We start from the raw sequence: 68,060 nt of genomic DNA on the forward strand, positions 1-68,060 counted from the left end.
ACATACATCTCATATATGTATAAAATAAAGCATGGTGGGATGATCATGGGGTTTCTGAAAATACATCTGAATTACAAACTATTCACTTAGGTTTGTATTTTTAATCAGACCATCATTTGAGTCATTGTCTAACTGCTCTGATTACATTCGAAACTTAGGCATAAAAGCTCAATAAAGTAAAAAAATAAATGAGGGGGTTATTTATTACAAACCCCTTAATAAAAAAATATTACATTCCAAATATTTAAACTTTGAAAAATCTCAAATTACACCCTATGATCATCCCTAAATCATACATCCATCAACTAAATTAATATTCTTTATCTATTATGAACTCATTCATAATTCAAATAAATATTAATTTAATAAATTTGATCAAATCAAATGTAAATATAGTAAATGCATTGTTTTCAAACACCAATGTCATAATGTATATAACATAAATGTTCCTAATCTTTATTTTAGGTAACTTTTACTTAATTTTTGTCCATGATTGAAAAAGGACATATGCAATATTTTACATCCCTAATTCATATTATATGAATACATTTCTTATCATGTCAATTTTAAATCAAATGTTTAAATTGCACCATGATCACATAAGGCACATGCAACATTTTACATTTCTTACTTATATTACATGAATATATTCATCTCATGTCAACTTATAATCATATGTCACCCTTAATCACAATTAAATGCAAGTTGACATATATGCATAATTTACCATTTAATCACATTAAACTAAATTATGCATTAAACATTCATGGCATATATACATACCACACCATTCAACATGTCATGTAAAACCCATTTTATCCATGCATCACAGTTTAATTTATATGCAATTACATTATTTCCAAACAACTTGATCTTCACCCAAAAACATTTTAATCACCATTAAAATTACATTTAGCATGAACTAAAATTTTAAAAATAAATCTAGAATTTTTATATGAACATTGGAACATATATACACACATATATTAACATATCTCCATATATTAAATATTTCTATGCATATACCATACATGCATGTCCTTAATTCATGTATTTCACGTACAATACACAAAATTAACACAAATATTACAATGTATATCCCAATATACACCAAACCGAGACATGCATCCAAAAATTCCAAGATTCAAACTTCAATTCACAAGCCAAAAGCACATGCATGTCAAAATCAAGCATATATGCATGCATCTCATGAACTCTTCATCATATATGTGCCTTAATTCATATGTTCTTCACTTTAAATCATTAGAATATACAAAAATAAATAAATAAATAAAAACATAGCAGACAAGCCAAGGCTAAGAGGTATGTTGCCAAGATATTCTTGAAAAACATGATTTGTGGCAAACAAACAACATGCATTTATACATATGTTATATATACATATTCTTGTGCACAAATAACATACATTTAGCTCAAAATAAACATGCAATCAAAATGGTTTTGATAACATTTGTAAGAATGGCAAGAAGAAAGTGATGCAAAAAATGATATGCATGTTATAATCAAGCAAGACTCAATGCAACAAAGAAGCAAGTATGAGAGGTTTAGGAATTTACCTACTCTTAGCTTCTTTCTTTGATGAAGACGATGGAGACAAGCCTCTTAAGTGAAAGAACCTCCAAAAGATTGCACCAACCGAGTGAAAAGCCACCAAGGCTGTGAGGTATAGAGAGAAGGAAGAACTTTGTGCTTAGTAAGAGAGAGTTTTAGTTTAAAATGAGCTTAGTGTTCTTAAAATGAACTAATCACTCATTTATATAGTGATGGCTAATTAACAATTATGTATTTGTTAATTTGTCCTCATAAATCCTTAATTGAAACTATGACTATACATGTATATCCATTATATATCTTAGCTACTCTAATTTCATCTCACTACCATCTTAACATTTGAAATGTTTTCTTTGCACCCATATAACACTTTATATGATTTTATTTCTATTATCCTTTGAAAGGTGCTAGCGAATCCTAACTAATCAATCCTCACTCTCAAAATGCTTTGTTTATTGATGTGACACTTTAGGTTCACTTTTGCATAGCTGTGAGCCCTTTTTTTAGACAATGCAAAAATGCATTTAAAAACTCAAAAACTATGGTTAACATCTAGTAATTGCCATAGCCCCTAAACCACGATGAAGAAACATTCCACCAAACCTAATTTCCAAATCGTACATTTCATATAGGTAAGATCCTTCCATTGTCTAATCCTATCGATTTCAGGCTCATAGTTCAACAAAACACTAATTTCAATTCCCTACAAATCACGACCAATATATTCAAAACATATCATCACAAACACCATTCGTGTGTCTAACATTATACTTTGGTAAGAGATTTTGCTTATTAATGACATTTGTTCAAGAACTCAAATCCATATCAAATTAGTGGATATCTTGAATCCAATATTTTTAAGTCAACGGATCTCATCTTGATCATCATCTGTCCCCATATAAAACAATGTATAACTAGAATGGCCTTTCATATGGAATATAACTAGCCCCGTATTTATTCATCATATGAACCACATGCATTCATATCTAATTTGACCATGATATCTCAAGTCAAATGACTACTTCCTACACTAGTATAATCATACGATAAGTCATTAATTATAATTTAATAACCATGTGACTTATCGTTATTGGTTGCATTCGAAAAACAGTTCACTAACTGTTAATCTATACTAATACCCTAATAACATGGCTATTAGTATCACTTGCACTAATGTCATCTCATGATATTCAATGGAGACATTCAACATGCCTACTATGTGATATTATTGCCTAATTTATACTAGGTCTATAAGAAACAATTCAATAATTTATTTTTATAATTTAAGTGATTTATCTGAACAATTCATATATATACTTTATATTAATGCAAATAAAGAAAACAGTTTATGTATATGAACAAAAGAACTCTTTATTTTTATTAATAAATTATTACATACATATACAAGATAAAATGCATTGAAACCGACAACACAAATAGTTTTTAGAGCATACACTAACACATATGAATTAAGAAAATAAATATAATTTGATAGTTTCATCATGAAGTTTTATTTATATGTATATAAAACTATTTAAACTAAAAACTTAACCCAGAGACAATTTTTATGTTATTTGCTTTATATATTTGTAGCACGTTTATACAATGACAAAACATGATATATGTATTTATGTGCCTTAATTTTTCTAACGTAAGCATGTATGTTTATATTTATTTGCAGTTATTCAACCTGTGAGTTTCTTTGATAATATATGTGATATTCTTTATTTAAGTGATGATAACTATAAAATTTTAAAGAATAGAGTTCTTCTCCAATTAGGGTATATAGACATTGATTATGCCATTAAGAAGAATGAATCACTTGCACCTATAAAAACTAGTACTTAGGATGATGTTGCCCTATATGAATGATAAGAGTGTTCTAATCACTTTAGTATGATGTTCACCAAGACACGTATATCTACTAGCATTCATGATTCAATCTTTAAGTGTAACTATGTCATGGAATTACTAAAGGCTATTGATGAATAATTTTAGTCTTTGAATAAAGCCCTTCCTAGTTGCCAACACTATTATGACAAACTTATCATCAATGAAGTTTACAAATGTTAGAGGTGTGCATAAGCATATCAAGCAAACAGGGAATATAGTGACTCAACTTAACTCTCTAAAGTTTATGATTTTTGAATCTTTCCTTGTACACTTCATATTGAGTTCGCTTCCATAACAATGTGGACCTTTCAAAATCTCATATAACACATATTTTTTTTAAAAAAAAAGGTCAATAAATAAACTTCTGACCATGAGTTTACAAAAGGAAGGAAGATGTTTAATGAAAATGGATGAAAGTTCACACAAGGAAGGAAGAAGCAAACTAAGCAAAAGGGAAAGGATAAATTATATATTCAAACTGAATTTAAAAAGTCTTGAAGTTTTTTTTTTTTTGTAAAAAAAATAAAAGAACATGTGAAGAAGGACTCATATAATATTTTTAAAAAAATTATGTTTACCCCCCTCCAAACTTTTGAAAAGGGAAAATAAAAAAAAATTAAGAAAAAAATAAAAATAAAAAGAATTCTGAAAAAAAAGGGAAAATAAAGAAAATAGAAAAATTTATATAAAATAACCTTCCTATCCTTCCACTTAATAGAAATTACTAGTAAAAATAAATAATGACTAAAAATTCAGTTTTTTAAAACTTAAAAAAGTGATAATTTGTCATTTTAGCAATCCTTGTATGGGAAATAGTGCTTTGGCCTTTTAAAAAAAATATAAAGAACCATTTTAATAATAATAAAAATAATATCCCAACCTGTTGTATTATAAACTTCGCAAATAGACAAATCTACCTAATCATAAAATCAATGTGACAAATGATAAGATCAATAGACATCATGGAGAACATATAAGAATAATGAATTTAAGGTAGTATTTTATTTCAAAAATAAATCATAGCCTAATTAAGGAAATTGGCAACTCTTTCATCTAGTCAAATATTGTACTAGGATGACAAGATTTTATAATCACATTAAGGTTGATTAATTGACATGTTTATTCAAATTTCAAATTGATAAGAGATTTGACTTGAAGTAAAAGGTATATTCCAAATTAATCATACCCAAATTAAGAAAACTTTTTTAGTCATCTTTTCTTTAGTTACTCCTGGCCAAACACTTTAAAGTTGCAAGTTGCTGATAGCACCCAAAGCTGCACCTAAACATTCAACTTAAATCAAGTCTTCTAAGGGATACAATTCATAATTAATCAAGTAAAATTTATTCTTAATCCTATCCTCACCTTTACTTTTCTACATCAATTTCCACATGAAAAATCTTATCTTGTTTATAATGATAAAGAAGAAAATTAGTGGTGGATCTCTCCTTATCATTGATTAAATCATGTCTAGATCCCTCTTGATTTAACATTTTTTTGTAGAAATGTATGATTAAAATGACTAAGGTGAGAGTCAAATAAACATAATCGAACTAGAGATATTTAGTTAACGAAAATGTTATCCTCATCTGAGGATGGGACTATTTTCACCCAATTACAAACTATAATTGACAACCTTCAAGATCAACATATTTTGAAACTGTAAAATTGATAAATTATAGATTAAATATTTATTTGATCAAACCTTAATTTACATTATTGTGTGTGACACCATTTAGATTTTTTATTTTCTTTTACTCATAAGCCATCAATTTAGATATATACTTTGTAATTTAAAAAACGGATAAAGATTATTCCCTAACTTTTTTGGGTCTAAATAATAGGTTACTACCCTTTAACTAATAACGACATTTTACTATCTTTCATTATATTTTGTTAGTAAATTTTATTAATTATAGGGTGAAAATATGAAAAAAATTAATAAAATTACTGTTGATAGTTGACTTTTGAAATTTGAATATTGATATGATAAATTTAATCATTTTTTATGCCCTTGTAATAACATTAATGGTGAAATTGTTCTACAATGATTTATTTCACAAATTCATAATTTCTTCTTGCGAACACTATCACTATTCTCTACCACCGTTGATAACACTACCACATATATTATACTCTATAACTAGATTCCATCCAGTCCTTATCCTTACCTACTATTCAACTCCATTGCTTTTCTACTCGATGCCATCCTTCATTACCATTAATTCATCATCATCCTCACCGAATCCATCAAAAATGCCTAATCCCCCACCTAGTTGGCTTCAACCTATAATTTCTCAATGTAATCCGTAACTTATTTGTTCTCATACGTTGCAAGATGCTCAATAAATAAGAAGACTCCATCTTCTTCATACGGTTGTCCTCATTTTCCTTCGTTCTCCCTACCTTCTTTCCATCTAACTCTTTGTTACTTTTCATTATCATAGTTTCTTCCAGTTTTTTTTTTTCTAGCCCCCAAGACCACACTCTTCTCCGGTGGTGAGAATGTTAGCAACTTTCTTTGGTTCTGCATCATCACTATCATGTTCATGTGAAAGATACATACATGCATTATTTCTTCACTACTTCTGAATCAAAATCAGGCTCTAGAGAATTCTCCCATTAACCCATCTAGTAATTTATCAATAAAATTATAACAAGCCAATAGACTAATCAATACTAATCCATCCATTCACAAATTTAAACAAGCAAATAAATCCATATAACTTCCATTCAAAGAAACACAAAATCATTCTAATGTGCCTACTATCACATCCTTCAATCACACAATCAAGATGCAATTATGATAGTAAAGAGTCTAAGGGTAACGAAATAAAGTAATCCTCATAAAGTCTCACATAGTAAAGGAGCAGATATTCATCTTTTCACTACTTCAATTGGCCAACTTACTTATGCACACATTATATGAAACATATGTTGTAATGTGTATCTTTCTTAAATGACTTTATATCAACAATATACAAATCTTAGTTCAATCATTGCACCCAATGTTTAACTTGAATTCTTAAACATCTCTCCAAACTTAGAGGTATTTCTATTTATTAAGAACTCATATTTGACATTCACAAGTTATTTGGACATTGGGAATCTAAACCAATCATTTGTCAAATTTATCTATTTATGACCTTATCTTGATTAATCATCAAGGTGACATTTTGATTAATAATTTATTTCTCGAGCAACTTGTCTCCTCTTTATGTGCTCTCTTAACAATATCATTGTCAATAAATATGTCATATCTTTGTATGCTCTCTCAACATCAAAGATAATTGCTCGTATGAGTGAGTTAATCTCAAACTTGTGTGACCTTATGAGCTTGTTGAGCTTTTAAATGAAATAATGTGTATATAGTGAAACACCAAGAATTCAGACATGCAATTGAAATAAACTTAAATTATATGGTTTTCAAAGTCGTATTGTAAGTGCAATATATACTCAACAATTCATTTATTATAATCTACGTAATCCAAGAGATTTAACATGTGTAAAATGTACATTTCTTGGAATTGATTTAGCTAAAAAATCAACAACCGTATGATACATAGAAATATATTGTACACTTACTTCCTTTTTCAAAATGATGTCTCTAATAAAGTTATATCTACTGTCAATATATTTGGTTCTATTATGGAATTTGAGATCTTTTGTAAAAGTTATTGCAATTTGATTATTACAATGAATGACTATCATACTAACGACTTTGTCCTTATATCCAAATTCATAAAAAATCTTCCTAACCAAATAACTTCTTGCATAGTTGTTGAATAAGCTACAAATTCAACCTTCATTATGAATAAAGCTATGCACGTCTGTTTCTTACTGCTCTAAGATATGGTGCCTTTTTGGAGTAAGAAAGCATAATTAGAAGTTAATTTGCATTGATCTAAATCACCACCCTAATTATCATCTGTTCCAGCCAATGATATGCAAGTCTAATCTTTGATAGCATAAACAATAATCCATAATGCCTTTCAAATATCTTAATATCCTATTGACAACATTCCAATGTTTCCTTCTAGGGTTTGATTGATATCAACTAACCAATCTGACAACAAAGCAAATATTAGGGTGTGTATACATTGTAATGTACATGAGGCTTCCAACTGCATTTGAATAAAGTACCAAGAACATTTCATTTCTCTTATCTTGAGTCTTAAGATACATATCTTGGCTCAATGAATCATCTTTTGACACAAGATTATCTATAGGTTTGTAGTTTGTCATATTGATTTGTTCTAGAATCTTTTGGGTATAATGTTCTTTTGACAAAGCTAAAAGTTTTTCAAAACAATCTCTCTTGATTTTAATACCCAAAATATAATCTACTTTACCCATATCTTTTATGTCAAAATTTGCAGATAGCTAATTTTTAGTGGTCATCACATACTCCAAATCACTTCCAGTTATTAGTATATTATTCATATAAAGAGATAAAATTACAAACTTATTATAAGACTTTTTACATAGACACAATGATCTTGTTCCAACATCTTAAAATCATAAGACAATATAGCCTTATGAAATTTTAAGTATCATTGTCTTGATAACTATTTTAAGTCATATATTAATCTTTGTAGCTTGCATACTTTGCACTCTTGGCCTTTTACTACAAAACTTATAAGTTGTTCTATGTAAATCTTTTCATCAAGTTCTTTAATAAGGAAAGTTGTTGACATCCATTTGATACAATTCTAAATTTAAGTGTGCCATTACAGCTAGAATTACATGGATTGAAGTAAATCTCATAACAAGAGAAAAAGTTTCTTCATAGTCAATACCTTCTTATTAGGTATAACATTTTGCCACAAAGTTAGCTTTATATCTATCTATTGAGTCATCCGTCTTACGTTTTATTTTGAGAATCCATTTGTCCTCATTGGGTTTTCGATTTGATGACAAGTCTATCTTACTATAGACTTGGTTAATTTTCATGGATTTCATTTCTTCTTCTAATGCTTTTTGACATCTTTCCTTATTGAGGGATGATAGAGCTTCTCTGATATTTTTGAGCTCTTCGTCTTCTTAAGGAGCAGTTATGAAAACTTCATTTTCAACTTCAAAATGCTGTTTGGGTATTCTTAGATATCCATTCCTATAAAATTAAGGATCATTGTTTCCACTATCCGAAATAGGTTAAAGTTCAATCTTATTACTCCCATTGGGTTGAGATAGATAAGGCAAATTCTTATTACTCCTATTATCTATAATAGGTAAAGACATTGTCTCTTGCAACTCAAGTAATGGTCGTTAAAACGTACTTTCCCCTAATTCCTCTTTCGTCTCGTACTAGTTAAGACTTTTATCAATGTCACCTCTATTAAGAAAGTCATCCTCTATGAATGTCACATATTTGGATGCTATTTTAGTCGCTCTTCCATCAAAGTCCTCCCCAATAAACATGTATGCTTTGGAGTGTTCAAAATACCTTATAAAGACACGTTTCTTTCCTCTTAATCCGAATTTTCCAAATTTTTGGAACAAGTCATGGATATATGTTGTTGATCTTTAAGGTCACAATATATTGAAATCAAGATTTCTACATGTCTATAACCCATAGGGAATGGAAGTAACTAACTTAGGGTGCACATGATTAACTACATAAGTCACATTTAATAGTGCATCTCCTCAAAAGAAAATTGGAAGATTTTCTTGCGTTATTATAAACCTAGCCATTTATAATAGAGTTTGATTTATTTCTCTCTACTACGCTGTTTTATTGTGGAGTTTTTAGAATCATTAGTTACCTTACGATTCCTTTTTCACTACACAATTTCTTAAATTCAGTAGATAAATATTCATGGCCTTGATTAGTTCTTAAGACTTTGATTGTTTTATCTAACTGACTCTTAGTCTCATTTATATAATGTCTAAAGTAATCTATTGTTTTTGACTTATAAGAGTTTAAATAGACATCACAAAAACATGTATAATCTTTTATGAAAGTAATGAAATAAGATGCACTATGTCTAGCTTTGACATTCATAGGATCACAAATATCTGAGTACACAAGTTGCAAAGGAAGCTCAACTCTAACAACTTTGCCAAATGGTTTTCTTGTAGTTTTCTCTGCTAAGCAATGTTCACAAACAAGTAGATCTAATTTTGTGATAGGTTTTAATAAACCTTCACGAGCCAATTTATTAATTATATCTTGGCCAATGGGCACTAATCCAACATGCAATATATTTACATTTATATCCATATTGTTAAGAGTTACAAATAACGAAATACTGACATAATTATCATTATTATAAAAAAAGGTGTCTAGCACCATGAAACCATTTGATAGATATCCAAATCCATAAAACATAATACCAAAATATATTTTAACAAAGTTCTGAGAGAAATGTAAATTATATCCCAATTTCAAAAGAACAAGCACAAAGACCAAATTTTGTTGAATTTGTAGAGCGTATAGAACTTTATGTAGGTATAAGGTCTGACCACTGCATAAAACTAATTTGCATTTACCTATTCCTTTCTCTTTAATTTTTGTGTTATAGTCTACATAAATCCATCGCATCTCCCCAAGTATTTAAAGAAACTTTACAAAAGCTCCTCTGTCACAAGTTTCATGTTCTATGGCTTATAAGTCTATAGTCCAAATAGGATGAGATTCAATTAATAAAAGCTAGAAGCATAAATCTCATAATTCAAGATAAGATAAAACAATACCTTTTTCGGCTCTATGCACTCATAGGTGAAGTGATCGTTGTTGCCATAGTTTTAGTAGGTTAGATTAGTCTTATCTCTTTTTCTAATATGGTTGCCTCTTTTGTGTTTGAATCATTTGCTCTGATTCATGAGTCTTTCGACAATTTCTTTCCCCTTCCTAGACTTACTCCATTTTTGCTTGTAGCTAGAAAAATTCTTAGAACTAAACTCAGTAACATATATGTGAGCACCCGATCCAACAACCCTTAAGCACTCATCTTCCAATTTGAGGTGGCGAGCAACATCTTAGAAAGTCCTGATATTTTCATTATGAGTCATATTGACTTTCATATGCCCCCAACTGTTTAAGAGAAATCTTATGACAACTTGTACTTGTTACTCCGTAGTCAAGTTATGCCTAACATTTTCAACTCTAATATCATGTCAATATTTCCCTTAAATATTGTTTCATCAACCTATTGGGAACCTTTTTGTACGTGTCGAACTTGATAGTTAACTACCTAAGTTTAGAGATGGTGTTTCCTCTAAACTTCTCCATCAGTGCCACCTATATAGTCAAACACTTTTCTAATTATAATTATCTTGTCTTTCTTACTAAAGTCTATTATTCTTTCATTTTTCTTCTTTTTCCCCCTTACTGTGCTTGAACTAAGGGTAAAATAGTTTTTTAACCAACTATATTGGTGTGTGCCTAAGGTACACCTCTGTGCCTCTATTTAAGCATGGCATCCACTTTTGGAAAGTCACACATGGGCATGTTCTCATACTACACGGTCATGTATGTCTTTCCTTAGAACGAGTACACAAAAATTACGAAATTTCTTATTTTAGACTAAGGAAACACGAGCATGTATAAGACCATGCATGGCCTTGTGTCATGATCTGGAATCATAACATATTGTTTTTTTGCACTATTTTGATTATTTTCAACAATCGAACATGTAAACAAACGTAAAATATGTCTCTAAGCACCCTAAATCTAGTTATCATATTTGTACACTTACAAATATGCCTAATCACTTAATAAACATGTCTAGTAATCTTACATATTAAACTAACAAGATTTACACCCATACACATGCCAACACAATCAACATCATCAACAAATCTTTAGAATTTCAAGGGCATTACCATATACATATCTATATCTATTTATACAAATTAACCTATGGTTCCAATCTACCATAATAACCAACAAAACGACCAATAACCTATAAGCAATACATATGTCTATTTACTAACTTTGCTACCACCATGATAATCAATCTTGTAACATGAATAATCTAGTAAAAGTATACTTTCAATCATCTATAATAGCCAATATAATCAATGAAATGAATTAACCATGTCACAACATCTTTTTAAAGAAAAATCAAGCCACAAGTCACCACACTTACTTTATTGCCATAGCTTGCAAGTTTGTGTTGTTGCTACAGGGATTTTAATGACTATGGGCTCCTCTTAGATGATTGTGATCCTCTTCTCTCTCTTTTACCTCTTTTCTCCCAAAGTTGGGCGACTATTAGTGTAAAATTCTCACAAAACGATCAAACCTTATATTTAAATACAAATCCTACCTAAACACGACAAACAGGTGTGTCATAAAGCATAGAACATGTGCCCTTTTTAAATAACTTTCACATACTCGAGTGAAATGATTTTCTTGCCCTTTCAAGGTATGAATAAACATCATTTTTGCAATGCACAACCATTTCCACTATAACTCCATTAAGATAACACTTTAAAATAAATTTCAAATATAGAGAAAAAACTAAAATTCCCTTGAGCTTACTTGTGGGTACTATAATTTATCGTGTCTTATGCACATGTCATAGTGCATATTGGGCTAGCTAATTAGGACACCTTGGTCATACGAAAAAATTTAGTAACAGTCTTCTCATTTATCACATAAGCTAATCTAAACTGTTGTCTAAACCATCTTGAGATAACCCTTATCGTGGGTATATATGTGATACATCTCACTAACCATATAAGAAATAATTAAAAAGCCATAATCCCTTATCATGCACACCTGAACTGAACTGAGTGTTTATGTGCCTTGGCGCCAAGTGTATGATACATCTCATAGGTGTTTAGCCCTATTACTTTCACGTATCTTGCCACTTATGCATATAGTTGGTCGTGATCTAGATATGAACCACTTTCTTCACTTTTTTTTATTTTCTGACCCGAATTTGACTTGATCGAGGTCATGTGTCATCTTTCACATAGTTAGACACTCTTTCTAACTATAACTATCTTGTCTTTCTTACTAAAGTCTCTTGTTATTTCCTTTTTCTTCTTATTCTACCTTTTTGTGCTTGAACTAAAGGTAAAATAGTCTTTTTACTAACTACATGGGTGTATGCCTAAGATGCACCTCCATGTGCCTTTCCCACTTTTGAAAAGTCACACATGGGAGTGTGTCCCATACTACATGACTGTGTATGTCTTTTCTCAAAAAAAAATACATGAAAATTACAAAATTTCTTATTTTGAACTAAGGACACACAATTGTGTATGAAGCTATACATGACCATGTATCACGATTTGGAAATACAACTTGCTATTTCCTGCACTGTTCCAACCATCTTCTAGTGATCCATTACAAATATAGGTTCAAGTACATGTCTCTACGCATCCTAATTCAATTTATCATATTTACACACATACACTCAATTGCGTAACTACCATCCTCAATCAACAATGGTTCATGCAATTTAACAAGTCCAACAATCTCAAATAATAATCTTCCAAGATTTACATACATACATGCACATGCCAACATGATTAACATCCTCATAATATTTTAAAAGTCACTAATATAGAAAAAAAGGTGATTAAGCATATTGAATGAATCACACATGAATAATCTCATCATACACACATATATAAAATTTACATGCCTATTAGTAGTATCTATACATGTGAAATCATTAGTTTATTCATTACAACATGGTAAGAAAACTTATAACACAAAGCACTATATCTCAATACATATAGGCATCAAAATCTTCCTCAAATAGCCAAAGGTTTGAATACCAACTTACTTGACTTCCAAAACTTGCAAGTTCTTGGCATCACTATAGGGATTTTGATGACTATGGGCTCTTCTTTAATGACCATAATCCTTCTCTCTCTTTTTTCCTTAGTTTCTCCCTGGGTTGGGCTGCTACTAGAATAAAATTCTCACAAAATGATCAAACCTTGTGTTTAAATACAAATCCTACCCAAACATGACACACGAGTGTGTATCATAAGGCACATGAATGTGTGCCCCTTTTTTAATTAACAACTTTCACGTGCTTGCATGAAATGACTTCCTTGCTTTTTTCAGGTAAAAATAGATGTCACTCCTAGAATGCATTGTCATTCTGACTATAATTCCTTTTGAATAGCACTCTAAACATCAATTTGAATATAAAGAAAAGACTAAAATGACCTTGGACTTCCTTGTAGGTGCTACATTTTCATTTGAATTTTGTATTGATTTCCCACTTTGATCTTCCTGTAAATACCTTGGCTATTCTCTTACAATCCATTTTAACACTCAAATTAAGGAATTAGTCAATATACTTATGGCAAGGAATTTTCTTCTTTGAGTTTTAATTCTTCATTTCTTCATCCAGGGGGTTGGAACACTACAACATTGTGTTTCTTTTTATTTCCATTAAACAACTATGGTTGTATTTTCGCAGGGATTGTCAAACTAGCATCCTCTTACTATGAAAACAATTGTACTTGTTTTTTGTTCAATTAACAAGAATAAAAAACATATACCTCGAAACTTTGTGGGAAGAGTTGTAAAAATGACAATTAACCGAAAGTGACTAAATGCATTTTATACATATATTGAAAGTTATGGTTAATAAATTAGACAAACAGATTAATCAAATATAGTAATTGTGAGAAGAAGTTCATGTTATGGGAATGAAGAAAAAGAAAAAGTAAAAGACAAAACACAATGTATCTAACAGGAGGTGAGTTGATATAGGAAGAAAAACACAATTAAGTCACTTCAAAATTTTCAAATGCAAATCCTTTATTGAAAGGAAAAGAGGTGAAAGAGTCAGGAGAGAGATGGAATGAGAAGATGGGAGTTTATTTTTCTTAATTCAATTGTTGGTCTCCAATTCTGATTTTGATGTGAATGTGAATGGACTGCCCATCACTTTAATATCAAATTTTTATAATCTTGAAAAGGACAAAGAGTTATTTCCCTACTCTTGTTTGCATCTCAAATAAAGTTCTCAGAAATATCCAGTTAATATAGAGATTCAGTATAATGAACTTAATGTAATATTAATTAACAATCTTTTTTTATGAAAAATTATTTAATTAGCATAATGTTAAAAGATGATTAATATTTAGGGAACCTATAACTTGTTCATTTCATCATTATATATGTAATTTTAACTTTATAATATAAAGTTGATTCAAATTTCTTACTAATCAATCATTTAATCTGTATTATCAAAACTAACAATATAAACTTTTGATCTAACATGGGATTGTATTTTTGTTTAAAATTCTCTATCTACTCTATATAAGGAAGTAGTACCTCCATGAATTAAAACACAAGGGAGTGAAGAACATGAGTTCCGTTCATCTAAGAACCGTTAAAAACTGAGAGTTATCTCAACAAAGGCAATTATTTTCTATAGGTTTTCTTTTATATATGCATGATTTTTAATTGTGATTAAATTACTAATAATACAATAAAACAATTTTTATTTTTTTACCAAACTAATTTATACATTATAACCAGTTCAATATTACTAGACTCTCCTAATTAAAATATATAATAATATTAAAAAGAACCTTAAAATTTGAGGGGCTTTTTTTTTTTTTTTTTTTAAAGTTTTCGTTTGAATACTTTAAAAAATTTTCCCAATGGGCTGGCTCAGCTGATTTATCAAGCTTCTAAAGAAAAACAAATTTCCCAGAAATTTTGAGATGTGACAGAGACTTTCGGGGGTCTGCACGGTTGGAGAAGTGTAGATGAAGACCCACCACCGATGTGATTTTAATCGCGTGTCGGCACGCGAACAGGAGAGCGAATAGTTGTATCATATTCAGACCTCGCGTTATGTAGTGCTTGTTTTGTTTCCCAAATATAGATTGGGAAACTATTCAATGCACGTTGACGCCACAGGAGTGTCACTATTGTCGGAATTTAGTACACGTAAACATCTGCCTTAAATGACGTTTTGTATTCATAGTATTTCCATTTCATGTCCCTCTACTCTCTCTTGTACATACTGCTCATCAAATCATCACACGCGCCGCCACGTGCTCAAGATTATACCTGTGCTTACTGGGACAAAATTTAATAAATATAAAAAATGATAAAATAAAGGCCAAAAGACTTTTCCCACCCAAGGTTTACTCCACTACTAAATCCCACCGTTAAGTTTCAAAAATCTAAATATTCACTCATTAATTATTAAAGTTAATAAAATCTATTAAATTTAAGGAAAAATTATTATTTACCAATAATATTAAAATAAAAAATTTTTATCTCATTTCTCTTCTTAAATTTAAAAACTAATAATTTTTTACTATCCTAAATTTTAAAAATTTATATTTTTCCCTTTATTAGGGTTAACTTAAAAGGCAACACATTTTTCCAATAATTGCCACCGAAGATCTCTGTCACTCTTGATGATACACGACCCAATAGAATCTATCAAGTCACATTCAGATCGAAGTTGTACGACTGTCGTGTGAATCCACTAAATCCACTAAAGGACAACCATCAGAGACGAAGGATAATTGTCAAAGGGCAATTGTCAAGGACCTTCTTTCTACGGTTTGAATTGGTGACTGTCAAAGACAAAAACGAAGGGTGGTTGTTGATTCAAAATCTTTGGAGTTTGAGGTGTTCCATTCGACAAATGAGATTAAGTGGATTTGATCAATTCTATCAATTCGTGTGTTGTTGGGAGTGATATAGAGCTTTGGAGAAAGATAATCGTCGGTGGAGAAGGTCACCAGAAAATGTGTTGCTTTTTGAATTAACCCTAACAGGTGAAATATAACTTTTTAAAACTTAAGGTGGAGAAAATTGTTAGTTTTTAAAATTAAGAGGAGTAAATAAGATAAAATTTTATTTTTTTTAATATTATTAATTAAATAACAATTTTACTCTTAAATTTAATAGATTTTGTTAACTTTAACAACTGATGGATAAATATTTATAATTTTAAAACTTAACAGATAAGAGTTTGATAATGGACTAAATCTTAAGTGAGAATAAGACTTTTCACCTAAAATAAATTATTAAATAGCAGCAAAGATAACAAAGAGAAAAAATATATATATCAGAGAGACTGTCCATAAATATAGATTACAAATTAATTCTTTAAGATTTGTCATATTAATGTTTAAACTATTATTTTTTCATTTACTTGGTCAAAGAATTAAATATGGGTTTAAATCTAAAATATTTAATTGTAGAAACTTTGATTGATTTAATGGTAAATTAATTGGAAAGGAAAATACATGTATGTATTTTTTATATAATATTATATGTATTTATTTTGAGTACATAAATGAATACACACTTATATATGTTATCACATAATTTGATGTTATCTTATTTTTAATTTAAAATCACTAAATTACATGATGATACACATAAAATGTGTATCCATTGATGTACTTAAAATAGATATATATAGTTTTATTTTATTTTTTTGGGAGATGTGATACACAATGTGAGTTCTTTACTCCTTCAAATAAAATTGGGCAATCTTGATGTTTTACAATGAAGGACCTCAAGATTTAAAAAAGTTACACAAACTACCTTATAGTGTTATAACGACATTTTGAATATAGTATGTTAAGAAGCATAAAACTTCTATTATAATAGAGTTATTGTTGCTAACGGGTGGTATATGAAACGGTGCGTATTGGTTTCGTTTAAGGGAAAAGAACATAACTAAGGTAGATATTTTTTTTCTTTCATTATTTCTCTTCTTCTCTTAAATGTTCTAGAAGTGCATCTAAGGTTTGAGCTAGTTCATGACAAATCTAACGGCTAAGTAAGGTTTGGTTGATCTATGGCGAGCGATTTACACGATTGCCATTTTCATTCAATAGATCCAAGGGTTAATCTTTGTTTTGACAGTCTGTAATTGGTTGGCATGTAATATATAATATGGTTTTCTATTATTTGTGAGTTAGTTACTTGAATTTTGATGTAAGACACTTGATTTGCATGATTAATAAGAAAATCTGAGGTATTTTTCATTATCTTTGCTCTGTTTTTTTATGGATTTTTGCTAATTGTTGAATGAATTTTGCATAGATTTTTGGCTCTGGTGGTTTTTTATTGAATGAGATGGTATCAGAGCCATTGATTAACAACATAGATGGTTGAGTTCTCTAGTTCTCGTTTTGTCAACACGTTTGGACAAGGTACCTTGATGATATCTACTCTTGTCAATGAGTTTAGTGTCTCTCGCAGTATACTTGTGTCAAGCTTGCAACCAATAAACCCAAAGTTGAGTAAGACTAACTATAGATATTGGAGAGCACAAATTATTAGCATTGTAGGTTCACATGGCTTAGAGGACCATTTGATAGGCTTAGTGCCTTATCCTTCACCATTTGTTTATGTGAAAAATGTTGAGAGTAGTGGTTTGATAAAGTAGAGAAATTCACAATATACTAGTTGGAAGAAAATTGACAAATGCTTAGTGAATCTACTATTAGCCTCAATTTCAAAAGAGATGTTTAGTTATGTTTCTCACTGTGTGATTGCTATTGAGATTTGGAATGCAACTTAAATCAAAACTACAAAATTTAAAGAAAGGATCTTTGAGCATGCATGAGTATATTAGAAGTATTAAAGGGATTTTTGATGCTTTACTGGCCAGTGGACAAAGTCTAATAGAAGATGATTTGATTAATTGCATTATAAATGGCCTAGAACCAGAGTATGACCCTGTGGTAGTACAAATCTTATCAAAATGGATTCTGTGGTTGGAAAAATGGATCTGACTGAACCAAAATTTTTGTTGCGAAGGTTTGAGCAAAGAATGAATAATTTTATAAGTTACAGTGTAGATGTGTATGGAGGAATGGTGAATGTAGCAAACAAAGTGTCTAGAAGTAATAAGGATCCGAGTGGATGTGTTAAGGAGTTAAAACACTAAAAATATAGGACACAAAGCTATTAAAGGTAGTTTGTCAAGTAACTATCAATTTGGTAGAAGTAGAGGCACAAATTTTTCCAAACCTAGAGTAATATATCAGTTATATGGCAAGGCAGGGTATGTAGCTACAAAATGTTATCATAGGTTTGAGGTGCATTTTCTTGGTTATAGTCAGAATCAAGTGTTTAGGATCAAGCAGAGAATGAACCTATTAGGGCACAAAGCTTCTTTGAACAACCTAAAAACTCACATATGTAACAACCTTACTTTTATAATTCTTCATCTTCATCTTACAATACACCAAAAATGGAAGAAGTACAATCCCCTTCAGCGTAAATTGCTTATTCACACAAAAACCCTACACAAACATAACCTACACATAACTTGAATAATCCAAATAACCAACCAACTACCCTATCCTCTCTAGTTACATAGCTAACCTAGCCACAATAATTAATCCTAGTTGCTACATGGATTCAGGAGCTACTAACCATGTTACCTCCAACATAAATCAATTGGATGTTTAGAAGGATTATAGAGGCAAACAATAGCTCCAAGTAGACAATGGAGAATGCATAGACATTTTCCACATAAGTACAATTTTATTACCTTTTTATTTTCATGATAAATTCTACATTTAAGAAATATTTTGTATCCCAAGAATCACAAAAAATTTACTCAATATCTCCAAACTTACCCTTGACAATAATGTCATAGTAGAATTTAACTCTAAGTGTTGTCTTATAAAGGACAAAGACTTTAAGACCATTATACCCCAAAGAACACTTAAAGATGGTCTATATCAGTTATTTACTCCAAACATATGTGATATCAAACTTATTTCTTACAATAGTGCATTTAAATCAAAATCATAACAAAGTGTTAACAATTACAATGTTAAAAATCTGGTTTATGAAACTATTGCAAATAAATGTAGTACTGATAATGTTTATAATAATGAAAATTCTTGTATTTTGAAGTTGTTAAAATTGAATTTCACACAAAGAAACTGAGTGAAATGGTTTAGCATCAAAGATTGGGACATCCTTGTTCCAAAATTTTTAGGAAAATGTGTAAAGACTTGAATGTTGTTTTTGAAATAAAAATGTAGATTTCTTTTGTGAAAATTGCCAATTTGGCAAGCATAAATAGAGTACTTTTCCAATTAGTCAATTTAAAGCATAGGCACCACTAGATTTAATACATAGTGATGTGTAGGGATTAGCTTCTGTGGTGTCCAGTGATGTTTTTAGATATTATATTCGTTTTCTTGATGATTTCTCTTAATTCACATGGATTTTTCCTTTTTAGAACCAAATTTGAAGTCAAAATGTGTTTATAAGATTTCATAAACTTGTTGAGAATCACTTCGATAGGAAAATTGAGATAGTTCAAAGTGATTGGGGTGGTGAACATAAAAGTTTTACAACATTTCTAAAATGAGAATGGTATAGGGTTTAAGCATCCTTGCCCTTACACTTACCAACAAAATGGTAAAGTAGAACAAAAACATAGGCATATAGTTGAATTAGGATTAGTTTTGTTGTCTCAAGTTGCAATGCCACTTACCTCTTGGTGCTTTGCATTCCAAACATATGTTTTCCTTATAAATAGGCTACCTACCACAAATTTATGAAATGAATCACCATATCAGGTTTTCTTTAAAGAGAAACTAGATGATAAATACCTTAGAGTATTTGGTTATGCATATTGTCTATATCTTAAGCCCTACAATATAAACACAAAATAGATTTTACACTTAAAAGTGTGTGTTCAAAAGATATAGTTTATTTCATAAATGATATAAAGGCCTCTCACAGTCTAAAAAAGTTTTTGTTTCTACTAGTATTGTGTTTGATGAAAATCAATTTCCTTTTAGAAATAATGCAAATTTTATTACAACCTTTGGTTTAGAAAAGAATTTTGGTCTAGAAAACACAATGCATATATTTCCATATAGCATTTTTTTTAAAACTTAAAGAGCAAATAACTGAGAAGGATAACTCTACTATTTGTATTCCTTTTGAATCACTTGTTTTTCCTTCTAAAGGACAAGCTCATAGTACTGAAGTTCAACAATCAATTGTTCAATCATCAGCTACCATTTCCAACACATTTCCTAGAAATAATGATTTAGTTCGTAATCTCATTCCAAAAATAGATCAGCCTAAAGAAAAACATTCAGATTTAGTTACTTTTTCACCTCATATGGTTGACTCATTTGACACACTTTCTACTACTTACTTAGATGTTACTTTGCCTCCGTTATCTAACAATATTGCATCATACCTAACTCTAACCAGATGTCTCATCCATTTAATTCCCAACTGAAAGACCAACTTATCAACTCAAATGTATCTTCAACTTATACTAAACACAATCCTATACAAAGAAACACTTTTTCCATGTACCCAATGATAACTTGATCTCAAACATGATCCTTACCTAAACCCAAAATATTTTTGACGGAACACTCTCTTGGTTTCACACCTAAAAAAGCAAAGGCCATAAAAAAGGCTTTAACTAATCCATAATGGTTTGAAGCTATGATAGAGGATTATACTACCCTAATAAGGAACAAGACCTAGATTTTGGTTCCTCATACTCAAGATATGCATGTGGTTGATCATAAATGGGTATTTAAAACAAAGTTAAATCTTGATGTTTACTTACAAAAGTTAAAGGCCAGACTAGTGGCTAAAGATTTTCAACAAACAATACGAGTAGACTATTTTGAAACCTTTAGTCCACTAGTTAAACCCATTACCATAAGGATAATCATAACCTTGGTAGTTTCTTTTGGTTGGCCATTTTTCCAAACTGATATCAACAATGGACTTTTGAATGGTGAGTTGAAAAAGAGTGTTTACATGAGTCAGCTATAAGGTTTCATTGATGCAGAAAACCTTCCTCATGTTTACAAGTTAATTAAAGTCTTGTATGGGTTGAAACAGGCCCTTAAAGGCTGTCATGAAAAACTGAGGAAAGCTTTACTGGGCAAAGGGTTCAAAAATGCAATATTAGATATTAACTTATTTGTGCTTCATATAAAAAGTTAAGGGTGTATGTATTGGTTTATATAGATGAATTCTACTAACTGATACAAATGTTATCTTTATAAACAAACTTGTGACTATCATACATAATGAATTTGCTCTAAAAAGGTTGAGAGAGCTGAATTATTTTTTGGGAATTGAGGTTGTTAGGAATACAAAAGAGGTGTTCCTAAATCAATCTATATATGTGTCAAATTTACTTCAAAAAATAGGCATGAGTGAGTCTAATCTAGTAGTCACACCTTTATTAGTGAGTGAAAAATTGTTTATAGAAGATAGTGAGTTGTTTAATGATCCAACACTGTATAGAAGTACAATAAGGGCTTTGCAATACTTAATGATGACAAGACCTAACTTGTCCTTTGTTGTGAATAAACTGAGTCAATTTTTAAAGACTCCTACTCAACTACAATGGCAGACATGTAAAAGGCTATTAAGGTATATCAAAGGATTTGTACACAAGGGAGTTTTGTTTATACCAACTTAAATGCTTAAGATAGAAACCTATGCAAATGTTGATTGGGCTGGAAACATTAGGGATAAAAGGTCTGCTAGTGGTTATTATGTGTTTTTTGGCTATAATCTAGTTCAACAGAGTTCAAGGAAGCAGAAATTTGTTTCTTTATCATCAATAGAAGCTGAATATAGGTCTTTTAGTCAAGTATCTACTACGATTGCTAGGATAAGCCATCTATTGGAGGAAATTCAAGTAGAATACACCAGTCCTACTGTTGTTTGGTATTAAAACATGGGCAATCGTGCACTTACTTCAAATGTAGTGTTTCATAGCAAGACTAAGCACATTGAAATAGATGTGCACTTCATAAAGGAATGAACTATTGTTAGAGTGTTGGAGATTCAATATGTACCAACTGAATTTCCAGTAGCAAACATATTAACCAAGCCATTATCTATAACTAGGTTCTTAATGTTGACAAAGAGATTGATTGTTGGGTCGTATAGGAATGATCACATATCTAACAGTAATGCAACAAAAGAGGGAACAAAGTAGTGGTTCATGGTATGTTGTATTCATTATTGTGTACTTGATGTATTATTTTCTTTTTAACTTTGCATGTGTAGTATGGTTTTTGCAATGGTGCACACGGTTAAACATGCACAATAATGCAAATGCACAAAGGAATCTGATTGAATGAATGTCATGTTAACAACAACTGTGAGAAATTGTTTAGATTCAGAGAGGAAGCTAATTAAGTAAGTCAATTAGCATGCTATGTTTGAAAATAGTAGTTTATTACAAATGGTATGTGAGTAGATTAAGGTGTATATGTTAAAAGCAATAGTTGTTACATATAATAGTTGTAGTTTATACTTATTTTTTAAGCCATGCACTATGTTTTGGCTTGAGGGAGGATGTTAAGAAGCATAAAAATTATGTTATAACAGAGTTACTATTACTAACGGGTGGTGTATGAAACGATACGTATTGGTTTTGTTTAAGGAAAAAAAATAGAACTGAGGGAAATTTTTTTTCCTTTCATTATTTCTCTTCTTTTTTCAAATGTTCCTGAAGTGCCTCTAGGGCTTGAGCTCGTTCATGGCAGATCCAACGACTGAGGTAGGTTTGGCTGATCTATGGTAAGTGATTCACACGGTTTTCATTTTCATTTAATAGATCCAAGGGTTAATCTTTGTTTTAACAATCTGTAATTAGTTGGCATGCAATATATAATGTGTTTTTCTGTTATTTGTTGAGTTAGTTACTTGAGTTTTGACGTAAAACACTTGTTTCGCATGATTAATAAGAAGTTCTCAAGTATTTTTCATTATCTTTGCTTTGTTTTTTATGGATTTTTGTTAGTCGTTGAATGAATCTTGCATAGATTTCTAGTTTTGGTGGTTTTTGTTGAATGAGATAGTAAAATTTAACTTGTGTAATTTTTATGAACTTACAATGTATTAATATTCTTGACAACATTAAAATACCCTCAAAGGATTATGAAATTGAATCTCTTCTCGATATTTTCCCTCTCAATCTTTATTGTCTAATGGTTTCTAATTAAAAAAAATGAATTGTTGCAATAATTTTGAAATTTCTTACATCAAGACTATTTAAAAATTTTATATAAATATATAAAATTATATGTCTATATATATAAATATATATATAGTTTATGAGTATATGTGCAAAGAAACATCTTATTACAATAATTAATTAAATTATAAAGCCATAAAAAAGAAGAAAGCAACTTAAGAATTTATAATATTTGTAATTATTATTACAAAACAACATAAATTATAAGGCAATTATCAAAGGGACATAAAAATAACATTAATGCCATAAATAAAATGTATCTAAAACAATCTACTATATCTATTAGGGATGGCAACGAGGATGGGCGGGAAGGGGAACTCAATCCCCGTCCTCGTCCTCGACCCATTCCCACTACTGGGATGAAAATGATTCTCTATCTCCTCCCCGCAAAGAGAAATCCTCTCTTCATCCCCTCCTCTCCCCGTCCCGCGGGGAAAATTTTTCTCTTGTACCTACAAAAAAATATCTTCTTTATACCTTCTAAACACAATATAAATATATTAAATAATAAAATTAAGTAAAATTAAAATTAACCTACTATTTCAAATATCACAAATATAATATATTAACTACTTTAATATGCACAACAAAAATCTAAATAAATTTGAAAAACATAAATAATTTAAAACTACAAAAATACATTAGTATTTTAAATAAATATATTAATATAAAGGAACGGGGGTAAGGGTAAGGGTAAGGGTAAGGGTAAGGGTACGGGTGGGGGCGGGGAGGGGAAGGGCCAGGGTGCGGCGAGGTGGGGCAAGGCAGGGCAGGAAGGAGACACATGTATCCCCATCGTTGGTTTATCTCCGATTGTGGGGATTTTTTTATCCCTGTCCCCATCTCCTTCTCTATTTCCATCAGTAAATCCCCTCCCTGTTAAGGTCGATGAGGGTTGAAGCTTCTAAAATTGATCTCAAATTATCATCCCTAATATTTATTAGATTAAGACAACTCAAACAGACATAAAATATCAAATTAAAACTTTATACTTTCATACACTAAACCATCAAGGATAAGCATTTTGATAATATATATATATATATATATATATATATATATATATATATAACATTTTCTTTTAGAGTTTACATTTTTTCCTCTTTTCTTTGCTATACAATATTATGAGAGAAGAGCCAAAAAAAAGAAAATTAAAAAAAAAAAACCCTTCTCATCAGTACTGATGGGGGGTTAAGAGGTTGTCTATAGGTTATGAAAACCACAGGGGTATGTAGATTATTTGTGCCATTAGAAAGCCAAAATTGAGCTTGTTTCCTTAAGAATTAAATTTTACAGATAAATTACGAAGACCCACATGAATATTGTACGCATGTTGTTAGTTTCTCCAATATTATTATTCTTACGATTTGTCCATAGCAAGAAATTAGGACTTCAAAAAAAAGGAAGGGGAAATTTATGAATTGTGATTAACAAATAACGTTGGCGCGTGAACGTTGGATTCCTTTTTTAATTTGCTGCTTTGCAAGACTGTACTACGACGCCACCTCACGCCACAGTCGACACTCGACACCATCTGATCCTCACACTGCTACCCCTCGCTTTAACAGTGCAGTAAAAAACAAAGAAATGAGAAAAAAAATATAAAAAGAAGAAAAACCGTTTACCGGTTATAGCAGGTGAAAATATGGTTAGAGAAAGAAAAAGGTTTTTATTTAAGGAGAAGAAAGTTTATCAATATTCAAAACCCATTGAAGCTAAACGCAACTGCTTTTGCAGAGAGTGGGAAAATTGACGTCCACACTCTCTCACTCTTCTTATCTTCTCACTAAACTTAACTCTTAATCTCTCTGATTATTTCTTAACTTCATAAAAAAAAAAAAAAGCTTTTGAACCAGAATAATAATGGAGTTTGAAGATCAAGAAGAGCAAGATGAAGAGATGGGTATGCAAACGAGTTTTGACTCACATGGTCACTCATCTCGTGTCAAAATGTTGAGTTCTGAACCCGTATCAGAGGCACATCTTCCGAGGAAGCCCAGATATAGAGAGTGTCTGAAAAATCATGCGGTCGGGATGGGTGGACACGCGGTGGATGGTTGCGGTGAGTTCATTGCTGCAGGCGAAGAAGGCACCCTTGATGCACTTAAATGTGCAGCCTGTAATTGCCACCGTAATTTTCACCGCAAAGAGAACACCGAGAGCTCAACCATAGTCGGACCTCTAGGTACCGGTGAAGTTTATTTTCACCATCCACACGGCCACCTTCATAACCCAAGTCAGGTTCCTCAATTCTCGCCGTATTACCGGAGCCCAGCCGGGTACCTGCACTTAGCCGCAGCAGGGCACCATAGGCCACTGGCGTTGCCGTCGACATCGGGCGGAGGAGGGACTCATAGCCGAGAGGATCAAGAGGACATGTCAAATCTTGGAGGAGTTTCACGGAAAAGGTATAGGACGAAGTTTACGCAGGAACAGAAGGATAAAATGCTGGAGTTGGCGGAGAAGCTGGGGTGGAGGATTCAAAAGCACGATGAAGAAATAGTGCAGCAGTTCTGTGAGGAGACTGGGGTGAAGCGGCATGTGCTTAAGGTGTGGATGCACAACAACAAGCACACTCTGGGTAAGAAACCCTAGACATCCAACATAAATCAATCTCAATCTCAATATATTTACTTTAAAATACACTTGATGATGATTAAGGATTTAAGCAAAAGTCATTGTATTTCTCTAGCTTTGGACTCAAAAGAGGGGAACCATCACTTGGAGACGGGGATATTGTGATGCTGACTTGCTGAAGATTAGTTCTGCTATGCTACTACCACCACTACTCTACTCCGTAGCTAAGGATTTTAGTACTATTAGTTTCTAGGGTTTTTATTTTTGTTTCTTCTAGTGATTTAACATTTTGGTTGGATTTGTTTGGATTAGAGTAGATTAATGTAGATGAAAGATCTTTATTAAGTGCCTTTCAATTTCATATCAGTGGATTTGAAACCTTTTCGATTCATTATTTTCAGTGGATATGTGCTTTGTTGTTAGCAATAATGGTGAGGAACCAGGTAGTCTATATACATGGTAAGTTAAGCTTTTAAGGTTTTTATAATTGTACCAGACTAGCTATCAGTGGTTAGAGCCAAAGAGAAGACAGAATTCTTGAAGCTTGTAATTAAGGTCTCTCTGGTTCATCTTTGGATTTGACCTTTCATTTGTAAGTTTGCGTCATCACATTTTCAGCCCTCAACGTGTGCCCAAGAGCTACATTTCCATTTCCTATTTATGTCTTCATCTCTTTCAACGTGTATCTCTCTTAGTATACTTATCTTCTGTGTGTCACTTATTCTAACAACTCACCTCTGGATATGTGTGCTTGAGTAGAGAGAGAAATTTCATATGTGTTCGAGACATAAAGATTGTCTTCAATGGCTTCCTGCACTACTTTTACTGCTTTTTGAACTCACATTCTTCTTCTTCTTCGTCCTCCACAAAATGTGGGTTCTTTTGGGCTTTTTGCTCTGGGATTCCCAAATGACACTATATCTTTTGCCTCCTTACATTTCTTCTTCTACTACTTGTGTTCATTAATTCTTTTTCTTTTATGGGTACACATGAAACTTTAATGCTTAACTGAACTAAGCTTCATCATGGGGCCTCCTTCTCTGATGCCAAGTCTTTGCTCTTTTCTGGTGGTTTTGCATTCACTTTTTTTTTTTTTTTTTTTTGCAGACTTGAGTTCAATTTCTTTTTCAAAACATCTTACTCTTTACAGATTAATCAATTTCATCACAGTACACATCTTTTAAAATTAATATATTTGTGTAGTAGTTTTCAACTTTCCGTTTGATTAATCATATAAAGGACCTCCTATATATGTTGAAGAAAATAGTATCCAAATGTTGGATCATTGATTTGTCATCTGTGAAAGGAAAGAATTTTATTTTTAGGAAAAGTTTATAATATTTTCTAATGACTAATTTCTGTTTGGTTCTTGAGAAATAAAAAATGAGCAAACAGTGGAATTGGCTCCATGCAAAATCAAATCCAGATGTTTGGTACTGTTAAGTCGATATTTGAGAAAGTCGATAGATCCGAAGCTGCCTCTTAGATTAAAATTTCTCTCTTTCCTTTATTTTAGTTGTTTCTAAGGGAACATGTGGGCTCTCAACCAAACAAAAAAAAAAAAAACCGGGGGGAGGCGGGGCACACGACTTTTGTCTGAAACCCTCTTCAACAATTTCCATCACTTGAAGATTCAGCTATTTTAAGTGAAAACTGTTTTTTTGCAGGGAGAAAAATTTATTTGAACATGTAAGGATTTGAAGTCTTGTTCTCATACTTGAAATTTCAAGCCTTTAAGATTATAAAATTGATGTTTCTTGTTTACTAGAAAGACATTAGTTTAGTTGGTGAGTTTGCTTGTTGTAGTATCCAAACTGGCTTACAAAAAAATAATTGCAGACATGGAGACCCCTTGCTTGATTCAGGAAATTAACCACAACACATGATGATCAGTTAAAGCTGGACACTACTGAAATTGTGGTCCTTTGAGAATCTTGGTTAAAGGTTTTCTGCATCATCAGATAGTGATTGATCATCCTCACTTCTTACCTACCTGAGAAGTTATTTTCTCTTTGTTTTTATACTTACTTTAGCCATTCACACTTGTTCTCAAGTGCTACGAATTTCACCTCAGATAAGGCAATCTGTTGAGGTTAAAACTACTAAGCTATTATTTTCTTCTTCTTTTTTATTGATTTGTAAATTTAACTGCCATCTTTGCTGTTGTGCCCCCACTTAAGTCTTTTCTATTAATAGTAACTAAATTTCCATAGATTAAAACCTTTTTTAACTGGTTGTTCTTGGAATGTCCGGCTCATATAAGACTCTATTTTCACCCTTTTCAGGACAAAAACGAATATTGTCCAAAGTTATTAGTTTGGTAACATACATATTAATTTAAAATTTCTTGGATGTTTTAGATTTAAGGGAAAAATAAAGGTGGATAATTGTTTTAGAAGTAGAAGAATTTAGCAAAAACCTGGATGTGTATGTATACGAGAATAAAGAACATATTCTACTGTAATAATAATAAATGTGTAGATAAATTCTATTAACGGTTTGTGAGCTTGTTCTTCTTTGAGAAATGCAGACACAAGTTTAAGCTTTAAATTTATCTTTCTTGTTTCCTATGTATGGAGTGACATCTGAAGATGTTCTATTTTCTATCTGGAATCAGTTATGTTAGATTTTGGGGAATGGAAACTGATCCACCAAATCTCTAGATTGTGTTGTCCAAGTTTCGAACAAATTTAGAACCTTAATTATATGAGAATTTTCGAACTTGAAGGAAAGTTTCTGCCAAATTTTGAAACTACACTATTGGCTTGCTTTAAAATTAGTGAGAAATGAATGGTAAAGAAAAAGGGTAGTCTTCTTCTCCTTCTTATACAATAGAATATTATTAATTAGGGATGTGGTTAGGCCACCGGATTGAGTTGAATTATACAAAGCATTTTTTTCAGGGATAATCTGTGCGAAATTAATTTGTTGTAATCTTTCGTTGTCAAATGTCAATTCATAAATAATATACAGAAGATTGAAGGCTCCAAATTCTATATGATAAAAATTTGACAAGTCATCATCTCATTCTATCCACATCGATGCCTTTTTATTTTATTAAGTATGTATACTCCACAGTTATTTAGAAAAAATTTCTGAACAAGGAGTACAAGTTTTCTACATATAACTTCCAAAATTAGTTAATGGGCAACCCACCAACCATCCATATTTTCTCCTTCCCTCAAAGACAGGAAAGGCTTCAAAATGCTGATTAATTACCCTGGAGGGGCCGCATCAGATTCGTTTGATATTGTAAACTCAGATTCAATTGGAAGAAGTCATGGCTTTTGCAACTCAATTAGATACCCTGTTAGACAGACCAACCCAAGGAGAGGGACGATTCAATTCGCTTTTCAGATTATATTTTTCAATGAATATTTACATATTCATTATAGCACATCCACTGGCCTAAGCCATTTAGTACCACGTCTGCACATTCATTCGCTTTTCAAATCATATTTTTCAATGAATATTTACATATTCATTACACATCCATTGGCCTAAGCCATGTGCTGAGAATTAAGGTAGGTTTAAAGAGAATAAGTTAAAAGATATGATATGAGATTTAATTGGATTGAGAGATAACATGAAATTTTAAAACTACTTTTTCCCAGAAAATGATTTGTGGCTTATTCCAAATAAGCAATTGAGCTTTCAACGTGATTGATATTGCTGAGGCCCACAAAAACTCATGGAATTTCAAGTTGGGTTTGTGTTTTGAGTGACAAAGGCCTTTCTTACTCAAGTGGGTTGCATCATATTTTGAAAGTAAAACCATATAAATTTTATGTTCTACCATTGGCTCTCAAGTATGAACAATAAATAAAAAATTATGGAATAAGAGACGCATGGTTAAATGAGAAGAATAATAACACCACCAAAAACAACAACAAAGTTACAATGATCAAACAATCAAGACATGTCTTCTTAATATCAATTACTTTACAATATCCCAAAAACCCACATTATTGATCAAACTTTTATAAGCTTTTAAATGGGTTGTAGTAATCACACTTTGTTACCTATCATTCTTAATTTATATATATTATTATAAAATTCATAAAAATAAAGCTAGGTTAAAAATCCAAGTCAATCAAATGTATTAACATTTCCATCCCAATTCAGTCTTAAGCAATCTATTATTTTTCTTGTTAATAGCTCCAGGGTCTGTACCTGATCGCAAACTATTTGCCCAATCATACTTCTTGTGCTTAGAAACTTTTTGAAGCATCATTGCTTGCATATTTTCTGACGTTGAAGGGGTCCATGGCCGACCACCCTTATCAGTATCTTCTTCTTTCCTCCACTCTTTTATTTCTATTTTGGTCCCTCCCTCCATTCTTATGCTTATGTTTACTTCCGAAAGTACTTTGTTCTTCCTCTTTTTATCACCATATAACCCATATGCTTCTCTCGCATCCCTTTCTTTCTTATGAACATAAAGGCGATGTAATCTCAGAGCTAGATTGTATATTCCATCCTTTATTTCCTCCTCCAGATTTCTCTCTATTTCATTTTCAAGTTCTCCACGAATCTTCAACTCCACTTCACGAGAATTGTCCCTCTTCTTAATCTGCAAAACGAAACAAAAGTATATTATAAGGATAATGCAAAAAAAAAAAAAAAAAAACAAACAAACAAAGAATACATAATAATACCTTTTGATCGTTACATGATGACTTACTACTAAAATTTGATCCACTAGATGCCTCGCGAATAGATAAATCATGCTCTGCAAATCAAAACAAAAGAAGGAAGTAAATATTAATGCTAAATTATATCTGTCTTTTAAGGGAGGAAATAAAGAGAAAGCTGGGGAACCTAGTATGTCGGCTTTAAAGATTTTGAGTTGCTGGTCCATCAGTTTATTCTTTCACTTGTCTTGATGTGTTGTGTGTGGCCATTTTTAAATCCTAGTAGAGTGATTTCGATTGATGGAATGGAACCCAAGATACAGTTGGAGTGAAGACGACATAAATACTAATATTTTGTGGATAACTGAGCTTTATTCACATTATTTGAATTGCTTATTGAGATTGAACCGCCAAATATCTCTACGTGATGAAAGGAAATAAAAGTGCTATTTGTGGTAAGATGAGAAACAAAAAACGAAGGAGAATAATCTGTGGATATTAAAAAGTGCTTTACTTGTAAGGGACATTGGGTTTGGGTTTCCCTTAAAGCACAATCAAAATAAGCCTCCTCAAGAGCAATGCCCACATGCTTGATGTGTATGTGTATCCATCTCCAGAGACATGTACCCTTCACTAACCCTATTTTAAGGTTTGTTCTTAAGGTGAATAATCTCAATATGCTCCCTCTTAATGTTAATTAATTACTGATTAATTACAAATTAGTTTGTTAATCTTGTTTACCCTTCAAAGCAAACCACATGGCTTGGAGTTTTTGGCCGATCTTTTCTGGAATTCACTTCAGCGTTTCAAAATCATGAATTCATTGATCTAAGTAATTTTTTATCTCCTATAAAAATCCAAATTCAATTTCTTAATTAAATTATTGAACAAACCAGAAATCATTTTACAAACCATTTTAAAAATTTATTAAAGAAATTTCTCATTTCTCATATGTCAGATATTTAGACTTCTTTAGCGGCTAGAGCATTAAGGATGTATTGACTTTTGAATTAGAATATAAACAAATCAGGAAAATGAGAGACAATATTAATTAGTTGCCATTACATCGTGGCTCCAATTCAAATATCAAATGGTCAATGCTTTAGAAATAAGATTAAATATCGGCCTAACTTAGGCTTGCATAGTGATGTAAGTCGGCTTGAATGGTGATTTATTAAGCACGCTCAGCCACATAAATCACATTAATATTATTATGAATTTGACTGCCACCAGGAGTCATCTGCACCGATTAATTCCATAACATCACTGCCTCCCTCTTTCTATTGAAAAGATATTTTTCTTTTTCTCATTTGTAAAGGGGATATTGTTGGACATTAACTATACAGAAAGTGTTTTTGAGAAAATTTGATGGGATATTTATAAATACACTGTTTATTTTTACACCCATATAATCATCACATTGAGGTTTGAAAAAAATTATTTCATATATAAACTTAAATTTCAGTTATTCTCCATTTTATATGCATACTTCTGGATACTTGAAAGTTTTATTCTCTGTATTTCAGTATTTTCATACTGTTTCATCACATTTCTTAGCTGCCCCGTTGCACTCCTTTATCATTTAATGTTCATTTCTTATATTAATGCTTCTTTTTTGGTAATTAATGGAAATGAATGTTATTATAGTTTTCTTGTTATATTTTACCAGTTTATAACTAGTTTAAATCCATGTGTAATTAGATACTTTTCTCAAAAAGTTGGGGGTCACGGTTTCAAATGTTGATTTTCAAGAATTTTGGTGGCTTTATCCTTGAATGTAGAATGTTTTTGAGATGTCAAAGAATATAAGTGTTTTGATTGAGTTGGATCAATTTTTTTCGTTTTTTATACAGATCTAGACAGATATAAGAGATTTAGAACATTTGACGGTATTCTAACTATTTGAAAAATACTTTAACCCCTTCATCACATAAAAATATGACACTTACCTCCCACATGCCACTTCATAAGGGGTAAGTGTCACATTTTAGTCCAATAAGAAGGTTAAGTGTAATTCTCTTATGAGGTACCTACACAAGATTTAGGTAGAAGACGAGCATTGCATAAAATTTGGACAGGACAATTTAAAAAAAAAGATCATTTATTTCAACAATTGTTCAATATTTTTGTAAACCATTCTCTAAGTATCCCCACAAGGAAAGTTTAAAATATTAACATTTGAAATATTTGTATTTATAAAACAAAAAACATCTTTTAGAAAAAGCATGGAAATATTTAAACTTTCTTATTCCATAAAGAAGTCCATGTATTATAACAAATCCATAACATTAACATGCATAGCGAAAATGCTTACAATGCTACGTCCTTAAACTTAAACAATGTAGACAGTCTTTAAAAACATTTGTGCATTCTTATAGGAAATTAAAACTTAATATCATTTTAAGCATGTGTCTTTCTCCTCTTGTTTCAGCCAACCACGGCCCACAACCTCCACTTATCTATTAACTACAAGAACATTATAAGCAATGTAGTGAGTGCTAATCATTCATTAAGTATATCATCATTATTATATACAATGGTAAACTTTTACTATTAACTTAGAATAGATTTTATCCAATGTTGCATATCAAATGTAAACATAACATTCAAAACATTTGCAACATTTGCAATATTTGCAACGTAATGCAATGCATGTTGAAATCATTTCCTTTTTAGAAATTTATGTCTGTGAAAGGAATGAGTTTAGACATGGATTTTGTTAAACCCTAAACAGTTTTGATGATTACAAAAATAAGATTAAAATGTGATAATTTGTCCAAGACATAACTTAAGTCATAACCAATTTGAGCTAAAGTTGAAGAAAGTAGGACAAAAATGGATACATAATTGTGCACCTTTGACAAACAATTGTGTAGATATTTTTGAAATCATTCTTGCAAAGGTACCCCTTAACCATTTGGGCTTTTGGTTTTAGGGCATTTTCAAACATGTCATGCACCACTATGCATGACCTATAAGAGGCAATCAAGAGCAAACCCTTTCATGAATGAGCGACCTGTTCATCTTTAAATGGAGTCAATGCAAGAAAAGGTCAAGTTTTTATGAGTGACCATGCATGCAATCGTGCACAACTATTCATAGTTGTATCAAGGACTAATGAGCCAAAGGAACCATTTGTGGCCAAGTCATGCATCTTAGTCCAAGTCAAACATGAGCAAAGTCAACATTTGATGCACGATCGTTCAAGGTGTATGCACACTATGTAAGTAGAATTTCAATCATGCATGCAAGGCATTACATGCTTTGGAATTTTCACGTGTTTGCTCATATAATGGAATGAACAACTATGCATGGAATATGCATGACCATGAATTCAAATGGCGTAAATAAAAAGTAGACTGTTGGGGGTCCTAATCAAGATTTACTTGGTCTAAAAAGTAGATTTTATGGTCAAGGATGACTGTTCACCCATAACAAACACCCATTCATCCATGCATTTCACAAGGATAACATCTTTTTTAGATGCAATAGCTACTTTTAAGTGTCCAATGACTATTTCAACATTTCCAATACTTGAAGCCTATGTAAACAAGTTAATTTGAGTTGGAAAATGTTACGAAAGATATATTATCAAATTATCCTTTTTGTATGGTCATCTAAACATTAATCAACATATGAAAACCCTATATTATTAGGTGCAATCATTTATGATACATTGCTTATGGCTAAAATATAGTTGTGAAGGATTTTTGTTGGTGTGTTTGGACTTACCTAGCGTGATTTAGCCTTTTTTTTTTTTGTTATTATTATAGTGTTTGGTTACACAAGTAATAGGGAATTGATGTTTCATAGTAACGCAATTTTGTTGAATTAGCCTCCAAGTAGTGTAGCTTGAGTGGCCAAGGGAGGAAATCTCCAAGTGTCAGAGCATGAGTTAAAATCCTATCGATAACATATAAAAATCAAACTCTTGATTTATCATGTACAGTAGTTATAGAGCTAATCACTAGACCCATGCTTTCACCTACTTCAAAGAGGTGATCCGACTCAAGTAAAGGTTTTTTGTTACAAAAAAAAAAAAAGTGTGGAATTATAATTTCATGTCACCTAAGCCACTACCTTTAGATAAAAAAGACTACTTTGAAGAGAAGAAGCCCTATAACAATAAGAACTAGCATAATAAGATGGTGTTAGACTCCTTGCTAAGAGGTGGTGGTAAGCCCCTAACCAAATGGAGAGATGACTTCTCATCCTTTTCTTATAGTCGTGAGTTTTCCAAATGAGAATCTATTGATGCATGCCTCTAGGTAAAATTATTTAACAACTTATTCTCATCAAATATGAGTGTTAATTTGCTCTAGAGTTGCACAATATCATGCACTTTTCATTCATTTTCTATTTTATGGATAGATATTGAAACTAGACTTTTCTTGAAATTAGGAGACAAAATAATCTTGATGCCTTTCCATGTAATTGTTTTCATTGACAAAAGTGAATGACAGATGAATATATAGACTTTTCAAACTTAGAGGATGAGAAATTGTCATTTCATCAAAATTTGAGTGAATATATCATTCGGCTTTGTCGATAATTTTCTTTTCAAAATGATCAAACTTATTTCTTTTTTTTTTTTTTTGTTAGTAAATAATGTAAAAAATGGAAACGAAGAATTTATTTTGGTATTTCTTTAAGTGATATTATGAAATTGAAATATGATGTTTAAAAGAAAATTAAAGGTAGCACTGAGTCATGTCAGGTTAGCTTCGGTGCAACCCCTAGTGCCTAGAGGTTGTGTCGGCCCAAGGTCCTCTGCAGTGCAAGTCTTGCGAGCCAAGCCAACACACAAAAATTGTAAGGCATGTGACACAGCCCAAGGCCTCCAAGTCATGTCTTTGCCAACCTTTAACGAGCCGACCCACATGCTTTTATGAGCCAACCTACTGAATTATATAAATTATATATTTTTTATTTTTTACTAATATCTTTTAGGTTCCCATAATATTATTTATTAATCTCTTATTAAGAAATCAAAAGATTTAATAATTAATAGATATTATCTTATAAAAAACACAAAAGACATGACACAACTTACTATAGTAACTATGCTAAAAAAGGGGTTTGAGAGGCAGTTGTCATGTCTAAAGAAAATTAATGATTCACTTGGTGAAGATATAATATTTCTTTGGGAAATTAATTAACCTACCTAAAATCAGGGGGCAAAACAAAATTATCCCTGTTTTGAATTTTAAACCAAAAAACCCTAAATTACTATAGAGCCGAAAATGCCCTTCATTTCAAAAACGAAGAAAAAGACGTGTCATCATTCCCAGGCACATGAAAATAGATCTCCAACACATGTTCTCGTGTAGTCCATCCAACTGATTTTCTCAAGCGATTTTTGTAACATTTCCAATGATGAAAATGAACAAAAAGGTTAGTAAAACAATCTTTGTCATGTCTTTATGTATTTCGGTTTAAGATTTAGTATATTTGATGTGAAATTTGCGTGTTTACTGTTAAGGTTCTAATTTGAAAGATTTATTGAAATTGCTTGAATTATTGGTGATTTTAATAAATTTCTTTAGGGTTTTAATGTTAGATTAGGTGTAGAGTTGATTACTGTTAAAATGGGGTTTGAAAAACATAGATTGGGAGGTGAAATCTCACCACACGAATTTAGCAGTGACCATGCAAATGGCACACTGACCACATGAATTCATGTAGTGAGATTTGTTGGAGACGAGAAGGTTTTATGCATTTTTCAAAGTTTCTGGACCATATGAACTCGTGTGGTTGGGGGTGAAAATACGAGTTTTAATTGTGTGGTGGGGCAGAATATAAACCTAAAAAATTGGTAGACATGCGAGGTGGCAGGTCAACCATACGAATTCATGCAGTTGACACATGAATTTGTGTGGTTGGTGGCAAGTCAAAAATGTGTTTTTCCAAAGTTATTTGCCACATGAATTCGCGTGGTTGGCTACAAGGGGTAAAATAACATTATACAAAATTATGGGGTTTTTTTAATTTTTTTACATATAAGAAGCAAATTGAAAATTTTCATTTTAATGTGTTTTGACTTGTAGAATTCAAAATTGAGGTATATTTCTTTGAATGATATATCTATGTTCATAATTGAATCATTTATAATATAAAATTAATATAATAACAATTTAATTTTGTTTTAAAGAGCTCAACAAAAGAGAAAAAGAGATGAAGACAAGGATGAAATGCGATTTCCAATGGAAAAACACTTTAAGGCTCAAGTTACTAGATGTAGATATAGAGATATGAGAGTCGTGATCAAAAAAATATTAACAGAGTGGCAATTGCAAATTTTTCGATGTACCTGTTTCGAACATTTCTTGGACCACAAGGCTAGCTGATTTAGTGAGGTTTTAATACACTTATTCATCCTCAAAGTGGTAAATAAGGTGATCTCAAAAGAAGAGTTATGGTTTCAAGTTAATGATGTGAATGTGAGGTTTAGTCTGTATGAATTTGTATTATGACAGACCTTCGATTCAGTCATATGTTAAATATTGACATGTATATTCCATTAAACGTCACAGATCTAAGTGTAAGTTAAACATATTTTCAAAGGTGTAAATCAGTTACATATACTGATCTGAGTTGTGTTTTCTAACAGAGGCCATGAAGGGGTGATGACACTGATGCAATAAAGTTGGCACTGTTGTTTTAACTTCACATAGGGTTATTAGGGAATGATTTGAGGAAAACAATCCGTTAGAAAATATTAAATTAGTTAATCATCTTGATGGATTCAATGCATACCCATGGGGAGTACAAGTGTAGCAAATGACATATCACTCAATTTGTGATAATATCTCTTGAATTTCTATATATTTTGACCTAAACAAGAAGGAAAACCAACTGAAACAATATTGTATCATGAGATTTCCACTAGCATTTTAGGTAATTGTGGCATTTATTAATTTTAAAAAATTAGGATTAAAATAGAATTAATTTAATACTATTGTAAATTTATACAGTAACCGATTTAAGTTGAAATTGAAGTTTTGAATATATGAGACATTGGACACATTACATCAATGGGTGGATATCTCGCCAATTTCAAGAGCTGCCCAGATGTTGAAACGGTAAAGAAAAGACATCTCGGGATGGGATTTTATCTTAACTATCTTCACTAGAGATGCAGTAAGTAATAATTTATTATTGATTAACATATGTATAAGGTCTAATAGCAAAGTTCACTTAAACAAAAATTTGCAAGATAATATTAATTTTCCACTAGTTTATCTCCGGTGGAAAAAGCTACAAACTGGTATGATGATATTGTCTGATACACAGAGATGTTGACTAGTCGATCTTCTTTATCCACATCACCCTTGGCATCGTCAGGAGATGCATCATCAAGTCCTTTTGACGTTACTTTTCCAATCATTACTTTTCCTCCTATCAAGGCTCTTATCCAGCCTCTTGTCACCGAGTCTTGTCTCATTAGTGACCCTATTATGACCCTTGTCGGTGAGCACATATCACCGAAGCCTTCTATTTTGCCCCCTACCACTAAACGCATGTCAGACGATCCTCCCGTCAGTAGACCAGATTTCTCTATTCATTACTTTAATGTTGCATTAGCTCGATGGGGAACTCTTATATTAGATCGATTTACTAGTATAAAGGATAAGATGAGTCAGATCGAGGATAGGATGACTCGTATAGAAGATAGGATGATTCGTATAAAGGATATGATCACTCATACAGAAGAGACACAATCTCATCACTATACAGATATTGTTCGACAGATAAAAAAGTTAATAATTTACTAGATATTTCAACTATTTATATATGCAAACATATAAACCCTATAATAGTTGTATATGTTGTTACAGTCTCCTCATGATGATAGTGACGGACTATCAAGAGGGGGTTTGGCATTCCCATCTCCACCTGCTGTTGATGTAAGTGCTAAGCATTTTGAGTATATTGAAAATGATACTTTAGAAATACTTTTACTCTTCTATTAACTCGTGAATGTTGATATTGTTATAGTATCAGTTGTTTGATAAAGGACCATCTAGAGAGTATATCGATTCTTTGTTAACTCGCTACTGTAAACATTGTGACAGTGCCCCACTGTTAAAAAGGCCATATCAAGGAAGGATCTCATGATGACATATATTTCGACATTAGAGGTATATACATTGTCAACTGTATACTTTGTAATTTTTGTAAAACAGTTTGATTTACTAATATGAAATGTTAATATTATCACAGGATGTCACCGATGACGATGGATCACCCCATAAGGATGTCCCATTATCACCTTATACGGAGGTTGAGGTAAACTATTAGATTAACTAATATAAATTATTACTTTTGTTAATATTAATTGTCATTTACCTTTGATTCGTTGTTACAACAGAAACTCCATTTGGTTTATCTCAACATACCAATCTGGGGAAAACAGATGATCGATATTGTTTCTTAGGATGTGGTTCAACTTCCTACACAGGGAGACATCATTCAAGTTGAAAAATTTTCAAAAAATTTAATAAGTACGATTGAAAAATATATTATTCATTTAATGATTTCATGTATTTAACTACAACCGGTCTCGAATGTTAATATAGTTGACCTATCCTTACTTGTAGACTCCTCAACCATAACTTTTGCCTTACAGAAGGTATTGAAATAAATATGAAAATCTCATGAATTCATGTAATTTTAAATGACATATTATTTGTTTTGGTGTAGTATTTTTGCACAGTTTGTGGTAGAATTGTCAAGAAATGATTACTCATTTGTAACCCATACATAAATCCATTAAAACCATGGATCCAATAGATGAGACTGATTATGCAATTATCGAGTACCGAGTGTGAGAAAATTTTTAAGAAATGATATATAAAACCAAATCTTTTTGAGAAACGTAAGGTGTACGACATGGAGATGAGGACCTAAATTACCTTCTAGGGTATAATTATAGATACATTCGGATGGTTGTTTGACGAGGTAAGTTTAGTTTGTTAATTAATTTTATTTTTAAATATAGAATATCATTCAAGTGTGTGATAACATTATATTTTCTGTTTTTACAACATATAGATTCATTTTTGGGATTATTATGTCAATGATAACATGATGATACTACAAAGGTTCGTTAGAACTGGACGATAGTTTTGGCTTGTTTTGTTGCACACATCCCTTATGAGTATGTCGCATGGACAAAAGATTAATATAACCGTCAGTTTCCTCCACTCTTCACACCACTGGCAGATGCGAATTATCCACCTGACTTACATTTGCATCCCTGAGGTGTGATCGATGAGGTTAGTATTCAAATCTCAATTACTTTTCAAGGAATACTGAATTAAGGTCTAATATATATATTTTATTAATGTGTACAGGTTTTTATCTTGATAAACTTCAATAATACACATTAGGTAGCATGGGTTTTGGATTTGAAGGAGTGAAAGATTACAGTTTACGATTTGTTACAGAGTTTTACTACTGATCTGGAGCTATTTAGTCAAAAGATATGAGGGTATTCATTAATGATACCACATTTGCTAGTTGCGACATCATTTTCGTCTCACATGTGTCGAACTCCATGGGACGATCCATTTGCATTACATAGGGTGGTGGATATACTACAGTAGAGGGCCCTATCAAGTGATTGTGTTGTGTTTATGTTACGATATATCGAGTGTTTGACACTTGGCCAATCGTTATCTTTTGAGCGGGAAAACTTATTACACCTACTCACGCATTTAGGCACACAATTATTTTTTCAGGATATTGATTGACCTTTGTATTATATTTCATTTGTACATGTATATATGTTCATTCATTCATATATTTTATGTGTTAGTATGTTCATATGTTGGTTCATTTATATGTTTTTCTCTTTTATATAATTATTATAAGCGATAAGTATAATGAACAAAAATGGATTGAAAATGGATATATGAAATAAATATGGACATATATAACGATTACTAACCGAAATTTTATAAATACATTAACAAGTACACTCACAAATTTCAAAAGTAATATATTATAATAAGAAATTGTATAAATGAAGTAACGATTACAATCACAACTTTATATCAGAATATATTACAATCACAAATTTTATATTTAAAGTAACAAATATGATAACAACGTTTATATCAAAATTAATAAGTACTATTGCAAGTGCAGTTATCTTCCATCTTTCTTTTTTCTTCCTGAACTTGGTGGTACAAAACTAAGTATTGGAATAAAACTCTTTCAATTTTATCTTGTATGTCCAAGTTTATGCAGTCGACTACAAATAAGTTGTTCAATAATCTCTCCTTGTGAAGGACGTCTATTTTTATTCGCTAGATGTCTTGCACGACGACGATGCATGAATGGTGGATGGATAACATTTGCCTCCTCTAGATGGATCTACTCTAATTGATCTCCTAATGGATTAACAGCCTCCACGTAGACTGTATAATAAAAAGTAGTGTTATAGTATGGATGCATCCATTGAATGCAGGTGGTAAGGTTCATATATGTAGCAACAACAATGACATGCATGCAAGAAATCTGTGATAGTTGAAATTTTTTACATGTATATGTCTGCTCCATAAGGTCAACCAGAGCATCATATTGGTGACTACCAAGAACCTAGTATTGTTTAGATGTAATATAATGCACCTCTAAGTTTGAAGACTTTCAAACACATTTGTCAATCTTTTCTTTTACCCAAGGTGTTATTAGGCTGGTGCAAGTATCTGCAAATCATATAAATACAAATAGATATAGTGAGTAATTAAGTATAAGTTTACATATATACATTTATAACATGTTATAATATTGAATATGTACTTACTTGCATGGTTTCTTCTTTCATAAAACTATCGCTATAATATACCTCTGATGAACTTGATTAACATAGTAATGGGTAAACTTCGAGCGTGTTGGACAAGCGTATTAAACGACTTAGCGATATTAGTAGTCATTATATTGTACTTATGTCCTAAGAAATATGCCCTTGCCCATCAATCGAAACCTACCTTACACAGGTATACTATTGCATCAGGGTGCATACGGGTCAATGACTTTATTATCTCTTGGAATTCATACTACATGTACGTTTTAGCTGCTTTCTAATACATCCATGCAACTTTTGCATTTTTTTTGTACTTGGATCATACGTTACAATGAAAGCGATGACAACAATAACTATGGTGCACACCAAAGAATACTTTAGCCATTGCAAAGAATATACTGATATGTCAATCTAAAATCATGGCTAAATGAGGTACCTCACCAAAACAATCCTTCATGTTTGTTAAAAACCAACAACATGTGTCATGGTCTTCCCTAAGACCAATGCCAAAAACCAATAGATATATCTGATTATTACTATCCAATACAACGATAAATAATTGACCCATATATCTACCTTTTAAGAAGGCAGTGTCAATACAAATGATTAGTTGAATATGTTATTGGAATGCACGGACACTACAACCAAATGTCATACAAAAATATTTAAATCATTCCTATTCATCTATTAGTGTATGTGTGATAGTTACCAGATTACAATGTAGTAAATTATTGCAATACTCTAACAACAACATAAACGACTCTTTTGGTGTGCCTCTCAATGATTGAAGTGCCCAATTTCTCACCCGTCATGCTTATGCGTATGATATATCAATTTTATATCAGTCAGCGATGTCCACAATAATCTCCTTTGGTCGATAAATACGATCAATTAATATAAATTTGGTTCTCAAAATTTGCCCTATAGCTCGAGCACCCACTTGTCTATGATGAGATAATATCTGGTCTCTAGAATATGTGTGATGGTTATCCAAACGACATAATTCAAAACTATCATTTTTTCCCACCTTAACTGTCTGTGCATGCCACTTACATTCTTCGTTGCGACATTTAACCACCCATTTGCTCGTGTCTAACTTGTGCATTGCAAACTGATATCCCTTCTGAAGAGCATCTCGACTTATCGCATCAATGACATGTTGTTTACTTGAAAATAATATACCAATTTTTGGAGAATCACTATCACTTTGCACTCTTAGGTTTCTAGATGTAGATGGTTAATCATGAAAAGGTGGTAACCAATAAAATGTATCAATATGAACATTTCTACCATCAGGATTTGTTTGTGGAAAACTACTTATACCTGTGATATTTTCATTAATATGTGTCTTTTCTTTGATCTCTGATTCCTCGATAGGAAATCATGCACAACCTTTTCATCAAATTCACTCCACTCCGGAAATTTTCTTTGTTGCCATGAAGAAATTCTTTCACACAATACCATGCATAAACATCATTTAAATACGTAAAATCTTTCTCTAAAAATTCTTGTTTCGAATTGATCCCAATATATTGAATCCCTTCTAAACCAATCTTTTGATCTTCTGGATAACTATTTGACTCACCGCCTTGTAAATTCTCATCTGCTTGTTGAGCCTCATAACTATCATTATTAACTATAGTTGTTACAAAAATTAGAACACATTCTTTGAAGAGATCAGACAAATCGTTAAAAACTTCAACATCTTCATCATTGGAAATTTCAATCAGGATGTCATCGTTAAGATGCTTTGGTTATGTTTAATTGAATGCTAAATATCTTTCGATCTATATTACAATTATCGCTCACCATTTGGATTAATTCCTCAAATGTCATGTGTTCTGAAATTTTAATCAATTTCTTGTTACCTCCAACATATTTTATTACATTCTCACCCCTTTCTATTCATTTCCCCCTATCTAATTGAAGCATATCTACCCATTTAGATTACTCCTATAATAAAATATATAATCAATATAAATAATATGATAGATTATACTATTTATAGATTTCTATTGTACAATCATACATATTCTATAATTCAATTATATATTGTAACTATTAATGTACTTTGATTAATGTAGTACTAATTTATAGAAATATCACTTTACCCCTATATTGTAAAATATCATTTTACCTTAAATATTATCTAACTTACCTCTAACATCCTTAATTATAAAATATCGTTTTACCCTCAAATATTATCTAATTTAATCTTCTAATACCCTTTATTGTAAAATATCATTTCACTTCATACTACAATAATATTTAAAAATAACCCATATAATTTTTATTAATTTATTTTTTACACAAAACTATGATTTATTATGTAAAACATCATATATAATTACATTATTAATAAAATAATAATAATTAAAGTTATAATAGGTATAAATACCTCGATATCACTCGAAATCTCAAACATGAACTTCTATTCTTTTTCTAGAAATTTCTCTCAGATATGTTAAAAATAATGCAAGAGATATGATTTATATAAAAATAAAAGAATGGTAGTTTTGGTTTTTTTTTAGGCATTTTTGTTTAAATCATTTAAAAGAAGTGTATTTTGTTTAAATCTCAAAATTACATGTAAATTTGTTTATTACCCTTAAAAAAGGGTAATTTAATTAATTTCCCTCAGATATAAAATAAATGAAGGATAGTTTTGATATTTTCTAGGATATTTAAGGTATTTTCATTTAAATCTTTTAAAGTATGGGTATTTTCATTTAAACTTTAAAACTAGAGATAAATTTGTTTATTTCTCTTTAAAAAAAAAAGATACTTATTTTAATTTTCCTGTTTCTTTTTTAAAAAATAGATCCCTCTGATATTACATTTATCCCTCTAACAAGGTAATCCTCCAACAAAGTGCAAAACCCCTTGACAGGGGATATTGAATACTTCTGAGAAATGATGGGCCACCTTTAAAAAAAAAAACAAAAGAAGTCAAAACCCAGACAAACAAAGCGCCCCTTCTTTGAACTTGAAACAAAAAAACCTTCTCGGTTTCTCCGGTCAAAACTGTGTAGACTTCTGTATATCACTCGAGCTGTCTCTCTCCTGTTCGATTCCTACAATTCTTGTCACCACCGAAGCCTGAAAAACTATTTGTCTTCTCATTACAACGCAACTCAGAATCGATACACATTGATTGCTTAGTTTGATGGAAGCTATCTGCTATTCGATCGCGCCTAAAGTTACTCCTACTCCTTTGAAGAATGACTTTCTTCGCCGGAATGCATTCACTCCCGTAATCCTTCGATCCAATGGTTGTTATTCGACTAGAATATGTAAGAGAAGCCGCGTTTCCGCTAAGGTTCAGCACAGTAGGGAACTCGATTTCAACAAGCCTGATTGGAAGTTGAAATTCCAGAGAGATTTCGAGGATCGGTTTAATCTTCCTCATATAACCGATATTTTCAAAGATGCTAAGCCAATTCCTTCGACGTTTTGTCTCCGGATGAGGTGTGTTTAATTGTTCATGGAGTCACGTTGTTTTTACATAAATTTGAATGTTTTTCTAATACATTATAATCTGTTACAGGACTCCAGTTAATGAAGATTTTGCAGATGGTTATCCATCTGATGAAAAGTGGCACGGGTACATAAATAACAATGATAGGGTGCTTCTAAAGGTTAGCTTCTAAATTTTTCATTCAGTTGTGATCATTATTAAGTACATTATTATCATACGTTGAGCAAATTATTATATCTTTCAGGTTATAAATTACTCGTCGCCCAACTCTGCTGGAGCTGAGTGCATTGATCCTGATTGCAGCTGGGTTGAACAATGGTAATTTTCACTATGAATGTGATTTTCTATTAAGATTTTTAACAATGTGTTTGTGTTTTTGGTAAAAAATGAATAAATTTTATTTATAGCATATGAAATGTATTATTATAATTTATACATGAATTTATATAGGAATCAAAGTTTTACATAACAGGAAACAATACATTATAACCCATATATTTTCATATATATATATATATACACATATATACATACATATAAACGTCCCCTCCAACTCAAATGAGCAAAGAGTTTGCTAATTTGAGTTTGTAGTATAAGTCAAGAAATCATTCTGGAGGATGGGTTATAGTGAAGACATCAACTATATGATCATGGCAAGATACTAAAGAGAGATGTGAAGGGTGGGAAAAGGCACCCATCTATGGCCAAAAAAGGAGAGAATAGCCTTGGAAAAGGGGAACCACATCAAAATTGGAGAACCGATGAGAAGGAACCCACAAAGGCACATATCTATGGTTGGAAAAAGTAGAGAACAACTTCGGTAAAAATAACTGGCCGAGAAGAGAATCCTCCTTTGTAGTAGGGTAAAATTGAAAGTTATTAGAGGTAAAAGGTGGCAGTTGTAATAGAAAAATATTGAAACTTTTAAGAATGAAAGAGGATATTTTTTAACTAATAGGGTGCAAAAGGATATAACTGCTCTGATACCATGCAAAAGAAGAATAAATTGTATTTCTTGCCTATATGAAATTTTTCATTATGCATAAATTTATATAGGAGCCTAAATCTTACATAAGGAAAACATAATAACCTATATAAGGAATGAAATCAAAATTTTACTTAAGATTAATATTTTTAATTAGGATAGTATATTTGATTTGATTAGGATAATATTCAATAAGATTGGATTGTCAAAATGTAAATAGTGGTGGATTGAGAAAGAAAATGAGGAAAAAATATTGTCATTGAGTTTAGGGCAACCCTTAGCTAATCAAAAACTACGACCTTTGGGAGGAACTGACACCTTTTGTTACCAACACTAGTATTGTTTATATTGGAGTATTTGTTCTATTTTTAGAGATTCCAAACAAGTTGGAATCCAAGCATTGTGATTCTAAGGATGTGGAGGTTTGATGTTTTAAGAATGGAAGATGGAGGAAGGTCTAACGACTAACAGAATAGTAAGCTCGAGCAATGGGGAAGAGTAGAATTTTTCTTCGTTGTGAAAGCAAAAGGGAACCAAATCATAATTGTAAACACAAGTTATAGAATGTCCTACTGGTGGATGAAGATAGATCAAATGACAGCACCATCTTGATCGTGTATGAAAAGTGACGAGAGGAGAAATTAATTCTGTCAAAACGGTATATTCAGACCAAAAATCCTCCAGTTCCAATGAAGTTATTAAGCTAACAACGGACCAAAAAAGGGGATTGACACAATATGTGGTTTAATTGGTTGAATATGACAACCAAGAAGAGGAATTAACAAATTTGGTGGTTCAACTGACATATTATGGTGAGTTCCAGCTATCAAAATCTATTTGTTCACCTTGTGATCTGATTCAGTCGACGAAGACAAAACGAGCAATGAAGATGCACTAGGCCAGGGGACGATGAAAAAGGAGGAAGTACGGGATTGTCTTTTCTGATTACTACTGGCAATTGGAAAAATATCAAAATGTTAGGGGTTTTTTCACATTGGACAGGAAGAAAGGTAAAGAATTAAGGATTTCAGGTTGGTTGGATTTTTAAAAAAAAAAAAACAAGAAAAGAAATTTTCTAGTTTTCCCACCTTGAGGACAATATGGTTTTCAAGGTAGCTATTAATAAATAACAATATATATAATTAGGACAATATGTTTGATTTGATTTGGATAATATATTTTATTTGAGTGAATAATATATTTGATTTAATTAAGACAATATTCTTCTTTTAGTAGAATATATTTGATTTTATTAAGATCATATATTTGATTTGGTCGGGATATTATTTGAATTTGAAGATGGATGGTGTAAGAATAAATAGGTGGATTGAAAAAGAGAAAGAGGGAAAAATATTCTTTTTCATTTTTAGAGGTTCCTAAAAATAACTCATATATTTTCCTGTATATTTTTTCATTTTCAAATACATGCTTATTTCTATTTTAGGTCTTTGGTGTTTTGGTGAAAATTAGAACCTCAGACATAATCTCATTTTCCTGTTCATGTTACTTTTTGTTTACACATTAGTCTTGTGTGCTTCATATTGGATGATCATAAAATTTTGGATGGATGTTATTGTTATAGGGTTCATCGTGCTGGGCCTCGAGAGGAAATATACTTCAAACCAGAAGAAGTAAAAGCAGCAATAGTTACTTGCGGTGGACTATGCCCTGGTCTCAATGATGTCATCAGACATGTCAGTAACTTAAATCTCTTTTATAAATGTTAACCTGCTGCTTGCTTATTCCTTTAAAAGAACCATGCACTCCCCTTGTTAATATTAGCATAATCTTTGATTCCACCTTCTTTGATTTATGGCGACATTTCCATTTTTTAAAAAATAACTCTCTTTTGCTTCTAACATATGCAATTCAGTGGCAAGTTATAACCTAGTTTTTTTTAGCATTGACATTACTTTTCTGATTGTCATATTTTTTTTTTCTATTCAGAAGTCCTTAAGTGTATGTTCAACATTCAATTATTTTTCTAGGAAAAACTATAAAGTTTTTCTAACATCTACTGAGAAGTGAGCAAAAATAATTAGAGTTTAGTAATTTACAAAATTGATTTTCACTGGGGCCTCTAATGTAATAATAAGGTTTATTTTCATCAGCATGCTTTAATTATGATGACCTTCTGCAGATTGTCATCACTCTTGAAATATATGGTGTGAAAAATATAGTGGGGATTCCGTTTGGTTATCGTGGATTTTGCAGTGAGGATTTGACTCCTATGCCGGTAGTGTTCTTTTATATCCTGTTAGTGTTTGTCAAAAAATCAATTGATGTATTTGCAAAGTTTTATAAATTTGTTTGGAATGTTTTTGATTACTAGCTATCTCGGAAAGTGGTCCAAAATATTCATCTTTCTGGTGGGAGCTTGTTAGGAGTTTCACGTGGTGGACCTAGCGTCAGTGAAATTGTTGACAGTATGGAGGTGCTTAACCAATCTTTTTGCATTGTTATTTCTTGTCGTAGTTTTCTTTTGAGAATTACTGCAATTGAAATGCTTCTATATTCAGTCAATGAAAGTCCTGACGTATATGTTTGCATTTTGATATCAGGAAAATGGAATTAATATGCTCTTTGTGTTGGGCGGAAATGGTACTCATGCTGGAGCCAACGCAATACATAATGAGGTAATTAACATCAAATACTACACTAACCAGCAGCATGTGATGTACTTTAAAACTGTAATTGTGCTCTTTTTGTTGTAATTGTCTTAAATAAGTTGCTTTTTATTTATTTGTTTTATCTCTGATTATAAACACCTTCTCTCAATTTATTTTGAGCTGCAGTTGAAGGTTTTATCTTCTATGATAATTGAGATAGTCATGGATTTGAATGGGTTTAGATGCTATGTTTATGTTCCCCTATGTCTCTTACAATATTGTATTTTAATTTTCAGAAGGCTTTTGTCTTCCACTTTCCAGTTATAGATTTATGTTCTTCTAATTTTCATTTTATATATCCTTTTAGTGCCGTAAAAGGAGGATGAAGGTCACTGTTGTTGGTGTGCCAAAAACCATCGACAATGATATTTTGCTGATGGATAAAACTTTTGGCTTTGACACTGCTGTTGAGGAAGCACAACGAGCAATAAATTCTGCATACATTGAGGTACAAATTGTATTCCATTCATTATAATCTTCATTTCTATATAAAAAGTGAGTGATAAATCTTTTTCTTGGTAGTTAATACTAAGGTTCAATGTTCTTGTGTAGGCACATAGCGCTTATCATGGTATTGGAGTTGTGAAATTGATGGGTCGTAGCAGTGGATTTATAGCCATGCATGCAGCCCTTGCAAGTGGACAAATTGACATATGTTTGATCCCAGAGGTATATGAATGTAATACTGTTTGAGCATATATTTTTCTATTAAGCTATACTTATACAATCAACGTTTGCACTCTGAAGGTACCTTCCAGTTTACATGGACCTCATGGTGTTTTGAGGCATTTGAAATACCTAATTGACACAAAGGGATCAGCTGTGGTATGTGTGGCAGAGGGAGCTGGACAGGTAAAATTTGATGGTCAAACCTATGAATCAGACCTTTTTCCAGTTTATGAAGATTCTAGATCTTTACATACAGAGCTTCTATCGTATTAATATAATATGGAGGGATGAGTATCTCAGCTTGGTGACACTAACCTGCCCACCCCTATCAAGGAGTCATAAACCTAAATAATAAAAGCCCGTCATCCATTATTGTATGGGGAGAAGCTTTGGATTGGATACCAATCCCTATTTCTTATTTTTGAACAGTTAATCTTCCCATATGCATTGGGTAGAAGTGGCACTTTCTATCTAATATACTGCCCAAAGATAAAGTGTATCATTTTATTTTAATTTTGATAAGGAATAGAAAATGTTCACTTCTACTTGTGATTCTTATTTTCCTCTTATCTAACAATCATAGTATGCCCAACTGCCCCAGCATGGCATTTGCAAACCTAGAACCTAGTTATTTAAGGGGTATACTTTAACAGCAATTTCGCTTTTGACATCTATCTTGCACAATGTAATAAATAAGTATTTCAACAGATTTTTTAAAAATTTGTTGTTTAATCTAAACTAGCCAGATTGTGTTCTTGAGGTTTTTATCATCTGGTAATGCCAGATATTTGCATTATGACTTGCTATAACATTAGTGCCTGTTTGGCAATTTTTCCCCTTGGTAATAATTACAGATGCCTAGATTTTCTATTAAAATAAGCTTCTTTTAGGGTCTTTTTTTCTTCTATCCTTTTTTTTGTATTCTTTTTCTTCCAATTTCACTCCTCTTTGGCTGTTTTTTAATCTCAAAGTATGTCTAACCCTTGAAAATTTGACAAGTTCACAACACTTTTATTATAAAATATCTTCAGAGTTTAATATTCAGTGCCCTGTGATTGCCCTTGTGTTTTTTTCGTAAATTACCTGTGAAATTTTGGTTAATCATTTGATCCATAATTTTTGTCATATGAAAATTGTTATGGCAGAAATTAAATCTCCTTACACCATCGACCACTATGTGTGTTTACCTTTGATCTTTTCTATGTTCTTTCTAAAATAATTCTCAATATCTATCCTTGAGGGGTTAGGTGGGCAAGCCTATGATTCACTCTCACAAGATCTAGGATTTGAATCTGCTCACAAGCTCCTACACTGCAAAATTTGGCCATTGTTTCCCAATTCCCAGAGATTTTCGGATTTGGTGGTGGCTCCAATTTCAAAGTTGAGGCTAAAAAGTGAAATTTGGAGAATTTTGGATTATCAAAAAATAATAATAATAAATGATTCACATTATGTATGCTCTTGCACTATGTTGTCAAAGTGGTTCTGTGAGGCTATTTACTTTTAGTAGTGTGTTGAAATGATAATTAATTATATCTGATTTGGATCGAGGAAGATAAAGATTGTTGTTTTCTTCTCTTTTTTCAACCTGAAAATTCCCATATGAGGATTTCTATTTGAATAATTTTCTATATAAATTTGTATGCATAATTTTATTTTTTGGTTTGCCCCTTAGGATTAAAATTGCTGCATGATCTTGTTTTTCCTATGCAGAATTTAATTGAGAAAACTAATGCTACAGATGCATCTGGAAACATAGTACTTGGAGATATTGGTGTACACATCCAGCAAGAGGTTAGTTGTTGTGATTGTGTTTTTGTTTCTTTCTGGTTTTAACAAATCATGATTCTTCCAACATTTCTTTTTAAAAATTTAAACAACCCAATTAAGTGGCCTGAACAAAGTTTTAGCTATATATTTTATCAGCTTATAGGTTTGAATATAATGACTGTTTTTTGTGTTGGTTTTTGGATCTTCTATATTAAATTGTTTTTGGTTGGGATTAAAGTCTTGCTCTACTCTTTTGACTTTTCTGTCTGTTAAAGAGTGTTCAACACTTGGAATGAAGTTTTACCCTCTCTAAGGGTATGCATAATTTGATTCAAACTGTAAAACCGGATTGAATTTTTAAAAAATTATGGTTTAATTTAGTTTATAAAACGATTTGGTTTGAATTGATAAATTTTGGGAAAATGGTTTACAGTTATCATAAACCGTATTTTTTAAAATTATATATAGGCCAAATGACTATTTCCCACCCAATGTTTGATAAAACGACAGATTTTTATCCTTTAAGTTTGAAAAAAATCATTTTCTCATTCATATATTAAATTTATAAAATAATTTATTAATTTTTTTTTATAAAATTATCAAAATACAAAAAACCCCTCAAGTTAAATAACACTTTGTCTATAAATTTTTATTAAATAATTTTTTGTATCCCTAATTTATATTAATTTCAATTAAAAAAATTTTACAAGTACAAATACAGATAAGGGTGTCAACGACATATAATTGTATGTTTGTGAGTGTTTGAAAATTTAAGAGATGTTAATGTTTTTCAAGGGGTTTTTGGAATTTGAAAAAAGTTTGAGGGTGTTTTTAAAATTTTTTAAATTTCAGTATGCCTTTCAATAATTGCAAAAGTGACAATTACACTCTCAATGAATTGAATAAAATGCAACAAATTAGGAGTTAACATGTTTTTTTATATTTATTTTTTCATTTTCTTTCCATGTTTATTATATGTGTAATTCATATTCATTTTACGTATTTATTTCATGTCTTAAATAACTATAATTCAATATTATTTATTAAGTAGGAAATATTTAGAAGTAAATGATTTTAATAAGTTTAAACTGTAATCCAAACTATATTTTTTTTTATTCAGATTAGTTTGGTTTGAACAGGTTCTTAAACCACACTAAACCGGACCGTGCACACCCCTCACTCTCTCAATTTGTGTATCTATATTCTTCATTTGTTTTTGGTGGTTGAAATATTATCATCATTTTGATTTACTTTGTTTCTGTCAGATAAAGAAATATTTTAAGGGGCTTGGTGTTCCTGCTGATGTGAAGTATATTGATCCTACATACATGATCCGTGCATGCCGTGCAAATGCGTCAGATGGAATTCTATGCACTGTTCTAGGACAAAATGCTGTGAGTCTCTTACCTTCCCTCTCCCTCTCTTTCAATTCAGTAAAATAATGTATAATTCTATCTTCTTCGCTGGTATGCAGGTAGAAATACTTTTAGTATGCAAAATTCTTATGAAGTAGATGACTAAGTCAGAAGACTCAAAACTTTGTCCTTCTATGACTGACCCTAGACTCCAGTGTGTGATTTCAGGGCAGCATAAGGGCTTTATATGTCTAGTTTATTCATAATAACCTCTGAATATATGTAGTTAGAAAGTATCAGGATTATTTTCTTAAATTTTTGGAGAATATTGTGAGATCATTAGTATTTGGGTATAGAGGTGATCTCTAGATGTATATGACCTTAAACCAGAAACAGTAACTATGTTAGCACCTGGTTCCATATCAGGGATTAGAATGGCTAGGAAATGAGCTAGCTAGTGAACTTGGCAAACTTGTAACTATGTATTTGCTTTTCAACATATGGTAAATTCTCATTCAAGCTCTGTTTTGGTGATGTGCAAGCTCATGTCTTCAATTGCATGATGAACAGAGTCCATAGTTAGGGTGGCAATTTGGGTTGGTTGGGATTAAGTTCCTGTCTTGTTAAGTCATATTTTCTGATATGCCCAATCCATTTATCAATTTGAGTTGGAAATTAACCTGTATGGATAGTGGCATTTGGCAAAGCCAAAGCATTTGTTGTCTAAAGTTTCAATTAGAGCATTATTTTCCAACCAAAAAACACTGCCTACAAACTTTTGATGCTAATATATTGGAACAGTAAATGAATTAATCGGGGGGATGTCATCTGAGTTTCTTGTCCAATATTACAAGCTACAAATGAGTACTGTTTGAATACCCTAATAAGCAAAAGCAAGCTAAAATCAGCCCATCAGCTGAGACAAGGCAAACTGAATGACTGCTCTATTTTGGCCCTCTTTTAGATCAGCTTAGGTTAAGACACCATATACCTTGGTTATGTCCAGCACTTTATTCTGTTAGCATATGCGGGCTTTTAAGTGGTGTTATGCTAATTTACTTTTCTGTTTGGTTACCATGCATATTTCATTTTTCTTCTCTTTTATGGAACAATAGAAGTCTCTCATGTATAATATGCCATCCTTAATGTTGGCAGGTTCATGGTGCATTTGCCGGGTTTAGTGGCATTACAGTTGGCATATGCAACACTCACTATGCCTACCTTCCTATTCCTGAAGTTATTTCTTACCCTAGAGCTGTGGACCCTAATAGTCGCATGTGGCATCGTTGCTTGACTTCAACTGGTCAACCCGACTTCGTCTAATTATCAAGGGTTCTAATTTATGCCTAGTATTTCATTGAGTTCCAAGTGAGGAAATAAAGTTAGGTCATAGCTTAGGTGACCCTTCGTAGGCTGTAAACAAATAATACAAAGGATGATATTGTCACGAAATCACAGAATTTTCAAGTGTATAGCATTTCTGCACAGGTTTTCGGAGGTGCATTGCAATAAAATTTCACAGGAATTGCCTGATTATTTTGGGCATGATTCTGTTGCTTCATGTAACATTTTGTATTTATGAATGATGTCTAGCTGTTCATGAAATTGTTGAACAAGCCAAATATGGAGAATGGCCTCATTCAAACATAGAACTCAGTTTTTATGAAAATAATTGTTGTATTGATTTGTGTTTTGTCCTCCGAAGCTTTAGATTGTAATTTATGCTGGAGATGCCAATTGGATGGCCTTTAAGCACACATTTCAGGCATTTTTTTCAGAGGTAAACATTCACTGGATTTTTTTACATATTAATACAAATAATTGGTTGCATCTCTGGCTATGACTAATCAAAGGTATGCATCGTCTTTCTCTTTAGCTAAGAATTTTCTTCCAATTACATGTGTTTAGCTGGGTGGTGTGAGTGTGAATAACGTGACATTCTTTTTGTCCTTTCCATGTGTGAAGTTGTATTGGAAGAAGCAGACCAAAGAAACTTCTTTTACCCATTTCCCATTCTATTTCTTCACTCTCACACTAAGAAAAAAAAATATTTGTTCTTGATTCTCCTCTTGTTCTTCAATTTTTTTTTGTTTATAAACAATGCCCCGTTACCCTTTTCTTATTTTCTTTGGTTTGAAAAAGAACAATTGCATCCTTTATCATATCAATATAATATCTACCCAATTCTGTATTTACTAGTTACTCCTTCATATCTTAGATGAGAAGAGTCTTAAAAAGGGTGGGATGTTTTCGTTTTCCACCACTCTACCCTTCATCAAATGAAGGAGATAAAGCTCTTAAACCTCTACCAACTCAGCTTAGTCAGTCACAGAGAGAGAAACAATTAAATATACAAAATTAAAATAGAGATTTTTGTTTAATCTTGCTGCAGTTGGGGTCTGTTGTGTTAGTTAATCGTCTCATAAGAGAAGCAATTATGGGGATCTGGTAGTATTGGGTATTAGGATTCTTAATCGGTCATAATGGGATTAATAAATTTAATAAATAAACTGACGCAATGCTTACCTGTTGCTAATCAGCATCTGCGAGGGGTGTATATAATTCAGTTCAACTCATAAAATCGAATCAAACCGTTTAAAAATTATAAATTGGTTCGGTTTATAAAATGGTTTGGTTTGGGTTAAAATTTTCCAAACTATTTTTTTCAATTCGGATTATGGTTTGAGCAATTTTTAAATCTAGCAAAACCATAAACCGTATTTTAAAATATATATATATATAAAACTATATTTGACAAAAAATTTTAATAAACAATTGAGTGTATAACTTTTTTTTATATTTATTTTGTTATTTTTTATACATGTATATTGTAAATATATTTTATATTTATTTTACACGTGTGTATTATGTTTTAAAAACTATAATTCAGCTAATTTTATTATATATATATATATAATATCAAAAACTTAATTTATCATATCTGTATCATATTGTATGATATACCTTTTAAAAATTAAAATAATAAATTACTAATAAAATATTATAATTGAAACTTTATCATTTTAAAAAACATCGTAAACACATTTAATATTTTAAAATTTTTCATATACACCCTAATGCATTCATTTTCTCTAAAAAAATGTATTATTTCGTATAAGAAATATGTATCATATCATAGGATATATATTGTATCATATGACATATTTACTGTATCATATTAATTCAATATACTTTATAATAGTATCATTTTCTATCTATATCGTAGAATATGATATGTATCGTATATCATAAGATACTAATAATTATAATTCAAACCAAACAAAATCATATTTTTTCAGTTTAGTTTACTTTAAAAAATTTTTCAAACTATTTTTTAATTTGATTTAAAAAATTTTTCAAACCCTGCTAAATCAGATTGTGCACACACCTAGTATTTGACATACTGTGTGGGTAAGATGCTTTCAAGTTTCAACCATGGTAGAGGCTGCAATTCATTGAACGACAAACTCATTTTTTTTATCAGAGGAATTTGTTATTGCTTTTTCTTATGCCTTTTCCTGGTGTTTTTATTTTGTCTTTGGCCAAAACACTAAGTCCCATCAAAGGTTTGATGTAATTTGAATTTTCACTCATCAACTTTTAAAAATCCAAAGTCCCGCTTGTAAAACAATTTTGTTAACAGTTTCTGTAAGTGAAAGATTGAAATGATAAATTTACCCCTACCTATTGAAATGACAAAAATACCCTTCAATGTAAATTATGTATAAAATATACTCTTGAAGTAAATTACCAATTTACCCTTTATTATGGAATTACCAAATAACTACTGTTGATTTGTTTTAACGTGATTTGGATAGGATTTTATGCTGTTTTATTGGCTAATTCTGATGGATTCCAATATATTGTATCCGCTAATTTTGATGCCTTTGATAATTTTGCAGTTTTAGTGCATATTTATGTAATCTATTTGAATTCATGCTGAATTATGAGATGAAGCAGAATCAATTTGGAACATGATTCATACAAAATCAGTATGGAACCTATAATTCATTCAAATGAAGCAGAATTCTGAGATGCACACACATACATTTGGAAATCAATTCCAACATGTAGTATCAGAATTCCAGTAAATTTGGTAATGTAATTGCAATAGACCTGGATAGAAGTCATACATGCAGCAAATGAATATTGAGATATAAATCATTCAAGTCATTCATCAAAATGAAGCAGAATTTTGAGATGCACATACATTCAGCAAAAGGAGCAGACATGGATAGCAAATGAATTATTAGATGTAATTCATTCAAGTAAGCCAACATGAAAATTTGCAGACTGAAAACAAACAAGCAGGAACATTTAAACTCCAACAGAAATGATGCATGTAGTTAGACAACCCCAAACAGCTTACAGTCAACATAACCATTTTCATCTGGATTATGCAATAAACAAACGACATTAGGAAGCAAGAAAATGTCATTGCAACGCCAATAGATTCAACTCAAACTCCATTTATGAACAAATTTGATAGTCAATAGAATGAAGACCAAACAAGGCTGAAATTGATGTTGTATTCAATTGAAACATTCAAGAATTTTGACCAAGAATTTTATAGATAAAAAGAAACAACATAATCCATGACAAAACACTTAACAGTATTAGACAAAATACATTTTCGTATTGTTTTCAATGGGCACATTTTTTGCTCCTCCACTTTTCAATTGCCTTGTACGGTTACAGGGTTTATGCAATTATGGGTTATGGATACTTATGAAAAAAAATTGAAAATTTCAACCAATTAGTACTGCATTTATGAATCATTAGCTTGTGAAATATATATATATATATATATATATATATATATATATATGAAAGACGACACAGACCTTAACTAAAGCAGATTCAAGTCAAATTCAGGAAAGTTAAGATTAAAGATGTACATTGAGATAGCCACCAACTATGTGCAAAGTGGCATTATATGTGAAAACAATAAGGTTGAGTAGATGTCCATGAGATGCATCATGCACTTGCATGCCAAGGCACATTAGCAACTTATTTTAGTTTAGAGGTGCATGGAAATAGAGAGTTGCATTAGTTGGTTCCTTACATGGTCGATGAGATACATCACGAACGTGTTGGAATTTACTGAACAAACAATAATCTTTATAAAGTAGTGTATTTATTTATCATAATCTTGTAGAATTTGTTCTTTGAACAACCAAGAGGAGGATCAACTTACTTGACTTTCGAAGATCGCTAAGGTCTTCATGTGGTTGTGGCTTTTTCAGTGATCGACAACTTTCTTCAATAATCAAAAACCTCTTTTCTTGTGCAACTAGAGATGGAAAATGAAAGTGAAAGTTAGATTAAACACATTTTTATTTTTTCCTCTTGGACGCAACTCACGGGCATGTATCGTGTCAAACAACTATGGAAATCCTTCCATTTCATTGTTATTCTAATCTTATCACATATTCAAATTTTGTTGATGATACATTATCTTATATACTCCTACAAACAAGGATGTATCACTTTGGGAAACTCTAATTAACTTAACAAAAGTAAGGGAAAAAACTAAAATGCCCCTAGACTTACTTGTGGGTGTTACAATCCTTCTCCCCTTACATGAATTTCATCCTCGAAATCTACTCAAAAAGCTATGGGAATTGTTGTCTCATGTCTTGCTTGACTTCTCATGTAGCCTCTTCAACCCAACAATTCCTCTATAGAGCTTTGACTAAAGGAATATGTCTATGTCTAAACTCCTTAACTCGTCTATTTAGGATTTGAACTGGGTGCTCTTCATACACCAAACTATCCTCGAGCTTAACATCCTTAACTTTGAGCACATGGGTTAGGACACTAATATACTTGTGCAACAACACATGGAATATGTTATGAATGTGATTCATGCTCGTTGGCAACGTGAGTTGGTAGGTAACCTTACCTATATGCTCTAACACCTCAAATGGTCCCACAAACCTTGATGCTAACTTGTCTTTCTTATCGAATCTCATAACATGCTTGTAGGGGGCTACTCTAATAAATACCTTATTACCCACAAGAAACTTAAGATCACATCTCCTCTGGTTTGAATAACTCTTCTGATGGTCTTGAGCCTTCCTTATCCTCTTCCTTATTAATCTCACATCTTCTATCATTCTCCGGGTCATCTTAAATCCCAATAACTATGTTAAGGCATCTTTCTCTCTTATCTCATCTCAATGCAGTGGTGATCTACATCTTTTACCATACAAAGGCACCCTATGAAGCTTGACTATCTCTTTATCATATATCTAACCTAACTAATTTATACTTGTGGTATCCGTAACTGTAATAAAGTATGTCAACTTGGTTAATTGATCCAGTAAGACTCAAAAAACATTGTATCCTCCTCTTACCCTTGATAATCTGACCATAAAATCTATCAAAATATGTTCCCATTTCCATTATGGGATACTAAAAGGCTGTAATAGTCATTAATGTTCAACCACCAAAAAGATCTTTTCAAATTCTGATGCATCTTTACACCCCTGGGGTGGGTAGTGTAAGAGGAACTATACACTTTAGTAAAGATCTTGTCCTTCAAACATTGGTCTCGGGGAACACACACTTAACCCTTGAATCTTAGAATGTCCTCTACAACACTGAAATCTAGCTCGGTATCTTCAACGACTCTCTATCTTACCCTAGCACACTAATTATCTACTACATATGTCACACAGATTTTATCTAAAAGGGTTAACTAAATCTATGAGTCTACCAACTATCTTGTTATTATCTCTATCTACTTTCTGATGAACTCTTGTTGTAACCTCAATGAGTGGTAATCTGTAATAAATCTATTTTTCATCTCAGAGCATTTGCAATTATATTAGTCTTGTCTATGTGGTATTTAATCTCACACTCATAATCCTTCACTAACTTCAACCATCGTCTTTGCCTCATATTAAGCTTTTTCTGGGTAAAAAAATACTTGAGGCTCTTGTGATCCGTGCATATGTTACTTTTGACTACAAATAATGTCATCATCTCTTAAGAGCAAACACGACTGTTGCTAACTCAAGGTCATGTATCGAGTATCGAGTCTCATAATCCTTCAATTGATGAGAGACATATGTTATCACTTTACCTTTCTCCATTAAAACTACTTTTAAAACCTAATGTAAGGCATCTATAAAGAGATCATATTCTTCGCCTTCTATTAGTAAAGCTAAGATGAGAGTTGATGTCAACCTCATTTTTAACTCCTGAAAACTTTGCTTATAGCCATTAAACCACCTGAAAGAAACCTCCTTATGAATCAATTTTGTGAATGGTTAGGCTAGCCTGATGAATCCTTCAGTAAACTGTCTAAAATAATCTGTGAACCCAAGGAAACTCTTTACCTCCTTATCTTGGGCTTTTACCACTCTAATATGACCTCTATTTTGCTGCTACTACTGAGATACTATTTGTTAACACCATTTGTCTAGCTAGAACTCTTACTTGAAAAATTTGACATAAAATTGCCTTTCTTAATCTTTGCAACACAAACCTCAAACGTTACACATGCTCCTATCAAGTCTTAGAGTATACAAGGATATCATCTATGAACACCACCGAAAATTTGTCTAGGCAGTTTTGGAACACTCTGTTTATAAGGTCCATAAATATTGTTAGGGAATTAGTAAACCTAGATGGCATAACAACAAACTCATACTACCTATTTTTGGTTTTAAATGCTTGAAAACCTAGACTTGACAATAGACCTGGCCACAAGCCGGTTTGGCCCATGAACCGAACTGAAACTGACCCGTTTTAAATCAAAACCAAAATCAACAGAATTAGAACCGACATGAACTAGAACCAAAACCAAAATTTGAAAGTTTGGTTTCGGTTTTTCTATTTTTGAACCATCGAACTATGGTCCATAGCCAATTCATAAATCAATAGTTAAACTGTCGGTTCAAGGCTTCTTGAACCGACTATATTAAATTTTTTAAATTTTTTTTTATTTTTAAAATTTAAAAAAGGCTTCCTGAACTATCGGTCCCTTGCATTTTCCTCTGCATTTTCAATTTTTGTAGGAGACCAATGTCCCTTGCATTTTCAGTTTTTGCAAAGGACCAAAATTTCAAAATTTCATTTCCCCACCCCTTTTTTTAATTTTTTCAAAATTTTCCCTATAAATATTCCCTCAATCTCTCAACTCTCTCACTCAATCTTTCAAACTCTATAATTTATTCTCATTTCTAATTCTCTCAATTCTCAATACTCTTTCAATCTTTCAATCAAATTCAATTAAATTCTTTCTTTATTTTTTATTAATTACAATTTTAATTTCTATTATACAATTCATAATTAATTATAAAATTTATTTTATTTATTATTTATTATTATTTATTCATTATTTTCATAATTAATTATATAATTAATTTTATTTATTATCAAAAAATGGCAAGTAGTGAAAATTCTTCAGGTAATAGAAAATTCGGTCAATATTCATATATAGCAAATGTAAATGAAAATCAATTTATAGATGATTTTTCAACACAAGAAAATGGAAGCCAATATGTAGAGGTGGAGCATCAACAAGTGGAGATGGAACAAAAACCGCAAAAAATTCCTATCTCCGATATTTTCAAGATTCATTTCAAGAAAATACAAAAAGAAGATGGTAATTTTGAAGTTGCTTGCAATTATTGTAAGCAAATTTATAAATTCAAATAAGGAGGTAGATATGGAACGTTCAAAAGGCACTTGAAGTCGAAACATCTAGAAAAAATGGGGCAAATAGAGGCCAAACACAAATAACTAGGTATAGTTCTCCACATAAATTTTTATTTATTTATAGTGATAATAAAAGTAAGAAAGAATTTACAAAAATAGTAGCAATAGATCATTTAGCATTTAGTTTTGGTGAAATTTAGGTTTTAATATTTATTGTAAAACTGTATTAAATCTTGCGCATAAAACTATTCCAAGAAACACATTAAAAAGATCATTATTAAGTTTATATTAAAAACAAAAAAAGAATTAATTTAATTTTTTACAAATTTTGATCGGCGTGTATCTATATGTAGTGATATTTAGAATGACTATTGGTACGTTCACTCTTATATGAGTATAACTTGTCATTGGATAGATGATAAATGGCAAGTAGTGAAAATTCTTCAAGTAATAGAAAATTCGGTCTATATTCATATATAGCAAATGTAAATGAAAATCAATTTATAGATGATTTTTCAACACAAGAAAATGGAAGCCAATATGTAGAGGTGGAGCATCAACAAGTGGAGATGGAACAAAAACCGCAAAAAATTCCTATCTCCGATATTTTCAAGATTCATTTCAAGAAAATACAAAAAGAAGATGGTAATTTTGAAGTTGCTTGCAATTATTGTAAGCAAATTTATAAATTCAAACAAGGAGGTAGATATGGAACGTTCAAAAGGCACTTGAAGTCGAAACATCTAGAAAAAATGGGGCAAATAGAGGCCAAACACAAATAACTAGGTATAGTTCTCCACATAAATTTTTATTTATTTATAGTGATAATAAAAGTAAGAAAGAATTTACAAAAATAGTAGCAATAGATCATTTAGCATTTAGTTTTGGTGAAATTTAGGTTTTAATATTTATTGTAAAACTGTATTAAATCTTGCGCATAAAACTATTCCAAGAAACACATTAAAAAGATCATTATTAAGTTTATATTAAAAACAAAAAAAGAATTAATTTAATTTTTTACAAATTTTGATCGGCGTGTATCTATATGTAGTGATATTTAGAATGACTATTGGTACGTTCACTCTTATATGAGTATAACTTGTCATTGGATAGATGATAAATGGCAAGTAGTGAAAATTCTTCAGGTAATAGAAAATTCGGTCTATATTCATATATAGCAAATGTAAATGAAAATCAATTTATAGATGATTTTTCAACACAAGAAAATGGAAGCCAATATGTAGAGGTGGAGCATCAACAAGTGGAGATGGAACAAAAACCGCAAAAAATTCCTATCTCCGATATTTTCAAGATTCATTTCAAGAAAATACAAAAAGAAGATGGTAATTTTGAAGTTGCTTGCAATTATTGTAAGCAAATTTATAAATTCAAACAAGGAGGTAGATATGGAACGTTCAAAAGGCACTTGAAGTCGAAACATCTAGAAAAAATGGGGCAAATAGAGGCCAAACACAAATAACTAGGTATAGTTCTCCACATAAATTTTTATTTATTTATAGTGATAATAAAAGTAAGAAAGAATTTACAAAAATAGTAGCAATAGATCATTTAGCATTTAGTTTTGGTGAAATTTAGGTTTTAATATTTATTGTAAAACTGTATTAAATCTTGCGCATAAAACTATTCCAAGAAACACATTAAAAAGATCATTATTAAGTTTATATTAAAAACAAAAAAAGAATTAATTTAATTTTTTACAAATTTTGATCGGCGTGTATCTATATGTAGTGATATTTAGAATGACTATTGGTACGTTCACTCTTATATGAGTATAACTTGTCATTGGATAGATGATAAATGGCAAGTAGTGAAAATTCTTCAGGTAATAGAAAATTCGGTCTATATTCATATATAGCAAATGTAAATGAAAATCAATTTATAGATGATTTTTCAACACAAGAAAATGGAAGCCAATATGTAGAGGTGGAGCATCAACAAGTGGAGATGGAACAAAAACCGCAAAAAATTCCTATCTCCGATATTTTCAAGATTCATTTCAAGAAAATACAAAAAGAAGATGGTAATTTTGAAGTTGCTTGCAATTATTGTAAGCAAATTTATAAATTCAAACAAGGAGGTAGATATGGAACGTTCAAAAGGCACTTGAAGTCGAAACATCTAGAAAAAATGGGGCAAATAGAGGCTAAACACAAATAACTAGGTATGGTTCTCCACATAAATTTTTATTTATTTATAGTGATAATAAAAGTAAGAAAGAATTTACAAAAATAGTAGCAATAGATCATTTAACATTTAGTTTTGGTGAAATTTAGGTTTTAATATTTATTGTAAAACTGTATTAAATCTTGCGCATAAAACTATTCCAAGAAACACATTAAAAAAATCATTATTAAGTTTATATTAAAAACAAAAAAAGAATTAATTTAATTTTTTACAAATTTTGATCGGCGTGTATCTATATGTAGTGATATTTAGAATGACTATTGGTACGTTCACTCTTATATGAGTATAACTTGTCATTGGATAGATGATAAATGGCAAGTAGTGAAAATTCTTCAGGTAATAGAAAATTCGGTCTATATTCATATATAGCAAATGTAAATGAAAATCAATTTATAGATGATTTTTCAACACAAGAAAATAGAAGCCAATATGTAGAGGTGGAGCATCAACAAGTGGAGATGGAACAAAAACCGCAAAAAATTCCTATCTCCGATATTTTCAAGATTCATTTCAAGAAAATACAAAAAGAAGATGGTAATTTTGAAGTTGCTTGCAATTATTGTAAGCAAATTTATAAATTCAAATAAGGAGGTAGATATGGAACGTTCAAAAGGCACTTGAAGTCGAAACATCTAGAAAAAATGGGGCAAATAGAGGCCAAACACAAATAACTAGGTATGGTTCTCCACATAAATTTTTATTTATTTATAGTGATAATAAAAGTAAGAAAGAATTTACAAAAATAGTAGCAATAGATCATTTAGCATTTAGTCTTGGTGAAATTTAGGTTTTAATATTTATTGTAAAACTGTATTAAATCTTGCGCATAAAACTATTCCAAGAAACACATTAAAAAGATCATTATTAAGTTTATATTAAAAACAAAAAAAGAATTAATTTAATTTTTTACAAATTTTGATCGGCGTGTATCTATATGTAGTGATATTTAGAATGACTATTGGTACGTTCACTCTTATATGAGTATAACTTGTCATTGGATAGATGATAAATTTCAATTACAAAAAAGAATTTTAGCATTTAGGATGTTTGATAACCGGCAAACGATCGATAATATTTATAGAATAATTAAAAGAATTTTAGAATAATATAAATTAGTTTTTAAAATTTTTTCAATTTCATTTGATAATACACCTTCAAATACAACCTTAATAACTGATTTAATAAAATTTACAAACCCAATTTAGATGGTAGATTTTTTCATATTAGATGTGCATGTTATGTATTAAATTTATGTATACAAGATAGTTTAAAATGTCTTAATAATTATATTAGTCCAATAAAAATAGCAATTTCATTTTTATGGACATATCCCCAAATTATGAAAAAATTGGATAAATTTTGTAAACTATATAATAGAAGACCAAAAAGATTTTCTGAAGATGTGCTGACTCGTTGAAATTCAACATATGAATTACTCAATGAGTCTTTTGATTATAGGGAATTATTATGCACATTTATTTCAAAAAATGTGCCACAAGTTATATTATATCCCCAACATTAGGATATTTATAAAACAATTTTAAATGTATTAAAAAATTTTAATAATGCAACTTATACTTTAAGTGGGGTTTATTATCTCACTTTTGATTTGTTTTTAAATGAAGCCCTTAATATTATCGGGGCTTTACAAGAAGCCGAAAAAAATGTTATTCTAAAATGCTATTTTTTAATGAAAACAAAATGGTTAACTTACTATAAAGAAATTCTAAAAAATTTTCTTGTTGCTTGTTTTATTAATCCTAGGTTTAAATTAAATGGTGTTACAAATTATTTGACATTATATTATAAATGTATGCAATTAGACTGTGAGGATGAAGTTAATATTTCATTAACTATAACTAACATTATAAATTTAATTGAAAAAATTTATATTGAATATTCATTAATTTATGGTAACCAAGGTGATTCTTCTTCCTCTTTATCACTTATTGCCCCATCATCAACCTAAAATATGAGTTATGGTGATCGTATTATGATGCAAAGAGGCAAAAGACCAAGAGGAACATCAGACTCTACCTCGAAGTTTGATATTTATTTAACCACAACTTTTGAGTTTGTTGACAGCAATATAGATACAAAATTTTCAGTTTTAGAATGGTGGGGTTGATATGCATCAACCTTTCTAACATTAGCATTTATTGTTAAACAAGTCCTAGCAGCACCAGTATCAACTATTACAGTAGATCAAACTTTTAGTCAAGGGAGCAATATATTGGATGAGAGACAATCAAGTTTGGCTCTCGAATCTATTGAAGCTCAAGTATACGTGGACGATTAGACAAGAGCTGAATTATGCCAACAAGATATAAAAGTGGATTTCAAAAAAAAATCGTTTGATTTAACTACAGATAGTTCGACGACGAGAATCAATAGTCAAGATAGCAGAGATGAATAATAAGGTAAGGGGATACTGTCGACTATCAGATATACAAAGGTAAGAGAACTACATAGGCTTTGATTCTTCTAAACCCCAAGAAGATACGTAGGAAGTTTAATTGAAAAATTAAATCCAAGCATTTTTTTAAAATTAATTTTTTTAATTGAAAAATTAAACCCTAAGAAGAGAACTACATAAAATTAACAGTTCAATGTCGATTTTGAACTAGGGTCATGAATCGGAATTGTCAGTTCAATATCGGTTCTGAACTAGTTACAAACCATCCTGTAATAGTTCTAGTTTAAGGTTCTTATTTTTTTGAACTATGAACTGGTAGTTTCGAACTGAAATCATCGATTCATTAACTGTGACCAGGACTACCTGATGATAACCTGATCTTAAGTCGATCTTAAAGAATATTAATGTGCCCTTGAGCTGATCAAACAAATCATCTATCCTCTTGAATGGGTACTTATTCTTCACTAATACTTTGTTTATCTCCTCATAATCGATATACATCCTTATCAATCTATCTTTTTTCTTTACAAATAGAATCGATGCACCATATGGCAAGTGGCTCGGTTTGATGAAACTACTATCTAACAACTCTTGCAACTATTTTTTGTCCAGAAAGATACTCTCTAACATGTCTATACCCACATCTATGGCAAGTAAATAAATTATCTCTATTTTTTACCTCTCTAGTTCTTTTTGTTTTTAGGCTGGAATGACTTCTTGTCCCTAGAGTCTCTGTTACCCTCATCTTGGTTGCCATCTAAACTCATTTTATCCACTCTTTTTAGCCATGCTCTACCTCATGGTCTTTAACCTCAAAGCTTTGTTTACGACCTCTAATAAAGATTTGGGAGGATTATCTCCATTATGACATCTTTGGTAACGTCTAACCTAAGTCCTCCAAGAAAAACCTCTAACTTGCCCCTATCTAAGCAAGCTACTCTTAAAGCATACTGAGCTAAAGAGCTCAACTTAGTGGAGAACTTCCTAACTATTACGTTGCACAGTCTCAAGTGGAGGAACTGTTGGGCCTTTATATAGAGATGTTTGCAAATAGGTATTCTCTCTTAAAAACCCACTTAAAATCAGCCTAGGTCATCTTTGACACTTGGCAAATCCCACATAGCATTCGCCACCATGCCTTTGTATAATATTTCAACAAAAGGCTGGTATACTAGATCTTATATGCATTTATCACTTTTCAATTGGTAACTTATCTGAAATTGCACTACCTTTAAAATCAAGGGACTAGTGTTTGCTTGCCAAACTATAAATAGAGTGAGTCTGACCTTTACTACCATCTAATATCTTTACCCTAGGTGACTTTATGCCCACTCTATCTTAATAGAATGGTATCTCAATAACTAAAGGTTACTCTAACATCGATGGGGGATGAACTGAACACCTAACACTTTTAGATGCCTCTTAATTCTACTTGAGAATATCATCAACTATTTGTTGGATAGCAACACTATCTATTAATGATGCAACTAAAGCATTGGATGCATGTCTTTAAGCCTCAGTTTGGCTCATCTCCTAATTAAGGACCTTTGGGGCATTTCTAATTAACCTTTTGGATCTTTTTATCTTGAAATAAGATCATGATTTAGGCACACATAACACTTTAATTAAATGCAGATTTATTATAATTATAGCAATTGGTATAGAATGATGGTCAACGCTGCATGAGAGGTTACTTTCCTTACTTAACTCTATTAAGCACTTTTAGATATATAAGAACTTAACATTTTTTTGCGTACCAAGATCATGTTTTGATACTACAAATGTAACACACTTCTTCAGATATATATCACTACCTAGAATATGATATGAAGAGACGTACACAACTGGACTACTTAATTCAAAATCACATAATTTAATAAATGATAATAAATATTTGAGCCTACAAAAAGGTAACATCTGAACAAATACCTTAATTATAAAATACTCATGACATTGTTATAACTGATATTTCTAAAAAGAAATGACTAAAAATTGATATTGTGCATAACTAAAACATAAATACAAATGCAAGGTAAAAATATAAAATTATGTTTTGCCACTCGCCCTCATATAACTACTCAGTTTGATTGTTGGCTCCCCCACATGTCACATTATTCACCTACAACTGTAAAACAATTAAAAGAAATGCGTAAGTGAAAACACTTAGTAAGTCGATGACTTCTTGACACCCTGGATACTCATAAAACTAATAAACCTAACATTCCATCAGTGAATATGGATATGGTCATAAAACTGTTAGACTAATAGGTTATATGACATATGTGTAAGGCACGATAAATAGTGACATGCAAAATGGCTTGTGCCCTAACATAGGCCATCCACAAAGCTTAATAAGGCCTAAGTTGAAGTCAACACATCTGATGTCT

General features: G+C 31.2%; 3 protein-coding genes across 3 annotated transcripts; 2 read left to right on the forward strand and 1 right to left on the reverse strand.

The window, feature by feature from the left end:
* Nucleotides 1-25,143: 25,143 nt before the first annotated feature.
* Nucleotides 25,144-26,403, forward strand: LOC123213383 (zinc-finger homeodomain protein 1-like). Its single transcript, XM_044632813.1, has 2 exons — nucleotides 25,144-26,016; nucleotides 26,128-26,403. Exons 1-2 carry the CDS (start codon nucleotides 25,299-25,301, stop codon nucleotides 26,175-26,177), a joined length of 768 nt encoding a protein of 255 aa, XP_044488748.1. The 5' UTR covers nucleotides 25,144-25,298; the 3' UTR covers nucleotides 26,178-26,403.
* Nucleotides 26,404-29,917: 3,514 nt separating this feature from the next.
* LOC123195673 lies at nucleotides 29,918-30,970 on the reverse strand. Its single transcript, XM_044609491.1, has 3 exons — nucleotides 30,834-30,970; nucleotides 30,671-30,744; nucleotides 29,918-30,585 (listed from the first exon to the last, which is right to left on the reverse strand). Exons 1-3 carry the CDS (start codon nucleotides 30,871-30,873, stop codon nucleotides 30,115-30,117), a joined length of 585 nt encoding a protein of 194 aa, XP_044465426.1. The 5' UTR covers nucleotides 30,874-30,970; the 3' UTR covers nucleotides 29,918-30,114.
* A 13,436-nt stretch (nucleotides 30,971-44,406) lies between these two features.
* On the forward strand, nucleotides 44,407-54,066 carry LOC123227968 (ATP-dependent 6-phosphofructokinase 5, chloroplastic). The gene is made up of 13 exons (XM_044653140.1): nucleotides 44,407-44,924; nucleotides 45,004-45,094; nucleotides 45,179-45,252; nucleotides 47,502-47,613; nucleotides 48,060-48,155; nucleotides 48,252-48,353; nucleotides 48,481-48,555; nucleotides 48,896-49,036; nucleotides 49,141-49,257; nucleotides 49,336-49,440; nucleotides 50,971-51,051; nucleotides 52,293-52,421; nucleotides 53,538-54,066. The coding sequence occupies exons 1-13, from the start codon at nucleotides 44,623-44,625 to the stop codon at nucleotides 53,703-53,705; spliced, it is 1,593 nt and encodes a 530-aa protein (XP_044509075.1). The 5' UTR covers nucleotides 44,407-44,622; the 3' UTR covers nucleotides 53,706-54,066.
* The last annotated feature ends 13,994 nt before the right edge of the window (nucleotides 54,067-68,060 follow it).

The sequence above is a fragment of the Mangifera indica genome, chromosome 1 (genome assembly GCF_011075055.1).
Source record: "Mangifera indica cultivar Alphonso chromosome 1, CATAS_Mindica_2.1, whole genome shotgun sequence".
NCBI lineage: Eukaryota > Viridiplantae > Streptophyta > Magnoliopsida > Sapindales > Anacardiaceae > Mangifera > Mangifera indica.

Bases quoted from the DNA above. Each gene is read 5' to 3' on its own strand.
- LOC123195673 (XM_044609491.1), bottom strand. From the start codon at position 30,873: ATGGACCAGCAACTCAAAATCTTTAAAGCCGACATACTAG. The intron at 30,745-30,833 runs GTTCCCCAGCTT...TTTGATTTGCAG, and splicing joins CTTTAAAGCCGACATACTAG to AGCATGATTTATCTATTCGC. The intron at 30,586-30,670 runs GTATTATTATGT...TTCGTTTTGCAG, and splicing joins CATCATGTAACGATCAAAAG to ATTAAGAAGAGGGACAATTC.
- LOC123227968 (XM_044653140.1), top strand. From the start codon at position 44,623: ATGGAAGCTATCTGCTATTCGATCGCGCCTAAAGTTACTCCTACTCCT. The intron at 45,095-45,178 runs GTTAGCTTCTAA...TATATCTTTCAG, and splicing joins ATGATAGGGTGCTTCTAAAG to GTTATAAATTACTCGTCGCC. The intron at 45,253-47,501 runs GTAATTTTCACT...TTATTGTTATAG, and splicing joins TGCAGCTGGGTTGAACAATG to GGTTCATCGTGCTGGGCCTC.
- LOC123213383 (XM_044632813.1), top strand. From the start codon at position 25,299: ATGGAGTTTGAAGATCAAGAAGAGCAAGATGAAGAGATGGGTATGCAA. The intron at 26,017-26,127 runs GTAAGAAACCCT...GTATTTCTCTAG, and splicing joins CAACAACAAGCACACTCTGG to CTTTGGACTCAAAAGAGGGG.